The 72,089-nt window shown below is 37.9% G+C and overlaps 2 protein-coding genes across 2 annotated transcripts; one reads left to right on the forward strand and one right to left on the reverse strand.

The window, feature by feature from the left end:
• Positions 1-20,614: 20,614 nt before the first annotated feature.
• PWWP3B (PWWP domain containing 3B) lies at positions 20,615-26,342 on the reverse strand. The gene is made up of 3 exons (XM_057718744.1): positions 26,299-26,342; positions 23,957-24,031; positions 20,615-22,922 (listed from the first exon to the last, which is right to left on the reverse strand). Exon 3 carries the CDS (start codon positions 22,694-22,696, stop codon positions 20,615-20,617), a length of 2,082 nt encoding a protein of 693 aa, XP_057574727.1. The 5' UTR covers positions 22,697-22,922; positions 23,957-24,031; positions 26,299-26,342.
• A 31,150-nt stretch (positions 26,343-57,492) lies between these two features.
• Positions 57,493-61,108, forward strand: LOC130841418 (microtubule-associated protein tau-like). The gene is made up of 2 exons (XM_057717590.1): positions 57,493-57,502; positions 60,759-61,108. The coding sequence occupies exons 1-2, from the start codon at positions 57,493-57,495 to the stop codon at positions 61,106-61,108; spliced, it is 360 nt and encodes a 119-aa protein (XP_057573573.1).
• The last annotated feature ends 10,981 nt before the right edge of the window (positions 61,109-72,089 follow it).

Here is a 72,089-nt window from a genome sequence, read left to right on the forward strand (position 1 = left end):
TTGGTAGTGTATATATGTCTATGCTACTCTCTCCCAACTGTTTTTTAACAAAGTTGCAAAAACAATCCCATAGAGAAGGGATAGGCTTTTCAACAAATGGTGTGGAGCAATTGGACATCCAAAAATAAATAAACTGTGACCTAAACATTATACCTGTTAAAAATTAACTCAAAATGGAGCACAGATTTAATTGTAAAACATAAAACTATAAAATTTCTGGAAAAAAATAAAGCATAAGGAAAAATCTTTGGAAAATAAGGCTAAGTGGAGTTTTTAGTTCATAAACTAAAAGCACAATGGAAAAAAAGGAAAAATTGATCAATTAGACCTCATTGAAATTGAAAGCTTTTGCTCTTGAAAGTCCACATGAAGAGGATGAAAAGAAAAGCTACAAACTGGACAAATATTTGCACAGTACACATCCAACAAAGGACTAGCTTTTAGATTATATTAGAGAACTCTCAAAACTCAATAGTAAATAGAAGCTAGAAAGTAGGCCAAAGACATGAATAGACATTTTACCAAACAGAATATACAGATGGCAAACAAGGACATGTAAAGGTATTCAATATATTCAACCATTGGAGAAACGCCAATTAAAATCACAATGAGATATCACTACACATTTAGAATGGCTAAAATAAAAGGCAGTGGTGGGAATTCCCTGGTGGTCCAGTGGTTAGTACTCGGCGCTTTCACTGTCCGGGTCTGGGTTCAATCCTTGGTCAGGGAACTAAGATCCTGCAAGCACTGCAGTGTGGCCAAAAAGCAGAAAAAAAAAAAAAAAAGAGAGAGAGAGATAGTGGCAATGCCAAACATTGCTGAGGATGCAGAGAAATGGGATCATGCATATGTTAAAATGATACATACTGTTCTGGAGAATTGTCTGGCATGTTCTTATAAAGCTGAGCATGCAATTACTATAGGACCCAGCAATTGCACTCTTGGGCATCTTTCTCAGAAAAATGAAGATTCACTTTTATAAAAAATATTCACAAAAGTGTTCATAGCAGCTTTATTTGTAATAGTCTAAAATGTAAACAACTCAGTTATTCTTCAAAGAGTAAATGGTTAAAGAAACTATAGTACAGCCATTACAGTCATACTGTGGAATATTACTCAGCAATAAAGATGAATAAGCTATACAAACAACAACTTGAATGAATCTCCAGGAAATTATGGTGAGTGAAAAAAGACAAACCCAAAAGGTTATAAATCTTTGTGTGTGTGTGTGTTTTAATTTAATTTTTTTATTAGTTATCTATTTTATACATATTAGCATATATATGTCAACCCCAATCACCCAGATCATCCCACCTCGCCCCAACCCCCGCTGTCCCCCCTTGGTGTCCATATGTTTGTTCTCTACATCTGTGTTTCTATTTCTGCCCTGCAAACCGGTTCATCTGTACCGTTTTTCTAGATTCCACATATATGCATTAACATATGATATTTGTTTTTCTTTTTCTGATTTACTTCACTCTGTATGACAGTCTCTAGGTCCATCCATGTCTCTAAAAATGACCCAATTTCATTCCTCTTTATGGGTGAGTAATATTCCATTGTATATATGTACCACATCTTCTTTATCCATTTATCTTTTGATGGGCATTTAGGTTGCTTCCATGACTTGGCTATTGTAAATAGTGCTGCAATGAACATTGGGGTGCATGTGTCTTTTTGAATTATAGTTTTCTCTGGGTATATGCCCAAGAGTGGGATTACTGGGTCATATGGTTATTCTATTTTTAGTTTTTTAAGGAACCTCCATACTGTTCTCCATGGTGGCTGTATCAATTTACATTCCCACCAGCAGTGAAAGAGGGTTCCCTTTACTCCACACCCTCTCCAGCATTTATTGTTTCTAGATTTTTTGATGATGGTCATTCTGACTGGTGTGAAGTGATATCTCATTGTGGTTCTGATTTGCATTTCTCTAATAATTAGTGATGTTGAGCATCTTTTCATGTGTTTGTTGGCCATCTGCATGTTTTCTTTGGAGAAATGTCTGTTTAGCTCTTCTGCCCATTTTTTGATTGGGTTGTTTGTTTTTTCTTTTGATGTTGACCTGCATGAGCTGTTTATATATTTTGGAGATTAATCCTTTGTCCATTGATTTGTTTGCAAATATTTTCTTCCATCTGTAAATCTTATTTCATTTACAGAACATTTTTGAAATAATATTTGAGAAACAGGGCAGAGTAGTGTTTGCCACTGGCTAGGGATGGATGAAGGAGGAGAGGGAGATAAGTATGTTTATGAAACAGCGAGAAAAGAGATCCTTGTGGTGTTGGAAATCTTCAGTATCTTGATCGTGGTGGTGAATGCACAAATCTACTCAAGGGAAAATATATATATATATGTATATATAATTAAATACACATACACAAGCTTGAGTAAACCTGAGGAAATCTGAGTAAGATTAGTGGATTGTGTCAATATAGTTAGCTTTGTTGTGATATTATGCTATACTTTTGCAAAGTGTTACCATTGAGGCATATTGGACAACAAAATGTACAAAGGGTCTCGTATAATTTATTATAACTGCTTGTGAATACACAGTTATTTCACAAGAGTTTAATTTTTTTTTTAATTAAAAAAACAGAATTGAACAAAAAATGGCTGACTAGGTAAAAAGAAAATTCTGTCCTCCACAAAAGCAATGAATAAACTGGGGGGGAAACTTATCCGAATCAACTTTTTAAGAACTCTGGGCACTGACCATAAGCTTGCAGCAACCAGGGAAAGAATCAAGGGAAAAAAGCTGAAACTTGGTAAGAGATTTTTGTGACATTTTAGATTACCCTAGTTCCATTCTCCACTCCCCAGTGTGGTGGTGGCCTTGAAGACAACAGGCTGCATTTTCCACATGTATAGCTGTACTAGAAAAATAATAAGGACTTTATTATAAAAGAAAAGTGGTTGATTGTTTTGGTCTGTCTGGTGCATCCCTGGAGTAGTGGTTTAAAGGCTTGCTCTTATCACACCTAACTCTCCCAGCCCTGTGGTGGTTACTGGATACATTTCTTGAAAGCACTTAAAGTCAAATGTATCAGCTGCTGCTGCCCAGGGTAATGGATTACAGTTGGGACAATTAATAGACTATAGATTCAACACAATCCCACTCAAAATTCCAGCAAATTATATTATGGATTAAAAAAACTGATTCTAAAATTAATAAGGAGAGGCAAGAGGCCAGAGAATGCCCCATTACTTTACTTTTTCTTGACTAATTACTCTGGCTAGTTCTCTTCCAGCATAATATTTCAAAGTGGTGAAAGCAGGCATTTTTGTCTGGCTTCTGATCTCAGGGGGAAAGATTTCAGCATGTGGATTAGGTGTGGATTTTTCTTAGATGCCCTTTATCAGGTTGAGGAAGTTCTTTACTATTCTGAGACTGCTGAGTGTTTTTATCATGAAAAGGTGTTGAAAATTGTTAATTTTTTTCTACATCAGTAGAAATGATCATGTGGGTTTTTTTCCTTTATTCTAGTAAGATGATGTGTTACATTGTTTGATGTTTGTATGATGAACTGCCCTTGAATTCCTGGGACAATTCCACTTAGTCATAGTATCTAACCTTTCAAATTTGCTGTTCTATTCAGTTTGCTAGTATTCTGTTGAGGATTTTTGCATCTATATTCTTGGGGGATATTAATCTGTAGTTTTCATGCTGTTTTTGTCTGGCTTTATGAACAGGGTAATGCTGGCCTCACAAAATGAATAAGGAAGAATTTACTCCTCTATTTTTTCAAAGATTCTGAGAAGGATAAATGTCCATTCTTCTTTAAAAGTTTGGTAGAATTCACCAGTGAAGACTGGTCGTGGGCTTTTCTTGAGAAGTTTTTGATTACTTATTTCATATCCTTATTTATTATAGAACCATTAATATTTTCTATTTTTTCCTGTTCAGTTTTGATAGTTCATTTATTTCTAGGAATTTGTCCATTTCATATAACACACAATTTGTGGACATCCTGTCATTCATAGTACTCTTATTACCCTTCTGATTTCTACAAGTTCAGTAGTAATGTACTCACTTTTATTTCTGGTTTTAGCAATTTTTATCTTCTTTTTTTCTTAGTCTACATAAAAGTTTCTCATTCTGTTGATCTCTTCAAAGAACCAATTTTGGTTCTGTTGATTCTTTCTGCTTTTCTTTTTTTAATATTTATTTATTTATTTGGCAGCATCAGGTCTTAGTTGCAGTGTGTGGGATCTTTGTTGCTGCATGTGGGATCTTTTTAGTTGCATGCAGGATCTTCAGTTGTGGCATGTGAACTCTTTTGATTTCCATTTGCATGGAATATCTTTTTCCATCCCCTCACTTTCAGTCTGTATGTGTCCTTAGGTCTGAAGTGAGTCTCTTGTAGACAGCATATAATGTGTGTCTTGTTTTTGTATCCATTCAGCCAGTCTGTGTCTTTTGGTTGAAGCATTTAGTCCATTTACATTCAAGGTAATTATTGATATGTATGTTCCCATTACCATTTTCTTAATTGTTTTGGGTTTGTTTTTGTAGGTGCATTTCTTCTCTTGTGTTTCCCACTTAGAGAAGTTCCTTTAACATTTGTTGTAGGGCTGGTTTGGTGGTGCTGAATTTTCTTAGCTGTTGCTTGTCTGTAAAGCTTTTGATTTCTCTGTTGAATCTGAATGAGATCCTTGCTAGGTAGAGTATTCTTGGTTGTAAGTTCTTCCCTTTCATCACTTTAAATATATCATGCCACTCCCTTCTGGTTTGCAAAGTTTCTGCTGAGAAATCAGCTGTTAACCTTATGGGAGTTCCCTTGTATGTTTTTTTTTAATCGTTTTTCCCTTGTTGCTTTTAATAATTTTTCTTTGTCTTTAAGTTTTGTCAGTTTGACTACTATGTGTCTTGGTGCGTTTCTCCTTGGATTTATCCTGGCTGGGACTCTCTGTACTTCCTGGACTTGGGTGGCTATTTCCTTCCCATGTTAGGGAAGTTTTTGACTATAATCTCTTCCAGTATTTTCTTGGGTCCTTTCTCTCTCTCTTTTCCTTCTGGGACACCTATAATGCGAATGTTGGTGCATTTAACATTGCTCCAGAAGTCTCTTAGGCTGTCTTCATTTCTTTTCATTCTTTTATCTTTATTCTTTTCTGCATCAGTGATTTTCACCATTCTGTCTTCCAGGTCACTTATCCATTCTTTGGCCTCAGTTATTCTGTTATTGGTTTCTTCTAGTGTATTTTTCATTTCAGTTATTGTGTTGCATATCTCTGTTTGTTTGTTCTTTAATTCTTCTAGGTCTTTGTTAAACTTTCCTTGCATCTTTTCGATCTTCACATCCAGTCTTTTTTCAAAATCCTAGATCATCTTCACTATCATTATTCTGAATTCTTTTTCTGGAAGGGTGCCTATCTCCTCTTCATTTAGATGTCTTTTTGGGGTTTTATCTTCTTCCTTCATCTGGTACAAAGTCCTCTGCCTTTTCATATTCTCTATCTTTCTGTGGCTGTGGTTTTCAATTTCACAGAATGAAATACTGCTGATACTGCTTGATACTGCTGTCTGCCCTCTTGTGGAGGAGGCTATCTAAGAGGCTTGTGTGTGCTTCCTGATGGGAGGGACTGATGGTGGGTGGGGCTGAGTGGGTGGAGCTCAGTAAAGCTTTAATCTGCTTGTCTGCCAATTGGTGGGGCTGTGTTCCCACCCTGTTGGTTGTTTGGTCTGAGGCAACCCAGAACTGGAGCTTACAGACTCTTTGGTGGGGCTAATGGAGAACTCTGGGAGGGCTCACACCAATGAGAACTTCCCAGAACTCCTGCTACCAGCATCCCCATCCCCGCAGTGAGCCACAGCTGCCCCTCACCTCTGCAGGCAACCCTCCAACACCAGCAGGTAGGTCTGGTTCAGTCTCCTATGGGCTCACCGCTCCTTCCCCTGGGTCCTGGTGCACACACTACTTTTTGTGTGCCCTCCAAGAGTGGAGTCTCTGTTTCTCCCAGTCCTGTGGAGGTCCTGCAATCAAATGCCACTGGCCTTCAAAGTCTGATTCTCTGGGGATTCCTCCTCCTGTTGCTGGAACCCCAGGTTGGGAAGCCTGACATGGGGCTCAGAACCCTCACTCCAGTGGGTGGACTTCTGTGGTATAACTTTTCTCCAGTTTGTGAGTCAGTGGTTATGCGATTTGATTTTATCACGATTGTGCCCTTCCTACCATCTCATTGCAGCTTCTCCTTTGCTTCTGGATGCAAGGTGTCTCTTTTGGTGAGTTCCAGTGTCTTCCTTTTGATGATTGTTCAGCAGTTAGTTGTGACTCTAGTGCTCTTGCAAGAGGGAGTGAATGAAAGTCCTTGTACTCCACCATCTTGAACTGTGGCACATGAACTCTTAATTGCAGCTTTCTAACTCATAGTTATAGCATGCATATGGGATCTACTTCCCTGACCAGGGATGAAACCCAGGCCGCCTGCATTGGGAATGCAGAGTCTTAGCCACTGGACCACCAGGGAGGTCCCTCTACTATTTTTCTATTCTTTGTTTTTATACCTCTGCTGTAAGCTTTATTATTTTCTTTCTTTTGCTAGCCTTGCACTTAGTTTGCTCTTCTACTTATAGTTCTTTAAGATATTAAGTTAGATTATTCATTTGATACCTTTTTTATTATAGGCAATAATGATCATAATTTTCTCTTTAAGTCCTGTGTGCCTTGCATCTCATAATTTTGATATATTGTGCTTTTATTTTCATTCATCTCAAGTTACTTTTAAATTTTTCTTGTTTTCTTCTTTAATCCAGTGTTTGTTTAAGTGTTTGTTGTATAATTTCCATGTATTTGTGAATTTTCAAGTTTTATTTCTATCATTGATTTCTAGTTATATGTTTTGTGGTCAGAAAATTCAGTTTTTATGATTTCAGTCTTTTTACATTTATTGAAACTTGTTTTGCTGTCTAACATATGGTTTATCCTGGATCCATATGCACTTGAGATGAATGTGTGTTCTGCTGTTGTATGGTGAAGTGTTCTGTAAATATATTTTCTCTTTGGTTGGTTTATAGTGTTGTTCCAGTCCTCTATTTCTTTATTTATCATTTCTGTAATTCTATCCATTATAGTAAGTAGAATATAGAACCCTACATCTATTATTTTATAAATTTTTATTTATTTTATTTATTGGCTGTGTTGGGTCTTCATTGCTGTGCATGCAGGCTTTCTCTAGTTGCGGTGAGTGGGGGCTACTGTTCATTGTGGTGTGCAGACTTATTGTGGTGGCTTCTCTTGTTGAGGAGCACGGGCTCTAGGTGAGCAGGCTTCAGTAGTTGTGGCACTGGGGCTCAATAGTTGTGGCTTGCAGGCTCAGTAGTTGTGGTGCACGGGCTTAGTTGCTCCACAGCATGTGGGATCTTCCTGGACCAGGGCTTGAACCCGTGTCCCCTGCAGGCAGATTCTTAACCACTGTGCCACCAGGGAAGTCCCCACTACATCTATTATTGTAGAATCTATTTATCCCTTAAATTCTATCAATTTTTGCTTGCTATATTTTGGGGTTTTGTTGTTACCTGTGTATATGTTTTTATTAATTTTTTAATATAATTAATTTTGTTTAGTTTAATATAATTAATTCAATATAATTAATGTTTTTTATAACAGTCAAATGTAATTCCATAATTTGGTAATTTAAAAACAATTTATTAGAGTATAGTTGCTTTACAATGTTGTGTTAGTTTCTACTGTACAGCCAAGTGAATCAGCTATATGTATACATATATTCCCTCTTTTTTCAATTTCCTTGCCATTTAGGTCACAGCAGAGCACTGATTAGAGTTCCCTGTGCTATACAGTAGGTTCTCATTAGTTATCTATTTTATACATAGTATCAATAGTGTACATATGGCAATCCCCATCTCTCAATTCATCCCACATTCCCTTCCCCCTTGGTATCCATACGTTTGTTCTCTATGTCTGTGTCTCTACTTCTGCTTTGCAAATAAGATCATCTATACCATTTTTTAGATTCCACATATATGCGATAATATATGATATTTGTTTTTCTCTTTCTGACTAAATTCACTCTGTATAACAATCTCTAGGTCCATCCATGTCTCTACAAATGACCCAATTTCATTCCTTTTTATGGCTGAGTAATATTCCATTGTATATATGTACCACATTTTCTTTATCCATTCCTCTGTTGATGGACATTTAGGTTGCTTCCATGTTCTAACTATTGTAAATAGTGCTGCAATGAACATTGGGGTGCATGTGTCTTTTCGAATTATGGTTTTCTCTGCGTATATGCCCAGTAATGGAATTGCTGGGTTACATGGTAGTTCTATTTTTAGTTTTTTAAGGAACCTCCATACTGTTCTTATATGTTTTTAATTTTTATATACATATTCTTGATTACCTGACCCTTTTATCAATATATAATGTCCTTCTTTGTATCTTTAAATTTTTAAAAATTGAGTATTAGTATAGACAACCAACTCTCTTTTGGTTACTCTCCTCAGGTTTATTTTATTTTTTCTGCTGTCATATATTGTAGTTTTTTGCTTAGTGACTTTTCTAATTTTCTATTTTTGCAAAGAGTGTATCCTTTGTTGTGTGTGGTCACTGAAGTCTCTGTTCCATTAGCCTAGTGGCCAGCTAGGGATTTGACAGATATTTCCTTAAAAGCCTGGAGTCAATAGAAAAAGAGAAAGTAGAAGAAGAAGAAGAAGAAGAAGAAGAAGAAGAAGAAGAAGAAGAAGAAGAAGAAGAAGAAGAAGAAGAGGAGGAGGAGGAGGAGGAGGAGGAGGAGGAGGAGGAGGAGGAGGAGGAGGAGGAGGAGGAGGAGGAGGAGGAGGAGGAGGAGGAGGAGGAGGAGGAGGAGAGAAGGAGGAAAGGAACAAAAACAAACAAACAAACAAACAAGAAAACCTCTCCTGTTCTTTGTGCATTGACCCTGAGTTGGGGGTACACTTTCAGTGCTTAGCTAGGCCATTAAGAACTCAGCCTTCAGTTTCACTTCCTGTTTATATTGAACCTTAAGATTGAGCAGAGGTTAAAACTCGTGCCTTCTCAGGTCTTTTGTGACTATACATCTATTCTTGGGTACGCATGTGTCCTTCAAGAGTCCGCAGTATAAACAAAAGCATTTCAAAGCCCTTAATCCTCCATGTATCTTCTTCCCCAGTTTCTTCCTTGCAAGGCTTTTCCGTTTGTCTGCTTCTTGCTGTGTCTATTATTCCTTGCTCCAGATGGTGGCTTTACATGTTTTTGACATATACCTCTAGGGAGGCTACTCAAACCTTGAGATCGTTCTGAAGGATGCAAAACAAAGGGAAGCCCCTGAACAGCTCTCCCCAGGGAGCTACCAGACAGGTCACAATACACAATTGCATTTCTTTGAAAACAAGGTTCATGTTGCTCCTCTGGCACTAGCAAGGCATACTAGGCATGTAGGATATCATCCACATGGGCATCTCTGAGCTGGCAAGTGGCAGATGATAAGCAGGTAAATAAAAATGCCTCAACACTCTCTTACCAACAGTTATCAGCTTCTTTCTTCTCTAAGGACTCCCCAGGCTGTTGTGTTTTTAAAATTGTGTTTAAAAAAGCCACATAATATAAAATTTACCATTATAGCTATCTGTAATTGTATAGTTCAGCAGGGATAAGTATATTCATATTGTGAAACAGATCTCCAGAACTTTTTATCTTGACAAATTGAAATTCTATACATATTAAATAATGATTCCCCTTTTCCTCCTCCTCTAGCTACTGGTAACTCCCATTCTACTTTTGTTTCTATGAATTGGACTATTTTAAATACCTAATGGAAGTGAGATCATACAGTATTTGTCTTTTTGTGACTGGCTTATTTCGCTTAGCATAGTATTCTCAAGGTTCATCTATGTGGTAACTTGTGATAGGGTTTCCTTCCATTTTAAGGCTGGACAATAGTCCATTGCATGTATATACCATACTTTGTTTATTCATTTATCTGTCAGTGGATGTTATGTCCCTTCATCCTTCAGTGGACATTTGAATGGCTGTTGAATGTGTTTGATTAGATTTCAGAGTTTCAAAAAAGTTGATTCTGATGATTTTTGGAAGCTTATTTGTTGTTTCAGTGGATTGAAGGATCCTTGGACTTCTCTACTCCACAATTTCAGCAATGTCAACTAATAAATATTTTTTAAAAATTCTACATCACACGTTGAAATCAACAGTGAAAATGTGTATAATATATTACAATTTTTATTTGCAACTATTTTACCTGAACATCTGTCTTTCTCTTAAAACATTAACTTGTGAAGTAGAAGGAAAATGGATAATCACCCATTGAATAGGAAATGCAATATAATTTTTATTAAAGGAGCTTCTGTAAAGTGGAGAGAAATCAAGAAAGTGGTCACATTCTTCCCATAAATTCAGCTACAATAGTCATTACTGTGAAAAAATATGTAAATGACATCACACGTGCAGTTGACCTACCATAAGGGTTAAAAATGCAGTCAGGTCTAGGTTAAGTCCTTAGTATTTATTTTCACATCAAGTTCTTAAAATAGTTTTTCTAACATTTATTTAAAAAAAAAGTCTTGTTTCAAGTTAACATTAACAGTTAATTGGCTTCAGGGACTTCCCTGGTGGCTCAGTGGTTAAGAATCTGCCTGCCAATGCAGGGGACACGAGTTTGAGCCCTGGTCTGGGAAGATCCCACAGGCCGTGGAGCAACTAAGCCTGTGTGCCACAGCTACTGAGCCTGTGCTCTAGAGCCCGTGAGCCACGCTATTGAGCCCGAGTGCCACAACTACTGAAGCCCACGCACCTAGAGCCCATGCTCTGCAACAAAAGAAACCACTGCAATGAGAAGCCCACGTACCCCAACGAAGAGTAGCCCCCGCTCGCCACAACTAGAGAAAGCTTGCTCACAGCAACGAAGACCCAACACTGCCAATAAATAAATAAATACATTTATTTAAAAAGTTAATTGGCTTCAGATTTTAACTTTTAATCATGTATGCAGGCATACTTCATTTTATTGTACTTCACTTTATTGTGCTTCACAGGTATTTCATTTTTTATTAAAGTATAGTTAATTTAAAATATTGTTAGTTTCAGGTGTACAGCATAGTGATTCAGGTTTTTTTCCAGATTATAGGTTATTACAGGATATTGGGTATAATTCTCTGTGCTAAGACAAGAATAAGGATGCAGATGCAGAGAATGGACTGGAGGACATGAGGTTGGGGGGGCGGGGGGCGAAGGGGAAGCTGGGACGAAGTGAGAGAGTAGCATAGACATATATGTACTACCAACTGTAAAATAGCCAGTGGGAAGTTGCTGTATAACAAAGGGAGATCAACTCGATGATGGATGATGCCTTAGAGGCCCAGGACGGGGAGGGTGGGGGGGAGTTGTGGGAGGGAGGGAATATGGGGATATATGTATAAATATAGCTGATTGACTTTGGTGTACCTCAAAAACTGGTACAAGAGTGTAAAGCAATTATAATCCAATAAAGAGCTTAAAAAAATTCTCTGTGCTATACAATAAATCCTTGTTGCTTATCTATTTTATGTATAGTAGATTGTTTTTTTAATAAATTTATTTATTTATTAATTATTTACTTTTGGCTGTGTTGGGTCTTCATTGCTATGCATGGGCTTTCTCTAGTTGTGGCAAGCGGGTTCTACTCTTTGTTGGGGTGTGTGGGCTTCTCACTGCAGTAGCTTCTCTTGTTGCAGAGCACGGGCTCTAGGCACACGGGCTTCAGTAGTTGTGGCACTCGGGCTCTGTAGTTGTGGCACATGGGCTTGGTTGCTCCGTGGCATGTGGGATCTTCCTGGACCAGGGCTCAAACCCATGTCCCCTGCATTGGCAGGTGGATTCTTAACCACTGCGCCACCAGGGAAGTCCTGTATAGTAGTTTGTATGTGTTAATCCCATACTCCTCATTTGCCCCTACCTCTCCCCTTTGATAACCAGCAGTTTGTGTACTGTAACAGAAACAGACTCACAGGTTGTTTCTGTTTTGCATACACATTTATTTGTATTATTTTTTAGACTCCACATATAAATGATACCATATAGTATTTGTCTTTGTCTGGCTTATTTTACTAAGCATAATATTCTCTAGGTGCAGCCATGTTGCTGCAAATGGAATATTATATTTTGTTTTTTACAAATTGAAGGTTTGTGGCAACCCTGAGTCAAGCAAGTCTATTGGCACCATTTTTCCAGCTGCATTTGCTCACTTTGTGTCTCTGTGTTACATTCTGGTAATTCTCACAGTATTTCAAACATTTTCATTATTATTACATTTGTCTTGGTGATCTGTGATCAGGAATCTCTGATGTTACTAGCATAATTGTTTTGGGACTCCATGAACCGCGCCCATATAAAATGGCAAGCTTAATAAATGTGTGTATTCTCACTGCTTCACCAACTGATCATTCTTCCATCTCTATCCCTATACTCAACCCTCCCTATTCTCTGAGACACAATTTGGAATTAGGCTAATCAATAATTCTACAATGGACTCTAAGTGTCCAAGTGAAAAGTCACTTGTCTCTCACTTTAAATCAAAAGCTAGAAATGATTAAGCTTTGTGAGGAAGGTGTGTGTTGAAAGTTGAGATAGGCTGAAAGCTGGGCCTCTTGCCTCGAACAGTTAGCCAAGTTGTGAATGCAAAGGAAACATTTTTGAAGGAAATTAAAAGTGCTGCTCCAGTGAACACACTAATGATAAGCAAGGGAAACAGCTTTATTGCCAATGTGGAGAAAGTTTTAGTGGTCTGGATGGAAGATCAAACCAGGCACAATATTTGCTTAAGCCAAAGCTTAATCCAGAGCAAGGCCCTAACTCTCTTCAATTCTATGAAGGCTGAGAGAGGCGAGGAAACTGTAGAAGAAAAGTTTGAGGCTAGCAGAGGTTAGTTCATGAAGTTTGAGGAAAGAAACCATCTTTACAACATCAAAGCACAAGGTGAAGCAGCAAGTGTTGATGTAAAAGCTGCAGCAAGTTATCCAGACCATCTAGCTAAGAAAATTTATGAAGGTGGCTGTACAAAACAATAGATTTTCAATGTAGATGAAACAGTCTTATATTGGAAGAAGATGCCATCTAGGGCTTTCATAGCTAGAGAGAAGTCAATATCTGGCTTCAAAGCTTCAAAGGACAGGCTGACTCTCTTGTTATGGGCTAATACAGCTGGTGACTTTAAGTTGAAGCCAATGCTCATTTACCTTTCTGAAAATCGTAGGACCCTTAAGAATTATGCTAAATCTACTTTGTCTGTGTTATCTAAATGGAGAAACAACGCCTGGATGACAGCACATCAGTTTACATGGTTTACTGAATATTTTAATCCCATTGTTGAGACATACTGCTCAGAAAAAAAGATCCCTTTCAAATTATTACTGCCCATTGATAATATACCTGGCCACCCAAGAGCTCTGATAGAGATGTGCAATGAGAAATTGTTCTTGAAAGGAAGGCAATCAATGTGGCAAATTTCATTGTTCTTATTCTAAGAAATTGCCACAGTCACCCCAACCTTCAGTAACCACCACCCTGATCAATCAACAGCCATCAATATTGAGGCAAGACCTTCCAACAACAAAAATATTATGACTCATTGAAAGCTCAGATGATGGTTTGCATTTTTTAGCAGTAAAGTATTTTAAAATTAAGGCACATACATTAAAAATTTTTAGACACAATACTATTGCACACATAACAGACTACAGTATAATATAAATATAACTTTTAAAAAATTATTTTTAAAATTCTTTTTTATTTTTGCCTGCTTTGGGTCTTCATTGCAGTGCCTGGGCTTCTCTTGTTGCAGAGCACAGGCTCTAGGCACGTGGGCTTCAGTAGTTGCAGCACATGGGCTCAGTAGTTGTGGCACATGGGCCCTACAGCATGCGGGCTTCAGCAGCTGTGGCACCTGGGCTTAGTAGTTGTGGCTCGTGGGCTCTAGGGTGCAGGCTCAGTAGTTGTGGTGCATGGGCTTAGTTGCTCCATGGCATATGGGATCCTCCCAGACCAGGGATCAAACCCGTGTCCCCCTGTATTGGCAGGTGGATTCTTAATCACTGCACCACCAGGGATGCCCTAAATATAACTTTTATAAGCCCTGGGAAATTTGCTTTATTGAGGTAGTCTGGCATTGAACCCACAATCTCTCTCAGGTATGCCTATGTTTAACCATATTCAGGTAATTGTCATATTTACCTAAGTGGAGGCTTTTTTATATAATACATTTCCAAATTCCTAGATCCTGGCTCATTTACTCCTCCTAGCAACCTGGAATGACTTAACAGTCAGCATTTATATTACTGAAACTTATTGGAGCGCGCTATGAATAAGCCAAATGATAAAATTTGCTTGGTTTATGACAAATGACTATGTTTTTGGAGATACAGGAGTCAGACCAAAGTGCTTATATTTCCTGCAGTTTATACCAATCTAGATGGGCTTTTAAGCAGTCAGCCTGGACTCATACTCATAGAGTAGCCAGATAGTGAATACAGTGACTCTAGCTGCTTTCCACACTGTTGTCAGATGGCTCTATTAAGAGGATCCAGTCACTATCAGTTAAGAAGACAGTCAAAAACCTGTCTGTTTTAAGAAGCCATCCAGCCATTGAAGAATTGATACTCCCATAAATGAAATTTCAGGGAAATGTATAGTGAAGAATCTTTCTCAAGGCTGCCAAAATGATTTATTGCATGCTGAGATTTCATTCACACACATATAGACTGCATTAACTTTATTTTTAAATGCAGGTTGTTTTCTTGCAAAACCAATTGAAGTTAGTGATAATATATAAGATATTATCTCTGTCATTGGTATGATGTCTCAAATCTATTTTTCCAAACATAAATAGGCATAATAGGGGAAATTCAGGAATTATCGTAAAAGGAAATCCAACAGTTTATAGCAATGAAGCACAAAAAGGAAAAAATTGATATATATTTTTGGAAAAATATACATTAAATTTAAAAATTTGTTATTGCCTAATATCTGACACCAATGACTTTTTATGTAAAAGAAAAGAATGTGAATTCTATTTTAGACTATTAAGCACCACTTAAAAGAAATGAAATATTTTCCTTTAAATTTTAGGAATTGGTCCATTTCATCGAAGTTATTTAATTTCTGTTTATAGAGTTATTGATAGTATTTTATTATCCTTTTAATGTCCATGGAATCAGTAGTGATGTTCCCGCTTTCATTCCTGATATTGGTGATTTGTGTCTTCTCTCTCCCTTTTTCTTGGTTATCCTAGCTAAAGTCTTATCAAATAGATTCATCTTTTCAAAGAAGCAGATTTAGGTTTCATTGATTTACTCTATTGTTTCCTTTTTTTCATGTTTAAAATTTCTGCTCTAATATTTATTTTCTTTCTTCTACTTATTTTGGATCTTATATGCTCTTCCTTCTCTGGTTTTCTAAGGTGAAATTTTCAGTTGTTGATTCTGGCAAAAGGGATGCGAGAAACGTTGGACTCCGTCTTATCCAGAACCAGAAATTACTAATTTTTAATAGCTTTCTTTAAAATCTTTAATACATTTTTGATCTGGTGATGCCTACTTATATTTTATAAAATATATATAACATATATTATATATATATATAATAACCATATATATATAATAACCATATATTGCTGGTTATCTTAGCTTGAGCATCCACAAAAGAGAGTGTGATACAAGAGTTTCCATTTGAGTAGCTCATTTGGCAAGAGATTCTAGTGAGTCAAAGTAAGGAAAATGTGTGGTGAAGCAAGGAAGGAAGAAAAATCAAACAAGGATGTGCTATGAAATTGCACATCACTACCGGCAAGTGGTGCTTGACCCTATGGGTCCAAAGTTGGCATCCATTTTTGTGAAGGTGAATAACTACCACTTCTAAGACAGAATGGGTGCGGTGCATTCAATGTAGAATGAGGTAGCTGGGGGATATCCTTGAAGGAAAGGACAGAATTGAGTGCCCAGCATCAGACATTGCTCTTGGGGAGTTAGACATTCAGAAGTGGGAGTAGCTTGATTACCCCTGGAGAGCGGGAACCAGTGCTGTTGAACTCAAGCTTAGGCTCCATCCTGGCCACCGTGACAATTCATGGATTTATTGTGCCAGAACCATGATGACTGAGCAGAGGAACTGTTTGACATCCACATGAGTCATCAGATCCACTTGGTTGTTTAGTGCCTTCTCTACAGTCAATTCCTTGGATGGCCATTAATAGGAGGCACAGAGACACATATGCTTTGTTTCCATTCTCATAGTTCTAACCATAAGCCTCTTATCCAAACTTTCCTTTCTTCAATTTCCAATCATTCTTTTTCCAAGACCCTGACATACCAGCCAAATCATTCTCCACAGTCCAGGAGACCACCTCAAATGACTCCTCCCTCCATACAAAGTGAAGAACCTGGTGTAATGCTCACAGCTCTGCCAACTGGAAGTTTTCCCCTTCAACATTATTCTTTAGGGCTACTCTAACTGAAGCTGAAGTGTGGTGGCAGTCTGTTTACAGCTATCATCAATATTTAATGCTCACACACCTGTGCACTAGGCTTGATAGTTTTCTCTTCCGTTAGTTGGTCATAGATCACCCCCTGTCTCATGAGAGGTATCATTGTAACAGTGGTCAAAGGCATGGCGGTTTGTGCAATCAGCCAATTTATTTGTGCTTTCTCAGGCTGGATCCTAGAGTATTTCCATCATAGGGTGGACTGCTATTGAGTCTGCCAGACCTTATCACTTGGTGAGCCTTACAATGTACAGCTAACTCTTGGTTAGGCACTCCATATATACTAACCTCAATAGCATATAAGGAGCTATGTTTTAATTGGCAAGTAGTTTACTGACATAGGAGGTATGGCTTTTGTTCAGAACCCCAGGATTCTGTGTTGCAACTCCCATGTTATGGCTTAGAATGACTTAGTGCATCCTTATCCATTACAGATGCTGTAAGCATTATCAGATATGCTGAGTCATATGGCCCGAGTAGCAGAACAACTTGCACTGCAGATCTGAAAACTTGGTGGGGGACCACAACTTTCCACCACAGCTGCTAACATTAGACTTTGACTTGCCAAGTCTCGTGTTTTTCCTTTTGTACAAAAGCTGTTCATACATCTAGCCCTGGAATACTATCTATAAGGCATTGCCACAGATTTCTGAAAGTCAAACTAGTTTTACTCCACTCCGACCTTGCTTTGCTTTATGGTAATTATACCCAACTCGCTCCTGAGGTTTTGTGCTGCTACCTGGGCTCTGGTATTCTGGAATCTTATCATCTCCATTGCAACACGGTTTACTTCCAATCATGGCTTGCAGAGGAGAGCCAACATTGAGGTTTTCAAAAATGTCAAGTGCTCCCCCTCACCAACACTGTCTTTGTTATGGTAGTGTCTTCTCTGCCCTTGCAGGGAAAGTAGTTTAGAGATAGGTTCTCATCTCATGCAATAAATTATTTCTAATACCTTCACTGTCTTTGACCTTCTCACCAATTCATCAGTACTCTGGTAAGGAAGTTCTAATATCTCCATCTCATTTGCTGTAGCCTGTCGTCCAAGCTTAAAGATGCCACCCAGCCACCCAAGCAGCATATGAAGGCAGCTCCAGGCCACTGAACCCTGAGTCATAAGTGTGTACTCCTATGACTCATGTCAGTGAGTCCTCAAAGTCCATTCCAACATGTGTTATCCCAGTTCATAGTAGTACACATTAGCCAGTTCCTATAGTTCTTTCTGGATTTCCCACCTAAACAGAGACTATATTTTTTTCCTTGTGCTGTGATGATACCTTACCCTTGCCATGAGTTGGAAGCAATGAAATTTATCAGTGTTGGATGTTGAGTAACACAAGCAATGTCTTTTTGAGGTATCTGCCTTAGATGAGGCTATTGCCTTGTTTCTAGGAACAGGGAGGTTGCTCTCCAATAGTAAGGGTTAGGAGGCTACTTTTGCCAGCCTGAGTGTACAGGGGATTATAGGTATTCAAGATTCCCACACTCCTCACTATTCCAGGTCTCAGAGTCCTACTCTTTCCTTATTAGGATACATATATTGATACAGAGCTCTGTAAATGTTATGAAAGCAGTTTCTACGCAGCTCTGCAACCTTACAATTAGAATCTGGGTCTGATATTCAGCAGTCTGCCTTATGACTGGAGGAGATGAGGGTCTTCTGAATCCACTGTGTTGGGGTGAATGACAGGTTATGCATTCCCATCAGGCACACAAACCTAGGTTACATATCCAGTTTAGGGCAATCCTAGAGCCTGCCCTAACCACCACTCAGGCTGAAAGGGATCTCAGAATCCACACTGGGTTGGAAGCCAAACTCATCTATTTCCACACCCCAGATGCCAACTCACTCAAAGAGGAGAATGTTTCAGGCACATCTCCCTTACTTCAATATATGCCACAACATAAATGACATCCCAGAAGGACTTAAGTGTCATTTCTTTATCCCAAACCAGACACCCAGGAACTCACAAATATGGGAGATCCTGGGGCTTTGGTTTGCAAATACAGTTAGTCCATGAGGTTAAGAAATATTTTTCACTATTAATGATGAAGAAGTGCATCTTAGTCACTTTAGAAATTAGATTGTCATCTGGATCACCTTAAATCTGGCACCTTAAATCCTCAGAGCAGAGCTTTAAACCACACTGCTTGCTCTCTTGACTCACAATTGTATGAATAAATGAATGAATAAATGAATTAGGTAGTAAAGAAAATATTAGAACCAAGAAATAGAGTTAACCCCCCTGAGAAAACAGAAGGTGGGTAATATATTAGAAGCAAAGGGAAACAATATTCTAGAGTAAATACAGTGTGTTTTCCCAGGGTATAAGGTCCACATATAGTGTGGTGATGGTCTGTTGTCAAGTGATCCTCAGGCTATATGGCCAAGGAGTCTTGCTCTTTGTCAGGCAGGAGACAGAGTCCAGAGAAGGTTCTGTGAAATCTGAAGCTTATACAATTTTGAAGGCTTTCTTTTAAAGTAACATGAAATCAATCATGAAAGTGAGTATTTGTTTAGAATTAGATAATGTATAACAAGCATGAAAATGATGACAACTACAGTAAGCAAAAATTGCAAACAAATCATATATATATATATATATATATGATTGTAGAAACACCACTTATGTAGCTGTACAATCTGAAGTATGGTGAAATGAACATCCAAGGTGAAAGATATAATAGTTTTATTGAAAATCAAAACATCGAACTTCTGCAACTTTTACATAAACACGTGGCCATGTGAACACATAACAAAAGCCCAAGAATGACAGTTGTCTCACTCTGAAAAATGCAGACAGGTTCATGTTAAGCCTTTAGCATTTATTTTGACATCAAGTTTTTAAAATAAAATAGCTCTCAATATTTATTCTCACTAAAGTCTTGTTTAAAGTTAGAATAAACAGTTTGTTGGCTTCAGACTTTAACTTGTAATTGTGTATTTTTAAACACACTGGGATAATTGTCATATTTGGCCAAATAGAGACTTTTTCTGTGACCCATTTCCAAATTCACAGATTCTGGTCCATCTACTCTTTCTAGTAGTGTGGAATGATTTACCAGTTGGAATTTATATTATTGGAAGAACTGGAACTACTGCACGAATAAGCCGGATGACAAAAATTGCTTGGTTTGAAACAAGTGACTATGTATTTGGAGATACAAGACTCAGAACAAAGTGCTTGCATTTTCTACAGTTTATATCAAACTAGGTGGGCTCTTAAGCAGTCAGCCTGGACTCATACATCTAGAGTAGCCAGACCATGAATACAATGATTCTAGCTGCCTTCCACATGTGGTCAGAAGGCTATATTAAAGATACAGCCAATGTTAGTTATGAAGACAGTCGAAAGCCCGTCTGTTTTAAGAAACCATTCAGCTATTGAATAATAGACACTCCCATACATGGAATTTCAGGGAAGTGTAGAATGGAAAATCCTGTTCAAGGCTGCCAAAATTATCTTCTGCATGCTGAGGTGTTATTTACACACACACAGACTGCATGCATTTACTTTATTTTTGAATTCCAGATTGTTTTCTTGCAATTGCAGTTAGTTATAATATATAGCAAAGCATCTCCATCTTTGGTTCCATATCTCAGAGATATTTTTTTCCAAAAATAAATAAGCATGGCAGGAAAAATAATTCAGCTATTTTAAGAGAAAACCTAACATTTTATAAAAATTAAGCAAAAATATATATTGACACTTTTAAAATTTTTTCTAATTATCTTGCTTAATACCTAATACCAGTGCAACTTCAATATTAAAATGATTGTGCACACTGTACTTAACTATACAGCATAGACACAAAAATGTCAAAAAACAAAATAGTACTATCCCTTATAAATCATTTAGGAATTATGCATTCTAAAAAATGTACGGGAAAGTAGAACTGCTGAAATATGTTAATAATTTGACTTTGAAGAAGCACAAGAAAAGGAAATGAAGATGTAGCAATAGTCACAGATGGTAGAGATCGCAAAAAAAGGTGAACACATCACCCAAAGTCTCCCATTTCTGGAAAATATTTACATGTTAGAATCATTCAGAGATTTTTTTTTTTAAGTAGCATCTATGGAAGCTCCCTGTTACAGTTTGGACTCTCAGAAGATTTAATGAGTTTCATTTGCTAATGGTTTCCGTCTTTTTTCGAATATGATTTTTGCATCAAATAATTCTCTTTCCCTGTATCCTAGAGATGGCCCTTTTAGATACTTTGCTTCTGCTGCCTTGTAGTCTAATCCATCAACAGCAGAAATTGAACAAATGATTGCTTCTGGCAGAAGAACTTCCAGGATAAATTTAATTTTATCATCTCGTATCAGAGTCAGCATTTTTTCATCTATTTGTTTGTAGATTTCTTGTAAATATTTCACCACCTCATCCAACTGATCTTCATCCTCAAAGTATGTTTCAATACAGGGTGTGAACCTATTTGCATTCAAAAATGATTTCAGCCACCTGGACCCTTTTGTGCCTTTTAAAATGGCTAAAAGATGGCTCTCTGTTCCTTTTGCATTCACGATGAAGTCCACTAGGTTCTTGTTGGCTCGGTCCCGAGCAGACTTCATTCGGTCTGGGAGAATTTTCTGGAAGGACATTTTCTTGGTCTGGGAAGTCACAACCATTGATTCCGCAGGATTTTCATTTTGCAGTTTGGGAAATAAGTTCCTGAAGGTGTCCTGTTTGATTACTTTCCGTAGTGGATAACTAATGTCAGCAGCATAATACTCAAGGAAAGAGCCTGCAAAAGAACCACAACCTATTCTAACTCTGTAGTCACAAATTAGAGAGATGCACCAGTCAATACTTTCGCTGTAGTCCTCCCTGGCTTTATCCACTAGTGCTTGTTTCTCTTTACAGTCAAATTTCTTTAATCTTCTAAAAGGCACTCGAATGCCTCTCTTTTCAGGATTCATATTTGCCTCAACAAAAAGCACACTTGCTTTTCTCTCTTTTCGCCTGATGCTTTTTACCACTGCTGGCCAAAATGGGTATTTTTGATATTTAAACCAGACTATCATTCCTGTTTCAAATGAACGTAGCTCATAATGAAAAACGAAACGTGGAAGTTCTTCATCTTCCTCATTGTTATCTAATATGGAAGCATCAATAGAATTTAGATGAAGTGACTTGTCAGAAGCTTGAAGTTCTTCCCCAAGTTCCTCAAAATCTAGTCTCTGGAGATTTCTTTCATTATTCACAAGGAGCGAATAATCCATGGCATGGTTAGAAGCATTACATGAAACCTGATGTTCCCATGAAGAAGGCCTAGGGGATGCCACAGCACCCATCTCTGATTCCACAGTAGGTTGATTCTGGCTGGTATCTAAGCATGGATTCGAGGGACCCTCTCCAGGATCTTCAATATTCTCTGAGAAGGTAGAGCATTCAGAGGAAATAGCCGGGGCTTCTGGGCAGATGTCCTGTGCCTCCTCTTTCAAAGCTTTGGGCACAGTGAAGCTATCTGATGGTAAAGTTGGAGTGAACTTTTCATCTTTAACATATACATCCTCCTCTTTGATAGTGGAATGCAAAGGCATAATTGTTGAGATGTCGATCTTTTTCTTGCTCTCCTTTTCATCCTCATCCTCTGAAAGTGAAGGGAAAGTGTGGCACCAGCTGAAGTTTTGTGACGACTTTATTTCCACTTCACTTGGAATAGTATTGATGACTGCACGCACCTGTGATTTATCATCATACAGGGAATCATCATTCTCTGAAGATACTAACAGGGATGTTGAATTTTCATTTTCCTCAAGACACTTTGGTAAGTCTCCTTCGTGATTCCGATACTTTTTACGAGGGGGTGAATCAGAAAGCTTCTGTGGTACATTTTGAGACAGTGTAGTGTTCTCTTCTTCATCTGAACTGCTTGCTTGAATCAAATTTGTTCTCTCATTCAGAATATCCAGTGCCATTTTTAGTGACCTTACATAGGCTGTTTCCTCTCCAGGTGGGTCACTGACCTCTGACTGTGCTGCTAGTGAGGAGGCAATAGCTTCAACTTGAGGTTTACTTAGGATCTTTGTTTCTGTGCTTTCCACTTTAATTTTTGCATCTAGTGAGAGTATCTGAACTTCTAGGGAAAATGTCTTTTTTCTCTTACTGTCTGATGAAGCCTCAGATCTGGACAAAACTTTTGCTGGCCACAACTGGTCTTGCCAATTGCATAAGACATATTTGGCATCCATTATGATTTAGATTTGTGTGCCAAGAGGTTACTAACAGAGAATGAGGTGTCTGGCTATTCTTGTCACTGCCAAGGAAGTTCCTATCACAAACAATACTTTCACCAATGCCCCTTTAAAAACTACAAAGAACTACAATGGGTTTACAGCTTGTGTGGCCTGTTCTCCTCCAGCTGAACTTCCCAAGGATGCTTGAACACGTTGTTTGGATGGGACAATATGGAAGATACTGAAATAGCGAAAAGGAAGAGAAGAAAAGTATCAGCAAATAAAATTATTTTGCCAAAGTAGGTGAGCAATTGCAAAGAGAAGAGACAGAAGAAAGGACAATGCTCAGTGGGCCATCAGACGGAGGAGAAAAATGCAGAATAATATAAGGTGCAGCATAAGAACTGGAAATGTGTTTTTATAATATTTCAAATTTAACAACTTACCCTCATTATTGCACATGATTATTAAAGAGTGAATGTATGTGCATGATGGCAGAGGTGGTGTGTCAGGAACTCTGTTATTAGATATTTGGGGACTTTTGTGCCCCTAATGTGATACTTAGGGCAGCGGGACTCTGAACTTAGCGTGCATCAAAATCATCTGGAAGATTGTTAAAACTAGATTTCTATGCCTTATCCTGAGAATTTTATTCCGAAGGTCTAGATAGGATCCAACGCTTTGTACTTCTAGTAAGTTATCAAATGATGCTGAGGCTACTTGTCTAAGAACTCTTTGGAAGCACTGTTCTAGCTGAACACACAGCTTTATAATTTTTAACCTCTAAATGCTTCCCTATCTACCCAAAGCAGGCAGACAAAGATAATAGGGTCTGTATCTCTTGAATCCAGACCACAACACAATGACCTTGTTAATAGCATGAGCTTAGAAGGTAAAGATTCAAAATGGCTGCGAGGTTCACATATTGGATAAGATAATTATCAGGGATTTCTTGAGAGTCGGGTGGCTGGCTAGGACCTCAGGTAGAAATCTGAATAGTCTCTTGCATGAATTCTTCACAGTGGTTTAACACCTGAGATTCTTTCCCCAAAGTAGAAGCTATGACTTTTAACTATGAATTACACCTCAAATTCTCTTATATAAGACTTGCCTTCCCTACAGCCCTACTTTCTCACCCTAACATGATTTTAATATGAAATGTAGTTTTTAATTAAAAAATGCTAAGACTGCAGAGAAAGAAACAAAATAAATTATACCCCAAGTTCTCAACATGTTTTTAACATGAAATGTTTTGTGAAATGAAAAGAGCCTTACCCAATGTCATGTGGATCAGGAAGGGTCTGGCCCTGTGATCTGGTTGTCTTGATTCTCACTCCAAAAGGAGACAGGCTGTCCAAAAGGAGACAGGGAATCAAACAGATTAAATGGGTAAGGCATTAAGAAACTTCTCTACCAAAACTTTAGCAGGCATGTCATTCTGAAATACAGGAATGAAATGAAATCTCATCTGTGATGTAGATGTTTACTGTCCTCCTTGTTTTTCTTATTTTAAATTCCCTCTGTGTGATACAGTTATGATATCTGGTTCATGTTTAAATCAACTTTCTCTGGAAAAGTGTAAGGTTAGTAGAAGAAAGGGAAATAACAATTGCCTTGTGTCTACTACGAGCCAGGCTACAGATTTTATTTGAATCCTCGAATCAATAACAATGTGAATTTTTCCTCCTTTACACACATAATTTTTTTCCAACAGAATTTTATTCACACTCTACATGCTGTCTCATAGTCCACTAATACAAAACACGTTTCATTGCCTTATTGGCCTACTTCATGAAAATGGTTGCCTGGAGAAAATTTAGGAAACCTGTCAGGCGCCATCTTGTGACCAGAAGCAGAACTACAGCCTCCACAGGCACTATAAGTAGAGCCTCAATCACTCAGATTTTTCTTATGAGAGAAGGGTGGGAACTACATTTAGCCAGCCAGCAGCCTTCCCAGGCTCCTAGAACTTTCTAAGTTCAAGGGGTATGTTGTGTAGGGTAATAAGAGGATTATATTGTCTTCACCTATATTGTTTCTGGTTATAAAACATGCTGAAGCTTATAAAAATTGAAAAGATGCAAAAGGATATATGCAAAACTAAGTACAACTCTCTATATAAATAATCACTCTATTGTCTATCTTTCCAGAATTTTTTACAGGTATAGATAAATGCATATCATTTCAAAACAACATCAGATCTCAAGAGTGCAGTTTGAAGATCATCCTACATAAATATTTCCCACATGATTTATGAATTACTTTGAGGTTTTTCCCACATTTTATCATTTCCCACATTTTTTCCCACATTATAACATTTTATCTCAATATTTTTCCTGATGACATAAAACAAGTAAATGGGTAAGTGTATATTAATATTTTAAAAATAGAGAGCTTCACTAAGCTAGTCCTGTCTCTCCAACTACACAAATAAGTAATCTTGTTAATAGTGTGGCAGATATGTTTTCCCAGATTTGGTTGCATGAATTATATAGTAGCATATATATGTTTTACTAACACACGTATTTATTTTTGTGAGATATGACAAATGCTATGCTACAACTTGCTTTTTTCACTTTATCTCTCAGACATTTCAAATCTCTACATGTAAAGGATTACATTTTTATTTTCCAGATACATAGTATTCCACTTACGGATGCACCATGCCATATAATATTTTTAAAACTGCTAATAGAAATAAACCTAATCCTCTGTGTCACTCTCAAACTTAAAAGACATAGAAAAATGGTTATTGCTGACCATGGCCATACCTGTGGTCTGAAAGAATGAGTTGCAAGGAGGACACAGGCAGGGCTGTAGCCAACACAGCAACCAGGCTACACGCTTGATCAGGTCCAGGAAAATTTCCACTATCGGCAAAAGACTGGGGTGGGGGGGGCGGATGTCTGCATGTCTGTGTGTGTCTATGAATGCTTATGTGTTTGAAGCAAATTGGATACGTTGTTTCAGCTTCATTTTTCTTTCATGATTATAAAATTAATCATGGGGAAATCTACTCTAAAGATGGTGATATAGGCTAAGAAATAATATTAAAATAGTAACTTGACCCTCCAGAAATACTAACATGGGAGCTTATTTTCTCCCATATTTAAAAAAAATCACACATATATACATGCATATACATGTGCAAGTGTCTTCACTCAAATACATATTTGTTTCCTTTTCCATGCTTATGTACAGGTGACACATACATAGTCTGTGTGTCAATCAAATTATAGAAGTATTTCCTTCCATGCTGTCATATTTTTTATCCAACATTTTCTGTGTAAAAATAAATGCTAAAAATTCAAACAGTAACAGAATGTCTAGCAATAAAAACATGGAATGCCAAGTCAATAAATTAGCATGAACGCCTGTGCTGCACTTAAGTCTTAATATAGAGGCTGTAATCTGATCACCCTTTCTCCCAGTGTGGACTTTGAAAGCATTGGGAAATACAAAAATTCCAAAGGATTAATTCTTTCAAAATGCCAGCAATTATCTCAAAACCACACACCTTTCCCATCACTCTAAGTGCACTGTCCCTATATTTCTCATCTTCACTCTAGGGTCCTGAGAAATCCCTATGAAATAACTACATTTAAGACAGCCATTACCTTGAAGCTTCTTGTCAGCTGCAGCCTGGTGAAATGCAGCTCCTCCCCCAAGACTGGCCAGGCACAGCTCACTCCAAAGCTTCTCAGAGGATGCTCCGCCCCCTCCCTGTGATGGGGAAGACTGACAGTCCTTCCTTGAATTAGGGGAGGGAGAATTGCCAAGTTAAACTGCTGAAGTGTTAAAGGATAGAAATGATCCTTTTTAAAGAACTTGAAAGTGAACTGGCAACAAGTGTCTGTTTAATTTCCCTTAGGGTGGCGATTTCTTGAAAAAAAGTGGTTGCAAATCACTTTATTAAAAAAACTAAGCTATTTTATTATATTTTTTTCCTTGCCTTCTCTGCACCTCATCTTGGCAGGTAAACTTAAAACCCAACTGGTCATGCTTCATTAAAATGGTTCACTAAGGATCTTGATGGGGATTGCACTAAAACTGTACATCATTTTATGGAAAATGACTTCTTCATTCTTTTTTTCTGTTTCCAGGCCATGGTATGTCTCTCCTTTTATTCAGTTCTTCTCTTAAATGCTTCAGAAATTTCTAGAGACGTCTTCATGAACACAACTATTTCTGACCAGAGGCTGAAAATCACTGGTTTGGCAGGAAAGTACCCATTCCATATGCCCTCATCAATAAATGGCAATTCCTGCTTCTCTTTTATTGGTATTTTTCACTCACACAATTCAATGCGGGGGAAATTCATTTTTAAAAATTCACGTGTATTTGTTTATCTGTATGTCTGAAATATATCTTGCACATTTTGTTAATTAAAATTCTCTTGTGTAAAATTAAAATTTAGATTTCTGATTTAATTTATTAGAAAGCCAATTTAAAATATTACTAGCGACAATTTTGGAAACGAAGATATTTGGGAATGAAGTGTTTTATTTGCCCTATGTATTATATAATATGTAATATATATTTATATATAAAATATTTATATATAAATTTATTTTTATATATTTTATTCTACATATAAATTTATTTATTATATACAATTTTTTATTATAGCAGGAAAAGTAATCTAATATATCGGCCAAAGAGAATGACTATCTGCTCCTGATTAATTCAGAACCCAATTCAACATCTAGAAATACACATACTTAACAAATGTTTGTTGAATTGACAATGTTCAATGTGTAATCCAGTTTGGAATCCAGAATGGGAAAGGTAAAGAGACACAAGATATTATGGGTTGTGAAGACCTCAGTTCTAGGGTGGTCCTCTCAAACTTACGATGATGTTGGGCATCCCTCTGCCAAAGTAGCCAACGCCTTAGTTTTCAGTGGCTGTTGAGTATCTGCAGTAAGTTCTACTTTATTCCTTTTTTTTTTTTTGGTTTAGAAAACACCTCTATTAGTCTTCACTAGGTATCTATGGAAACAACTCTATTCTAGCATTCAAAATACATAATCATTTTTTTGGTTACAATACAAGGTGTACAATATAGTGGTTCACAACTTTTAAAGGTTATACTCCATTTATAGTTATTATAAAATATTGGCTATATTCCCTCTGTTGTACACTATATCCTTGTAGCTTATTTTATACATAATAGTTTGTACCTCATAATCCCCTACCCCTATACTGCCCCTCCCCTTTTCCCTCTCTTCACTAGTAGTCATTAGTTTGTTCTCTATACCTGTGAGTCTGCTTCATTTTTGTTATAGTCACTAGTTTGTGGTATTTTTTTAGATTCCACATATGTGATATTATGCTAAGTGCCTTTCACTTAATGTAATACACTACAAGTCCATCCATGTTACTGCAAATGGGAAAATTTCATTCTTTTTTATGATTGAGTAGTATTCCATTACATATACATACCACATCTTCTTTATCCATTCATCTGTTATGGACACTTTGGTTGCACCCATATCTTAGCAATTGTAAATAATGCTGCTATGAACATTGGAGTGCATGTATCTTTTCAAAGTAGTGCTTTTTCTTTTTTTCCGGATACATATGCAGGAGTGGAATTGCTGGGTCATATGGTACTTCTATTTTTAGTTTTTTTGAGAAACAGCCATACTGTTTTCTACAGTGGCTGCACCAGTTTACATTCCCACCAACAGTATGCAAGGGTTCTTTTTTTCTCCACATCCTCGTCAACATTTATTTGTGTTCTTTTTGATGATAGTGTTTCTGATAGGTGTGAGGTGATATCTTGTGATAATTTGGGGAATGAAGATATTTGGGGATGAAGTGTTTTTTTGGCCTCTGTATTATATACTATGTAATGCATATGAATATATATTTATATATAAATTTTATTTTATATGTATTTTTAAATGTATTTATATATAAAATTTAAAAATCCACCTTTATGTAAGCATTAATATTGGAAAAATACATACTAATAAACTAATGAATATAACCTCTAGGGTAGTATGTTATTGAGGGCACTAATAATTACAGAATATAATGTTTTGTATTATAAACAACCCCTAAATCTCAGAGGCTCAGCCCCAAAAGAGTTTATAATGCTGATGTCAAAGTTCAATGGAGGTCATCAAGTGGCCAGAGAGCGAGCGGATTCTCTGTTCTAAGCAGTCATTAAGAGACTCAAACTTCCTCCATCCTATGGCTCTACCATCTTCTTTGGCCTTGAAGACCTCCACAGTCTTTGCACCTGGTTAGCAATCTTATGAAGAGAGTCCTTGGAGAATCCTGTGGAAGGTTTCAGGGGCCAGCTTTGGCAAACATCACTGCTGGTCACAGTCAGTTAGCTAAAACTGTTATAGAGGCTGGGGAAGGCAGTCTCCCTGTGACACAGGAGGAAAATGAAACAGAGTCTGGTGAACAGGTAGCATTCTCTCTGCCACAGAAAGTTTCCCCTTTTGGTCTTTCATAAACTTCTGTTATTTGTTTAATGGCTTTTAACAAGCATGTATCATATTTATAATGACTGGGGCATACATTTCTATTTGCCCACCCTAAATTCATTCTTTGCATTACTCCTCATTAACAGAACCCCAGTTGTGAGTGGCAGTGTAAACTCTTAAAATATTTCTTTTCCCAGACTCCCTCACAATAAGATGTGACCATGTGATGTAATTTCTTGCCAAAGAATATTAGCAGAAATAGTTGTGACGATTCTAGAGAAGGTACCTCGAAAGGAGGTAAATAGTCTTCTTGGGTTTTTTTTTTTTTTTTTTTTTTTTACTTTCCCTCTTTCTCTTACTTCCCCTCTTAGAATTTGACCATGATAGAATTCAGAGAGTCATTCTGGACCAAGAAGTGACTTAGGAAAAGAATGCAACTCATTAGGGATGAAAGACCCTGAACCTGTAAATAATGGGTCCACCCCATTCCAATCACTTTAACCCAGTGGAACAATAAGCTTTTATCTTACATGGGTCACGGTGTTTTCCCGTCTCTCTAGTAGTAGAAAAAAAAAGTTGATCTTATATACAATCACCAACAAAAATAATACTCTTATTATAGAATTAATCTTTTCAAAGCTTTCTAAGTATTATTACATAATTTAAAGAGGATCATCAGGTTACTGTAAATATGGATATGTTTAAATGAAGAGATATATTCAATTATATATTTTATAATGTAATATTTCTCATTCTGTCTTCGTATGTTTTGGAAAAATCAAATGCACATGAAATATGGTCATTACATTAAAATTTTACTTTGTTGTGTTTATTTTGTCTATTTTCTATAGTGCACATAAAATCAGGAAATACGACACCACCACACCATTTTCCAAACAAAATGCAAAGGAAAAGATTAATTCATTGGACAATATTTTATATTTCATTGTTCTGTAGAAGGAGGGGGAGAAGAATGATAACCAATAATAATTAATGCTACTACTACTACTACTATTATCATAATGAAGATAGACAATAATTATAGATATAATAATACCTAATACCCATAAATTTTTCCATACGCCAGGCACTGTTCCCAGCACTTAACATATTATTTCATTTAATAATCAGATGGCTATTTCATGTAGGAGAGTCCCATACCCAACTCATTCTGCATTACAAGAGTAATATTATTAATAATAATAACAAAGATGATAGAAACCAAAAGTGTTTTCTTACCATGTGCCAGGCACTCTGCCAAGTGCTCTGTATAAACCACCTCCCTCGATTCCCACAAAGTCTTGTTAGGTGGGTATTCTGAATATTACCACTTTGTAGATGAGGCATTAGAGAGGTTAATTAACTTTTACAAGAATACATAGAGACTACTGGGCATATGGGATTTGAATCCAGGTACTTTGACTTCAGAGTCCATGCTTTTAATCATTAAAACACACTGAACCTACCTCATCATAAATGAAAAATGCTCTAAAAATGTGGGCTGGATGAATGGTGAACTGATTAATGAATCTGAAATAGTTATGTACTGGGAGTCAGTGCAACTTAAAAGAGAATCCTGCATCTAATTTAACATAAATTAATCTTTTATAACGTAAGTATGGGAGTAAGAGACATCTCATCACTTTTGCCAAATTCTATTGATTGGAAGCAAGTCACAGGTTCTGTCCATACTTAAGGGGAGGGAATTACACAAGGGGGTGGGTCACCTAGGATGTGTCCACCACAATATTGTATGATTGCATTTATGTGACATTTTCAAAAAAGAAAAGTGTAGTGACATGATCAGTGGATGCTAAGGGTTACAGGTGGGGGAGCGTGTGACTACACAGGGATAGCACAGGAAGTTGCTGGGGTGATAGAATCTTCTATATCCTGACTGTTGTAGTGATTATACGAATTTATACATGTGTAGAATCCAAAGAGGTGTATACAAAAGGTCATGTATTATGTATGATACTTTAAAGTATGATTTTCATGTATTATAATTAAAAAATAAAAATTTAAATGGAAAAATTTAATAACTAGTATATAAAAATCAACTCTATGTTTTAGAAAACTTCTGCTTCTTCCTAAAGCATATTTAGTAACAAAGAAAACAAAAATAACACCCTTACATATATTATTAGAAACCATCAATCCATTTCAACTTAGGAAGAGAATGTCACCCATAACTTAATGATAAAAACCTAAATAATCTACAAAACCATAATACCCTTTGAGCTCATCAGAGAACTGAAGTAAAATGAATTTTAAAGGGTAACCAGCTCCTTTGGCAAAGCATGGAGACAAAAGTAGCCGTCATGGAAGCAGGTAAAAAAAAATCAGCTGAATGCTTAATGAATTCTTAAATTCTCAAACTTTTAATGGGCTAGTTTGTCGGTAGTTTGGAATATGTGACACCCAAGACACTTATACACTCACTGCTAAGTTATTTTTCACAGTCCTTAACCAGAAGCACACAAACATGACTGGGGACAATGCAGAAGACCAAAAAGAACCCATGTCAGTGGTTCAGGTATGTGGGAAGCAATCAGCTGCTGCTGGCGGACAGACACGTAGCCCCACACACTTACTCAAACCCTTCTATCATGGGGTGTAAAAGCCTTAAGTCACTAGGGGAAAAGCAAAAGCTACCTTCCTGGGGAGGGGGAGATAGGAAACCCTCCCATCCCCAAGACAAAGGCAGAAATTCATAGCTGCCAGGGAGCAGTAAAAGCAAAAAACCTCTGCCCTTGAAGAGGAGCAGGAAATCTTTGAGTCCAGGATACTATGTAAGTAAAAAGAAGTGGTGAGCTACTGCTGGGGAAGGGGTAAGAATATATCTCCCACCAAAGATCAACCCCAGATATAAATCAGAGGTTAGCTGCCATTTGGAGGAAAGGATGCTGAGAAAGCGCAACCATCAAGTCTAGGAACATAGTGCCTCTCTAAGGCTGAGGTTGGACAGAAACATAGAGAACACTCCCTGCCCCACCATGAACCTAGCACCTAATAATAACAGAAACCCACAGCTGCAAAACAGCCAAGAGCATGAAGATAGACACCACCCTCCCCAACCAGTGGCACAGATGTAAAAGGACTGCTGAAAATTTAGGACACAGAAAGACCACTGAGAAAATCCTCTGGCATTCAGGCTGCATTCTAAGCAAAATATTGTTTGTTATACAAGCCAGATGATATAATGAAGTGAGAAAAGGAGGACACAATCTCCAATGTATTTTATGATAGCAACATTAACCTCATACTAGAAAAGAACATAACAAGTAAAGAAAATTACAGATCAATGTGCCTCAGAAACAAAGACACAAATCCAATGATACAGATACAGAAATGATGTAGAATGACACAGAAAATGATACAGAAAAAAATCCAATGGTATAGAAAAAGGATAAAATATTATGAATAAATGGTGTTTATCCTGGAAGCATAAGGATAGTTACATATTTGCCAATCAATGTAATTCACCACATCAACAGACTAAATAAAGAAAAATAGAAATCATCTCAATCGATGCAGAAAAAGCATTTGACATACTTCCACAGACATTCATGATAAAAATGTTTGCTAATCTAGGAACTAAAGGGATCTCTCGCAACCTGATCAAGGGCATCTACAAAAAACCTAAAGTTAAAATTATACTTAATGGTGAAACACGGAATGCTTTTCCCCTAAAATCAGGAACCAGGCAAGGGTGTCTGCTTTCAGCACTTCAATTCAATATTATATTGGAGATCCTAACCAATAAATAACACCTGAAAAATAAAGGCATGTAGATTGGAAAGGAAGAAATAAAACTTTTTAATTGGAGACAACATGGTGATCTATGCAGAAAATCCCAATGAATTTACCAAAAGAAGAAAAAGCTACTTGACCTAATATGTAAGTTTATCAAAATCATCGCATGTAAGGCCAACATAAGTTGTTTCTACACAATAAAATTTGGAAGTTACAGTTTAACAAAGTACCATTTATTAGATCATCAAAGCCCAGGAAATACTAAATTAGAATACATCTAACAAATATGTGCATGATTTGCATGCTTAAGACTTCAAAAAAAATGATGAGAGAAATTAAGGAAAAGCTGAATAAATGGAGAAATATATCAGGTTCATTGACTGAGAGATGAACTATTTTTAGCATGTAACTTCTCCCCAAACATAGGTATAGAATCATTGCAATCTCAATCAAAATCCCAGCAGGACTTCTATAGAAATTGAGATGGTATCTCTAAAATGTATATGGAAAAGCAAAGGAACTAGTAGAACAGCCAGAACAATTTTGAGAGGGAAATACAAAATTGAAAGACTCACACTACCTGATTTCAAGACTATAGTAATCAAAACAGTGTATTATTTTGCACAAGATAGACATATAGATAAATAAAATACAAACAAACCAGCAAATATGGTCTACAGATTTCTGACAATGGTAATTAAATGGAGAAATAACGGTCTTTTTAACAAATAGTGCTGGAAAAATTGGACAGCATATGCAAAAATATTCACTCTGAACTCTTAGATAAGACCATAGGCAAAAATTAACTCAAAATGAATTACTGACTTAAATGTAAAAGCAAAAACTATGAAACTCCTAGAAGAAAACAAAGCAGAAATCTGAGACTTTCATTTAGACAAAGATTTATTAGAACACAAAAAGCGTGGACCATAAAAAAAATTTGATAAATTTGACTTGAAAACTTCTGCTCTTTGAAAAATAAAATGAAAATCCAGAGTGGGAGAATATATTTGCAAAACAAGTATCTGATTGAAAAAATTGTATCCAGAATATATAAAGAACTCTTACAATTCAATTAGATTAATAGCCCAATTTAAAAAATGGACAACTAATTTCAATAGAGCCACATCAAAGAAGATATATAAACATCAAATGAACACATTAAAAGATGCTCAACACTATTAGTAATTAAGGACATGCGAGTAAAATTACAAGGAGACACCGCTAACACTTTTATAAAAATGGCTAATATTAAAAAGAGAAAAAAATCTGACAATATCAGCTGCTGGCAATGATGTAGAGCTACTGGAACTTATACATTGTTGGTGGAAATACAAAGTATCACAGCTACTTTAGAAAACAGTTTGGCAGTTTCTAATATAGTTAGACATACACTTACGAAAAACCCAGAAATCCTATTCCTTGGGTACTTACCCAAGAGTAGTGAAACTTATGTACAAAGACCTGTTCTGGAATGTTTATAACAACTTTAATCATTATCAGCATAAACTATAAATCTACTGGTGAGTGGATACACAAATTGTAAAATAACAGAATACCTATAAGCTGTAATATGGAATAAACTACTGATACATGTACCAACATAGGTAAATATCAGAAACGTTATGCTAAGTGAAAGAAGTCAGATGCAAATGCTAGATATTGTATGACTCCACTTACATGACATTCTGGAAAATGAAAAACTATAGGGACAGGAATCAGGCCAGTGGTTGCTAGGAATTGCAGTAGACAGACTGACTATAGTGAGGCGGGAAGGAACATTTTGGAGTTATGGAAATATTCTATAGCCTGACTGTACTGGTTATTACATGACTGTATATGTTTGTCAAAACTTATCAAACTACATACCTAAAAGAGTGAATTTAAGTCTATGTAAATTATACCTAAATAAACCTGAGTCTTAAAGAGGCATCCAATGAGAATATGACCTAAGAAGCTGGAATTTGACAGTGAGAATGATGGGGATATCCATAGGAATTTTGTTTCTACCTTTGGCCAATGATTGCCAAAGAAGGTTGTGAGTACCACAGGTATGTGTAAAAATATCCTCTGGCGTGTACAAAGAATATATTAGATATTCAATTTGTTTAACCACTTTATTTTTTGTCATGCTTAACATCTTTATTTTTTTAATTTTTATTTTATATTGGAATATCGTTGATTTACAATGTTATGTTAGTTTCAGGTATACAGCAAAGTGATTCAGTTATACATATACATATATCCATTCTTTTTCAGATTCTTTTCCCATATAGATTATTACAGAATACTGAATAAGTTCCCTGTACTATACAGTAGATCCTTGTTGATTATCTATTTTATATATAGTAGTGTGTATATGTCAATCCCAATCTCCCAATTTATTCCTACCCCCCTTACCCCCTGGTAACCATAGTTTACTTTCTATATCTGTAACTCTATTTCTGTTTTGGAGATAAGTTCATTTGTACCCTTTTTTTAAGATTCCACATATAAGTGATATCATATGATATTTGTCTTTGTCTGATTTTCTTCACTCAGTATGATAACCTCTAGGTCCATCCATGTTGCTGCAAATGGTGTTATTTCATCCTCTTATATGGCTGAGTAGTATTCCATTGTATATATGTACCACATCTTTATCCATTCCTCAGGTGATGGACACTTTAGTTGCTTCCATGTTTTAACTAATTTTTATTAATTTCTATTTCTGAATTTGTTTTAAAAGTGTTGGGGGGGCACCTAAGAACCTGACTTTTGATGAACGCCATTCCACCATATGAGTAGAAGGAAAGGAAGGAGCAGAAGCCAAAGCGCTATAATCTGGAGACAGAGATCTGGTTAAGAATATGTCTCCAGTAAGAAAGTAGAAGCCAAATAACATAAGAGAGACAGAATGTTATAGAATAAACAAATGTCAGTATTTTTAGTGTGTAAGGTGCATGTAAAAGAGTAGAAATGGTCCATTTAGAATACTCTCAAAGACCATGAGGGGGCCATGAGCATAGTTAAAGCAAGACATTTTAGATTCTTAATAGATATTGAAAATACTCAATGACCCCTAAGGCACAGGCACAAACAGTTGAAACTGTAAACAAAGTTAAGATCTTATTATTAACATTCGCTGGCTGAATGTCAGCCCACCTAAGGCAGAAGACCATCAGAAGAAAACTTACTAAGGGTGAGCATTCCAGGTAAGAAAAAGGCAAGCCAGATACTGAATCACTGCCAGGGCCAAAGTGACATGATAAATCTCTAGTCAAATGTATGTAAACATGATAAGGAAAAAAGAAAAAAAGAAAAAAACCAACCAGTGACCGAGAGGTCACAAGAAAAACTTGCCATGTTTGGAGATTTTTTATTTCCTGAGTAATGCTAAAACCTACAGAGTGTCCATAAATGAAGCTGCTAGGAATTCAAGAGTCAGGATGATGGAATGGGAAACACTAAAGGAAATAAAATGAAAGAAGGGCTGATGAGGACCCCACTAACGCCATCATCACAGCACAGAGCAAACAAAGCTTCATTACATTCTGTGTATTCAAGTAGACAGACTAGGCTGTAGTGTTCTTCACAGGATGATCAAGCAAAGAGAAATACCTTCATTGGATCTGCCTTGGGGAATTTAAAGATAAAGGGAATCCCCTTCTCATTACACCTTCCACCCCACCCCATCCTCTGAGATACCCATAGGAAAAGAAAGATCCGGCTGGACCAAAATTATTCCTGTGAGCACTCTGAATAAAAATACTTATCAGTTCTTTAGTGAGGAGATATGAGAGACTGTTAAAGATATACTGTCTAAACTTCAAAGTTTCTCAGACAAGCATTATGGCAAGGTTGTTATGTGTTAGAAGTCCTCAAACAGATATTCGGACATGGGTTTGGGACTGAGTTCTAACTTGAATAGCTCATTAAAGGGACCACTGGTACTACCAGAAATCAAAATATATTACAAGGTTAAAATAATTTTTAGAAGTTCAGTAACAGTCTAAGTATGTAGCAAGGAGTAGATATGAACATAAGAAGGAAAGGGAAAAGAAGAAAAGATGTTCAAAATGAGCCACTGAAGATCTGAATGTGCATGTGATTGCCTGGTACATCTAGCTACAGACTGTAAATCAACCAGTGAACTCCGAATCATGTAGAAAAATCCTTAGGTCATTGGTCTGTGTATGACTGCCTGGTTAACCACAAAAACAGTGATTTTACAGGCATCTATTGCCTTAGGGCTACTAAGGAGTTTTCTCCTTCTGTGCTTATACATATCCTCCTGAAAATTTGCAAGGAAGCTTGAATAAACAATTCTGAATGAACGATACTCAAAGAAAAGGCAAAGAGAAAAGAGAATAAACAAAGGGATTTATCTGTCAAAGGAGAAGGAAGGTGGAAAATAAAAATGGAGAAGACAGACAATAAGATGAACAAATACTGGGCACCAAAGAAACATACTGTGGTTGGGGAAATATATTTAAAAATACAAGAAAAGAGAAATAGTTCTATAATGGCCCTGTATATAGGCCTATTATAGCTATTAACTATAAGGAATGAATGAGAGTGTGTATGGTGGGAGCTTCAGAAAGGGGAGTGTCAAGGAAAGAAATGCATCAGGGACACCACTGTTGTTACTGCGTGTTTGGTATTTTGAGGCCTCCTGAGGTTTACTCTAGGATAATCTTTTAAAGTTATCAGTGCTGGGCTCCCCTCAGTGGCGCGATGGTTAAGAAACTGCCTGCCAGTGCAGGGGACACGGGTTCAAGTCCTGGTCTGGGAAGATCCCACATGCTGTGGAGCAACTAAACCCTTGTGCCACAACAACTGAGCTCACGTGCCACAACTACTGAAGCCTGTGCACTTAGAGCCTGTGCTCCACAACCAGAGAAGCCACTGCAATGAGAAGCCCGTGCACTGCAATGAAGAGTAGCACCTGCTCTCCACAACTACAGAAAGCCTATGAGCAGCAATGAAGAGCCAATGCAGCCAATAAAAAATAAATAAATAAAATTTAAAAAATAAATAAAAATAAAGTTATCAGCGCTGCCCTACCTAGGCAGCCAGACACAGATACTGGGGTTTATGTCTCTTGGATTCAGACACCAACACAATGACTGCATTAAGAGGATGAACTTAGGAGTCAGATATTTGGAATGGCTGTCATGGCTACTTACTGGATAGGGTAGTTTGCAAGGATTTATTGAGAGTCAGGCAGTTGGCTGGGACCTGCAAGTCTTCCATAAGTAGACACTGTCATACTCATTTGCATAACTTCTTTTTTTTTTAAAGAAGATTTTTGCTTTATCTTTAAAGCACACAAATACCCTATCTGGCAGAGATCATGGCCAGCAGCTCTTTGCAGATGGCCAGTGCAGGCCTTGGGGCACAGAGGGGCGGTGTGACCTGGATTGTGGCTACGTCTTCTGTACAATTTCTTTACAGGAGCTTAACACATTTAATTCTTTCCTGAATAGAATCTGTGATTTTTTATTTAAAAAGTATGGTCACTGAACCAGAATCAAAACAAATTGTACTCCATATTCTCATTTTAACCATGTTTTAACATGAGATGGGAAGAGCCTTACCCAATGTCACGTGGATTGTGGAGGCTCTGGCCCTGTGATCCGGTTGTCTTTATTCTCACTCCAACTGCTTGTCCAGCAGAGCCTTCTCCCTGCTTGACAATTCTGTGGTCGGGTTGCCTTTCTGGGGCTCAACAGGCATCACATGCAGACTCCCCAGGTCATGATATTAACCTAAGCTGTCCAAAAAGAGACAGGGAATCAAACCAGTTAAATGAAAAGGCGTAAAGAAGCTTCCCTACCAAAACTTTAGCAGGCATGTGATTCTGAAACACAGGAATGACATGAAATCTCCTCGGTGATGTAGATGCCTCGTTTATTTTCCTTCTTGTTCTTGTTATTTGAAATGTTCTCTGTGACAAGTTATGTTATTAGGTTCATGGTAAAACCAGCCCTCTCATGAAAAGTATGCTTTGGGGACACGAAAGAAGGGAAATAACAATTACCTTGTGCCTCTCTATAGGCCAGATCTGTGTAGCTACCTTTTTTTCCAAAATGCTTTCTGTTTGGGTTCCCACATCAGTCCTCGTGTAGGACTTTCTCTTCTGGGCACATACAATTTTTTTCAGTGGAACTACAAGCACATTCTACATGATGTCTGATAGTCTGCTAATATAAAATACATTTCATGGCATTGTTTACTTACTTCATAAAAATAGTTGCCTGGAAAATATGGAAAATCCTACAAGTGCCACCTTGTGACCAGTACCAGAGCTACATTCTATTAGTACTAGATCCTTCTTAGGGGAGAAGGGTGGGAACTTACATCCTGGCAAGCCAGCAGTTTTCTCAGGCTTCTAGAATATACCATACTCAAAATCAGAGTTCTGTTATGCATCACAAACAAATGGAATGCTAATGTCTTTAGTTGCAATGGTCTGACAAAAAAATTGCATGCTTACTGAAAACTGAAAAGATAAGAAAAATTTTTAAAAAGAAAGTATAATTCTGGAAAAATAATCAATATTATTGTTTCCTGAGTATCTTTCAATATTTTTCTTTACATATATACATGAATACATAATTCAAACCACATTTTTACCGTGCTCAAGCACACAGTTTGAAAGTTTTTCCATATCAGTAAGTATTTTCAATGTGATTTCGCTTCAGTCGCTTCAAGTATGTGATTTCCCCAAATTTGTAACATTTTATCTCAAACTTTTTTCCTGATATTGTTAGAAAATGACTAAATATGCATTAAGAATTATTTTTACATAGAGATAGTAAGGACTGTCCTGTCTCCCAAACTATATAAATAATCCCATTTAGTGTAGGTACCCTTCTGTTTTTTCTGATGTTGTTACACATATTGTGTTAACGCAGTCCTCTGTCTTTAAATTACATAATATGGTGTTTGCCATTCTGTGATTTGCATTTTTCACTTAATACTACTTCTTAGACATCTTTTGAAATCACTACATGTTCATACTTCTATTTGTCAGCTCTATAACATTCGATTGTAATTGAATGGATACAACACATCACATAATGTTTTTAAAACTGCTAGCAAAGTAAACCAAATCCTCTCTGTCTCACTCTTAAACTTAACAGACATGGAAAAATGGTTATTGCTGACCATGGCCATACCTGTGGTCTGAAAGAATGAGTTGCAAGCAGGACACAGGCAGGGCTGTAGCCAAAACAGCAACCAGGCTACACACTTGATCAAGTCCAGGAAAATTTCCACTATTGGCAAAAGACTGGGGCGGGGAGGGGAGGGGGAATGTCTGCATGTCTATGTGTGTCTATGAATGCTTATGTGTCTAAAACCAAATGGGTACAATTTGTTATTAGCTTCATTTTGCTCTACTAATTATAAAAATGATCACGGAATAAAGCAGTTCTAAAAATGCTGAAACTGGTTAACAATATATTTTGAAATCTCCAGTAATCTGAACACTTCAGACATGCTATTAACATGGGAATCTAGTTCCCTCTGTAAGGAAAATGCACATATTTTTACAAATGTTATCACTCAACAGCATATCTGAATCCCTTCTACGTTCGTTGTACATTTACATTTGTGTTTGTATGTGTCAAGCACTTTTTATGGTTACATTTTTTAATAGATTTTTTGTAGAATAATAAATGTATAAATATAATAAAATCTGTAACGAAGATAGAAACGTGGAATGCCATGTAAAAAAAATTAACATAACAGCATGCCTCACTGAAGTCTTAATTTAGATGCTGTAATCTGATCACCCATTCCCACACTGTGGACTTCAAAAATATCGGGAGAAACTGAATTTTCAGGGGATTGATTCTGTCACAGTAACAGGAATTTCCCCCAAACTACATTCTATTCCCACCTCTCCCAGGCAACAGTCTCTATTTTTTTCACCGTAACACTAAAGCCCAAAGAAATTCCGGGAAAAAAAACTAGCTTTAAGACAGCCATTACCTTGAAGCTTCTTGTCAGCTGCAGCCTCGTGAAATGCAGCCCCTCCCCCAAGAGTGGCCAGGCACAGCTCACATCCAAGCTTCTCAGAGGATGCTCCGCCCCCTCCCTGTGATGGGGAAAGCAGGGGGCCTTTCCCTCAATTAGAGGGAGGAGAATCGCTAAGTTAACTGAAATTCACTTAAAGGGGAAAAACATTCACTTTAAAAGCACTTGAAAGAGAAATGACAACATGTGTCTCTTTCATTTCCATTCAAACCACAGGGGTAGGTGATTTCCTGAAGAGAAAGAGCGAATTCCTTTAACATATAGTAAAGACCCAGTTGAAAATATCTCTCATATTTTTCTTGCCTTTTCTGGTAACATTTCTACTAAAGATTTTAAGACTCAGCTGGTCAAGGTCCACTAAAAAGACCCCCTAAGTCCTTGTTTGTGATTGTACTGAATTAATACATTATTTTGTGGAGAATTAAGTCTCTACAGTTTTAATTCTTCTAGCCTTGGGACATGATATGTCTCTCTTTTACTCAGTTTGTCTCATTCATCCTTCAGAAAGTTTCAGTTTTTTTCCAAGTAAAGTCATTGTTTAAACACAAAACATCAACCAAAATCCTTAATGAAGAGATATATGAGAGATATGCATCTGAATATACCAAAACTGACAAAAAAACTACTTACGGTAAAAAAAAAAACCCACTATAAAGCAAAGTTGAAAACATAAGAATAACTTGACAAACTTGTCCATTCAAAAAACAGCTCTAAAGTAGCACTTACAAATTAATAAGGAGAAAAAAGTGAGGTAAAAAAATGAGGAAGGGACATAAACAGACAATTCACAATGTTCTGAGGGAAAAATTCTTACCGACTCCCAACATTCAGTTCCCTGTGAGCAAGCTCGTGCAGTGCAACTACAGGTATCTCTGTCCTTCTTGTACAGTTGCAAATCTCCAGGCTGTCTGGTATTGTTTAAATCTGCTGTTTTAAAGCCTGTTTGACTCACAATAATCAATGCCCTGCAGCTTATCTTCACCTTGTATAAAAGCTGACGTTGAGGCTTCTGTCTGCAACTTCATTTGTTTTATATCAGTTTGTTCAATTTGTTCAGTGGAGAAAGGGAGGTGCTGTTCAATGGGGCTCCTCAAAACCCAAACATCCAAAATAAAAATTAAAACTAAACAATCCATAAAGATACTCATCTTCCCTAATAAAGATGCAAACATAGACAGCAATGAGCTTTCACTTTTCTACCTAATTTGACTTATGATGAAGCCAAAAAAAAATGATATAATGGAGAGTTGACAAGAGAGTGAGGAAATGGGCACTCTTGCTCATGTGTAAGGTCACAAAGCTGGAAAGAGGGCAAAACAAAATCAAAGCTAAAGTCTTATCTGAGTCCCAAACAGAAAGATGTGTTCTCTCTCCACCAGTACTCACTGCCTCCTGGGCTTGGAATCCTGTCTCTTGAGTAGAACCAAGGATGATGTCATTCACTTTCAGATTGTAGGGGAATCAGTGAATGTAACCCCAGTAAGTGTGAATCTATGTCCTTCCTGGTGAGCACATTGGTGAACCACAACAATTTCCAATAATTACCATACTTATCTATGAACTCTCCAGCTTTCACATACATCCACATTCTCACACAAATTAAAAAATATATTTCTTCTCTATGCTCTTGCACTGACCTTATCTGTATTATGTTTCACTTAGCCATAGAGTAGCTACAATATGTCTCTTTTGCATTGCAGGGCCCTGGCAGTAGGACAACTGAAAATCATTTGTTATGAAGAGAATTGCTCATTTTATCCTATCTTCATTTACAATTGGCAACTCCTTGTTCTTGTGCTTTTTTGGTTTGCAATTTCTAATTCAATAGCCTCTCTTATTGAGCTTTTTTGTTCACAAAATATTCTAGAAATTAAGAGTAAGATTTTTATTGCCTTTAAACTAGGGATGTTGTTTCCCAGGAAGTGACAAAACCTACATACTGACAATGGATCATTCTGAGGGTTAGTTCTCTTAAGATAATGTTATGCTAATTCAAAAACAAAAAATTATAAAGTGTAGGTAAAGTTGGTGAGGCCCTCACAATCCCATCCATCATCACGGTGAACAAGGAAACACGACTCCTGTCTCCTGCCACCTCTGACTAATTCAGGTTAGAGAAACAGAGCTGCAGTATGACACAGCTCTTCCTGTGATTAACAAACAGAGAGAGAAAGCTGTCAGCATCAGGAGCTCTAAAGAAAGAAGCCATCATTCTTCCAGATACATATAACAGAAGGGTAAGGCTGGATCAAAAATATTCCATTAACGAATCTGAGTAAAGGACATCAAGGGTTCTTTGGTGAGGAGATATGGATTTCTGTTAGCAGAACCCAATGTCTAGCCTTGGCTTTTGTCACAGAAGCATTATGACAGAGTTATGTTTTTGACGTGTTCAAACAGGCAGGCAGGCAGACAGTTGTGGGTTTGAGACCTTTACTAGCTCAGTGGAGAGACAATTTCAAATCCTTGATAACTATGCTAACTTGTCATGTCCCCATACAGTTAAGAAACATGCATAACTCACAAGCATCCCTAACATTAACCTAGGCTGTCTAAATATTAAGCCACATTTAATGGTACAATAATAAAAAAAAAACAGTTTAGTAGCTGTCTAACTGTGTATTGAGAGACCACTGAGACAGGAAGGATGGGAAAAGGGGGGAAAGAAGTCCTAATTTAATCCCAGAGAAACTGAATTTGCACATGTTCAGTCAGTGCACTGGGCTATAGACAAGAACTCAATTAACAGATATACAGTGTGCTAGAAAATTCCTCAGGACACTGGTTCCAGCTGCCTGGTTTTCTAGAAAATCAGTGTTTTTGAAGAGCCCTTAACTCTGTTGCGTTAGGGCTAGTAAATGGCTCTCACCTGCTGTAGCCTCTTCTTTTCCTCTGAAACTTCACAAAGTAGCTTGAATAAAATGTTTTCAATGGGTGACAACGGTATTAGATTAAAATATGGCAAAAAAGAAAAGAGATCAGATAAGCAGTTTACCCTGCAAAGCAAAATGAACATGGACAATGAGGATGGAGACAAGATACAAATCACAAGAATAAACAGTGCATATCAGCCACAGGAGGGCAGAGACACGGACATTTTTGGGGGGAGGGGAAGAAAAACAGAAGAATTATGATAACACAAACCCAATATCACAGCTTTATTATTTCTGTCATACTATAAGAAGGGAATGCATGGGGGAGGAGCCTTGGAAGTGATAGGGACATTATTTGTGTTCCTTGGATATCTGGGCATTTTAAATCCCACTGGGTTATCACGAGGGAATGCTGGGTTTTAATGTTTTCAAACCTGCTAGTGCTGCTCTGCCTGTTCAAAGCAGCCAAAGATCTCATGGACGCAGATAGTGAGGTTCAGCACCAACAACCTTATTCAAGAGAGTATACAGAAGTGTATTTAAGGAAGGTTGTGAGACCTTAAGCAGGTCTTAAGAAATACTTGTAACTATGCTATCTAGCATGTGGTGATGACAACCTAGCACAGGTGTCAAGGATTGTAGAGTGAGGTCACTGGCTGGAAACTCTGTTAGACCCCTGGATAGTCCCTTGCACTGTTTCTTCATAATGGTTTTAATACGAGACATTTTCCGCCAAACTAGAAGCTATGACTTTTAATTACAAAGTGTTATGGCTGCAGAACAGGGACCAAAATGAATTGTATCTCAAATTCTCAACCTAACATGATTTTAATATGAAATGTGACTTTTAATGTAAAATGCTATGGCTGCAGAGCAGGAAGCAAAATAAATTATATCCCAAGTTCTCAACATGTTTTTAATGTGGAATATTTCATGAGATGGAAAGAGCCTTACCCAATGTCACGTGGATTGTGGAGGCTCTGGCCCTGTGATCTGGTTGTCTTTATTCTCACTCCAACTGCTTGTCCAGCAGAGCCTTCTCCCTGCTTGACAATTCTGTGGTCGGGTTGCCTTTCTGGGGCTCAACAGGCATCACATCCAGATTCCCCAGGTCATGTGCATCTCTGATATTAACCTAAGCTGTCCAAAAAGAGACAGGGAATCAAACCAGTTAAATGAAAAGGCATAAAGAAGCTTCCCTACCAAAACTTTAGCAGGCATGTGATTCTGAAACACAGGAATGACATGAAATCTCCTTGGTGATGTAGATGCCTCGTTTATTTTCCTTCTTGTTCTTGTTATTTGAAATGTTCTCTGTGACAAGTTATGTTATTAGGTTCACGCTAAAACCAGCCCTCTCATGAAAAGTATGCTTTGGGGACACGAAAGAAGGGAAATAACAATTACCTTGTGCCTCTCTATAGGCCAAATCTGTGTAGCTACTCTTTTTAATGCTTTCTGTTTGAATTCTCACATCAGTCTTTGTGTTTTTTTTTTTATTTTATACAAGTGCAATTTTTCAATGAACTGAAATCACATTCTACATACTGTCTCATAATAGAAAATGCGTTTCATTGTTTGTCCACTTCATAAAAATGGTTGCCTGAAAGAAAATTTAGGACACCTGGCAAGCGCCATCTTGTGACTAGAACCAGAACTGCAGACACTCAGGTCCTTGGTCAAGAAGGGTGGGCACTAGAGTCATCCAGACAGCAGCCTTCTCAGGCTTCTAAACTTTTTCATTCTCAACTTAAGAGTTGTGTGTGTGTTACAGAAAAATGGGATGATATTTCCTCATTTTAATGTTTTCTATTATAATATCTTTCATGCATACTGTATATCTTTCATCTTTTGATTTTTCAAGAAAAAAGCAAACCCCCACAATAATGTTGAAAATATAATGGTTTGCTCTATATATTTACAGATTTTTTTCTTACACATATTAATAAATGTGCATGTTTTTTGAAACCAGACCTTTATCCCTCCTAAGAATATATTTTAACATCTTTGCACATCAATAAATATTTTCTACATCATTTTTTGTGAATAGCTTTTACAAGATTATTCATTTCTAAAATTTTATCTCATTTTCTCATAATGAAAATTATTCAAGCTTACTATTTTAAAAATAAGATTTAAAAAATGGAGAAATGTAATATATAAAAGGTTGAAATGTTCTGTTTCCAATTACACTTATATATCCCCAATTAATAAAGTAGCATGTATATTTCCAAAATTTTCCTGCATATAATGTATTAATATCATTACAGGCCATTCTGTAATATGGTTATTTTTAGAGTATACCTTCTACATCCTTTCTTATTTTCATTTAACTCATTGTATTAGCTTATTCTTTTTACAGCTGCATAGTATTCAAAATTATGGATGTGCTATCCTAAATGATTATTCCATAATAGGTTTTAAACATTTTTTAAAATTATTTCTCAAAAGTACATAAAATACAAATAAATATCTTCTGCTTAAACCAAAGTCTGGACCATAGTCTAAATATCTGAACTGCAACAAAAGCACAAGCAACCAGATAACCAGCCTTCTCAGATCCACAGAAAAATCCACCTTCAGCTAACGACAATGGTGTGTGTGTGTGGGTATCTATTTAACTGTCTGTAACAAAATGTATTTTTCTCTTTCAGCTTCATTATGTGTTTCCAAAAAACATCGAAAGGTACATAAAATCTAAAGAAGAAAAACACACCATTCATACTCCAATCCCTGAGTTGTTTACTGCTTACATATGAGCAAAAATCCCCTTGATTTTCCTTCATCATATATATATATGTGTGTGTGCATGTAATTTCAAATAATGTATTCATAATATATACAATCATATATACATATATACATTCCTCATTCTAATATGCATATATTAGAATACACTATACCAACATATTTGAACACGTTTCCATGTTTCTTTATGTTTACACATTTTTTTTGGCAGGTAGTTTTTTTCCCCCATGTATTTAAATTCTCATCTCAGTTTTTCTTTTTTTTTAATGCTGACATAGCTACTCATGCTAACTGAAATGTAGGAAAAGAAGTGGAAAATTTCCTCCCTTTTTTCCTTAGACATCATTTATTACTAGATATGTTGTGTTTTATTATATCAATATAAGTCTATTATTCGTCAGTTTATGATCTTATATATACTTTTTCATATTACGGTACAAATAGAAGTATATCATTCTTTTGATAGCTAGGTAGAGATGTAGACAATGATCGTCCTTTGCACATCCATAAAAAAGCGATCCTTTTAAGACACTGAGTATTCCCTGAGAATAAGCTAAACTTCTTATTGTCAGAAGTACTTATATTTGCAGTCATACATTACTTCAGATGATTACTATACAAACTCCACCAAAACATAAGATTTGTTGGAAACACAATCAACAATAAAAGTAACATAAAAAGCCAACACTCCCAACTAATAACTACATTTTTCATTTGGCATTATCACAATCTTTTTTTTTTCAAAATAAGGAAGATTAATTTTTCAAGTTTTGTTTCATCATATATCTCTGCTACCATTGCTTTTTGACTGAAACATAAAATGCGCTATTCGAAAGTCAGCTTTTGCAACCTCATGAAGTATTTTTCCCCCCGCAGGTGTAATCTGATCACCTCCCCCACTTTTAAAGTGTGGACTTCTAAAGTATCTGGAAGGAATACAAAATTCAGATATAATTCCCTCACAGAAACAACGACTCTCACAAAACGACACTCTTCCCACGACTCCAAAGCAGCAGTCCCTGCTTTTCTCACCTTTACTGCCAAGTCTCCAGAAATCTCCGAAAATAACTAGCTTTTTACGACAGCCATTACCTCCAAGCTTCTTCTCTTCTCTCTTCAGCGAGGCCTCCGAAGTCTGTATGTAATGCGGCTCCTCCCCCAAGACTGGCCAGGGCCGGCTCACTTCCAAGCTTCTAGAGGATGCTCCGCCCCCTCCCTGTGATGGGGAAAGCAGGAGGTCCTTCCCTCATTTAGAGGGAGGAGAATCCCAAGTTGAACTGAAATACAAAGGAAAGAAATGTTCATTTTTTTTAGAGAACTTTACCGTGTAATGGCAACATATGTCTGTTCAGTTTTCTTTAAAACCCCTAGGATATGTGATTTCCTGAGAAAAGAAAAAAGAAAAAGAGATTACAAATCTCTTTTTCATATAATAAAGATGCAGTTGAAATATTCCTTACATATTTTTTTCAGGCTTCCTCTCGTACTTTATCTCTGGTAAATTTAAGACCTGTCAGTCAAGCTTCACTAAAAAGCATGCTAAGTGTCTTGATTGGGATTGTAGTGAATTAATAACTTTATTTTAGGTGGAATTAATTCTTTACAACTTTGAATCTGAACCTGGAACACAGTACATTATCTCTTCTTTCATTCAGGTCTCCTAATAGTTCCTGCCTCAAGTCATTTCTAAAGAAAAACCCCCCAAATCTGACTATACCGAAACTGAAAAAAAACAACCATAAAATCACAATAAGCCACAGCCGAAAATCAACCACAAACTTAGAAATGCTTCTCAATGTATGTGATTGGATAAACAAAAATATCCCTAAACTAGCTGTTATATTTCAATAAGAAAGAAATGAACAGCATAGTAGAATCACTACTAGGACACTAGTAGGACACTAATAGAGAGTTCTTTTCCTACTTCTGATATTTACTTCCCTATAAAGAAAGTTCAAGCAGTGCAACTTGTAGGCCGTCTCTGTTTCTTCTACACTAGAAAGGCCTCTAGGTGATGGGTAGTTTGCTTAAATCCGAGTTTCTGTTACTCAGTTTACTCTCATGATGAGCAGTATCCTGTATTCATTTTCCTCTCTTAATAAAGCTGACGTTTTCACCCGCTATTCCATTTGTTTTATTGCAATTTGTTCATTATTTTCAAGATATGACAATTGTAAACTTTTGTGTACCCACTAAGTAACCTCAAAATGTGTAATACTGCAAAAATGTATAGAAATACATTACTCGGCAGGAAAGAAAATTTTGTTTAGCTCTAACAGAAGTGGGAGGAAGTGTGGCCAGCTCTTCCTGAGGCTCTTTCAGCATTCAAAGCATTTTGATCTCTCCCAGAGTAAAGTCTATGTATTTGGTCTTGTAGTATCTAATATGATTTCTAATAGCACATTCTCTCAAGGGCTCTGATATAATTTCAAAAACTAAGGCTTCTCAATACTGCAACTCTATAAAAATAACTTTCTTTTCGTGAAAATTTCTGCAAAATTGTGGAATCAGTTCTCTTTATCAAAGACATAATACTAAGAAACATTGTTTATTGAAACATAATAACATTGAGAACAGAGAATGGATAAGCTTTGTTCTTTAAAATTGTGAGACCTTGAGAAATTTTGATATTTAGAATGAAAAGATTCTATTTTGAGGGTTGTTCTTTTATTGTTGTTATTTTAATTTTCTTTGGTATTAAAAAATGCTTTAAAAAGAAACCAGTCTAAAAATGGTACTGATGAACTCAGTGACAAGAACAAGGATGCAGATACAGAGAATGGACTGGAGAACTCGAGGTATGGGAGGGGGCGGGGGGGTGAAGGGGAAACTGAGACGAAACAAGAGAGTAGCACAGACATATATATACTACCAACTGTAAAATAGTCAGTGGGAAGTTGTTGTATAACAAAGGGAGTCCAACTCGAGGATGGAAGATGCCTTAGAGGACTGGGGCGGGGAGGGTGGGGGGGACTCGAGGGGGGGGGCGTCAAGGAAGGGAGGGAATACGGGGATATGTGTATAAAAACAGATGATTGAACCTGGTGTACCCCCAAAAAAATAAAAAAAATAAAAAAAAAGAAACCAGTGGAATATAGAAAAAAGACATACCAAAACAGAAAATATCTCAAATATGCCAAGCATTGGTGAGGATGAGGAACAACTTGAAGGTTGCTGGAATTTAAATTGGAACTAATATTTTGGGAAATGTTTGGTATTATCCCCTAAAGTTGAACATTATAGAGGTTAACAGAGAACATTTAGGGCTTTCAAGTAGCAGAGTTACATGTCTAAATTGGTAGTAGAGAAATGATCCCCACAGAAAGCTATGCATAGAGCACACATAAGACTATCCAGTGGGGTATATGAAGTAGATAATCAAAACTCATTTATTTTTATTTTGATTTATTTTGAAAGCTTTATTTATAAATATTTCAAAATATTTTTAATAAATTATTTGTATTGAAGTATTATATTTTTATATACTTTATAAAATATTGAACTATGGGAGGTATCAACAAATTTTTTACATTAGTGATAATAACAAAATATGTGAAGATCTCTGCTTTATAGGACTCACAGACCAAATGGTGCTCTCATTTATCTTCTCTCTCATTTGCCTTTTTTGGGATTATAATCTCATAAAAAGACTAATCTGAACTTCCTAGATCACCTAAATACTGATTTCACTGCTCAGAGAAGCTACCATTAGTCCCATTAAATATTTAAGATAATAATGAGAAACTGAAATGTAATAAGTCAAGTTTTTACTGGAGAATTGGTTCTTGACAACTTCAGACAATGCTGTGAAATATGTGGGCCTACAGTTATTCCATTTGGACTATATAAAGGTTTTCACTGTAGTATACTCATAATAAAGCCAAATTTTTAATGCCAAAAACTGTTGGTTTTTTTTGTTTAATGTCAACCTAAATTTAATTTCTAGCTTCCCTAATTGACTTTGAAACCCTGAAAATGAGTGAATATTTTTTCAATACCTAGAAAATTCCTAAGAGAATCAGAATCCATATACACAGACTATCAAACGTACCAAGTTGCGATGCAGTAATTTTTACTGAGTCCTATATATGGAAGTATTTACTTTATATAAAATTCAAATTACAATAGTAAAATCAATCTGGCATATGCATCATCTTATAATATGTTGAGAGGTTAATTATACTTTAAAGCTCAAGTTTAAACCTTTTTATAATATGTATTTATTTGTGTGTGTCTGGGTCTATATGTTTAAATATATGCATAAAATGGTACAGTAATTTAAATAAGAGCAGATTAGGAAAAACAGAAAGGAGAGGATTAAATAACTAAAATGAGGAATGATAGAATATATAATCTGCCCTCACAATGAGATCATATAGACTATTATTTATTTTTCATATATTTTATCTAGGTCCTAGAAGTATTTAGTATGCTTCTACTGTATGTATGTTTTCAGTTCAGAAAAGTTAACCTGTATCCTTTTATACTTCCTTGTACTATGCTCATAGATGCCTTATTTCAGGAAGAGCTAAATTTTTTACTTAATTGTTGAGCTTCTTTCTGCTATGTTTATTTTATTTTTTTCCATTTTATTTATTTATTTATTATTTTTTTGAGGTATACCAAGTTCAATCATCTGTGTTTATACACATATCCCCGTATTCCCTCCCTCCCTCAACTCCCCCTCACCATCCCCGTCCCAGTCCTCTAAGGCATGATCCATCCTTGAGTTGAACTCCCTTTGTTATACAGCAACTTCCCACTGGCTATCTATTACAGTTGGTAGTATATATATATATATATATATATATATATATATATATATATATGTCTATGCTGAGACAAAGTGAGCGAGTAGCATAGACATATATATGCTATGTTTATTTTAAATGTTGTATTGTCACTCTGATTAATTAAGTAGCCAAGGATAAAACTGTTCTTTGTTCTTAGGTACCTATGTTCTAATTTTAATTGAGCAGCCAGTTTCCCCTAATAGTCCCTTTGTTATTTTCTTATCCCAAATCCAACCCTAAATTTAGAGTGATAAAACTGTCAAGGTGTCTCTTACACCCAAATCATCTTTGGCAGTTTCCAGATGGCTAGAATGTAGCACAAAAGGTTCATTTCTTGAACTTATAAAAGGATGGATGAAAAATAGACTTAAGTGTATTTGTTATGCTCTTTATTTCATATTGGATCCACAGTGTTAGAAGAACTACTATGTTTTTCATATACACATTGTAGAAAAACTATTAAGTCAAAAAGAGAAAATCAATTTCTAGATTAATTTTGTATAGCTAAAGTATTACAGATGTAAATATGTTTCAGTAATTATCTTTTCAGGATTGATAGAAGCATGCTTTTATTCATGTGCATGGGCTGACAATGATTTTTACAAATTGATGTATTCAATATAAGATTTCATTCCTAGGTTATTATTCTATGTTTATTAGTGATGATAGTGGTCTGTACTTTATGAAAAGATTTTTAAAAACCTTCAGATTTGTCAATCGCAATCCATAAAATGTTCTAACACTTACTTTTGACAAATATTGCCTAAATCTATAAGAAAAGTTCATGGCAGGGCCATATATTTGTGTATATTACCCAGTCAGTGAATCCATGCTCCTATCTTGATATATTCAATCACTAATAAATTAAAAAAGCCTGCCAGGCTTGTATCTCCCTTCCACATACAAGCTACAGTTCAAAGTTTGGGTATAATAAAGAAAGTTCCAAGAAAGTTAGCCTTAGGTTCACAATGAATGGATTGTATAAAGGACTGGAGATTCAAATTTTCAGGGACTATGTTAGTCCACAAGCAAGGGCTTCAAACAATTAACTGCTGATTCAAGACAAGTGGAACAAGAATGTTACATGTGACTAGGGGAGGACTGAGTGAAACGAATGAGAAAAATCTGTGATTGTTTGCATTGAGATGTTTTAGGTATTGTGCTTGATATTCTCTATTCAGACAGTCTTTATATCATCAAGTTTTCCTCGTCTCCCTTTTCTTCTCTTCCTCCTCCTTTTAAATTCTAACTCTCAAAATCACAGGGTAACATGAATATCTCACTCTTCAATTGGCATGCAATTCAGGTGATTTCCACTCCCCTCCCCCCAAATCCACATAAAATATATTATGGTGTAGTTCATGTCATGAAATTTTAGGATTCAACAGATTAATTTCTTCAGAATATTACAGGATAGAGCATAGCCTGTTAGAATTCAGAAACACAAAATTTTGTATGTGTTTATATTATGACATTTTAGTGTAAAAACAGACTGTAAATATGAATTTTCAGGGGAATAAAAAACTTAGAGATGATGACTAGATATCTAGAAGACTGTTCAAAATCCCACTGTTTAGCCTTTATATATTGCCAGGGAGGCATATGGCAAAATGGTTACATGTTTGATATTTTCAATATAATGGCAGTCTGATAGACATTAATTTATTTCTCAGCTTTGCCAGTTATTAGTTGTGTAACCTTAAATCCCTTAACTTCTGTGTGCCTCAATTTCTTTATCTATAAAATGTGTATAATCATAATATCTATTTTTAGAGTTGCCAAATTATTTGAAACAATACTGTTGTTCAACAGAAATCAAATCAAATTCATAACTGTAACCACAGCAGAAATGTCACATTTGAAGGTAAAACCACCTAATAAGAATTGACAAACCTACCACCAAGAAACAAGGATTATACTTGATAACAATACCTAAAAAGACCTCCCAGGAAACTGTCTGGTACTTGCTCTGTTGCTCAAAGAGTCCTTGCCTCACAGGTAGTAAAGAATATCTCTTTGGGGGCAGGTCAGCAACCTTAGAAATTTGGGTGGATCTCTGGAAATATGGGATTGCTGCACAGTAATAGCTATGCAAACAAAGAGAGGTGAATTTCTTGGTCCTTGTTCTCTAACTTTGGATAAGTTCCTAAAAATGGTAAACAGTATTTCTGAATTAATAGAACTATTTAAAACAAAGCTTTGAGTTCCTTTCATAATCTTCCAGTGAAATTTATCTGGCCTTGGTAGTTTCCCACCATAAAAGTTGTTAGCTATATAACTAGGGGGCATGTGTATGTTTAGTAATGTCACCATACAGACTTGGGTCCATTTGCCCAGGCACAGTAAAGCCAATCTACTGGCACTAGGTTGTGGTAAAGGAAAGTACAGCATTTATTGAATGGTACCAAGCAAGGAGAATGGGCATATCATGCTCAAAAGACCTGAACTCCTTGATGGCTTTCAGAGATGTGTTTTTAAAGGCAGTGTTATGGAGGGAGCTATAGGGTGCTTGATTAGCTCGTGCATAATTCTCAGATAGGTTGGCATCAAGGCTAAGTTTCAAGCATCACCAATCTTCTGTTTTCCACCTGTCTGGGGTCTACTTGCTTGCAGTCAGCAGTTTTCATCTGGTGGGGGTCTGCTTCCTGTAAAAACAACTTAGGAATGTGTGTCAGGCCTTTATCTATATCTTTCAGGGTACTAGGAGTTCAATGATTCTGTAATGTGGCGGATTTATAGTCTAACTTGTTACCAGTTTCCCTGCCCAACAGCTATTCTTTGTTTCTACATCTTCACATTTCCTAATCACTGAATTTTGAGCCAGTCTTTTAGGCTCCCAGGAAAGGCCTGGGAGACTAAAGCAAAAGCCTTTTACTTCAAAGGACAGGAACACAGGGGCTTGTATACAGTTTCAGTACCTCCTTTATCTTTGATACTCCTCAGTCTTGAGGGGGACTGGCTCAGGAGAAGAAAACATAAACTCAGCTTTAGAGGGACTCAGTTTCAGTAACACTCTTGATGCACTTATATAAATATTCCAGGTTATATAGAAAAAGAACACACTGTAACAGCTTAGATTCATAGACAAAATTAGTTACCATTAATATTGATTTACTTTGGAATTTTATTTGGAAATTCTTCCTAGATGTTGGAAGTTGGATTAAAGCAATAATATTGATATAAGTACAAATCTTTCTGACAATGATGATTGTAATAATAGTGTATAAAGTAAACCTACGTTCAATTTTTGCTAAATTCAAAAAAAATTGTTAAAAAAAAAGAGTAATTAAACGGGAAGTTAAAATGAGAATGATTATTGCTTTTTGGAGGAGGAAGCTAAAAGGAGTGATAGTGAAAGAAAAAAAAATATTCCCAAACTAAGGAATGGGCAAATGTTTTATTCTGTATCTTCGTTTCAGCTTGAAAATAAACCACTGGCACTAATTTATTATTTGGTGGCTGTTTCCAATCTCTGTTGACTTTGTTTCATGCTTTCCTGCTAGATGTCCCTATTACTCACTATTGCTGGAGGATGAAAACTTAATCCCAATCTCAGGCAGATATATTCAGAACATTTGCTGCATAAATGCACTGTTTTTTTATCTTTTGACTGATAGTCAGCATGTACCATATTGCTACAAGCTTCCTTTGTAACAACTGGCAAGGACATTATGTGTTTACGACTTTGTGAAAGGAAACTTGAATTACTATAAAAACGACTTGTATTTATGTAAGTATTCATAGTCTCCAACTTTGTAACCATTCCATTTCAATATCCTTTTGGAATTGACACTGTTCTCTTCTAAATGTTTTTGTTATCTTGCTGCTTCCCTTACTAGTGAGTTAATAAATTTTGACACATGTTACAGATAAACTTATCTAAAGCAGATTTTTAATCAGATGCTATACAAAGCATGTAACAATCCCTAAGTCAACGGCCTTCACCAATTTCCAAGACCTGCTATGAACAAACAGCGTGATCATAAATGTCAGCCCATCTTAAGTGCAAGAGCAGGAGAAAAGAATAAACTGGAGTTGAGTGCTCACACAGAGAGAAAGGCAAGCTAGTCAGTGAGTCACTGCCAGGGCCAAAGGGGGCTGAGAAATCTTTGGTCAAATGTGTGCAAACATGGCAGTGAGGGAAAAAGTGATTCCAGTGCAGAGAAAGGAACTCCTACAGAGAAGCTTCTGACCTATGACCTCTAGGAATACAAATTTCAGTTTGCCCCATTTGGAGATTTTGTGTTCCTGAGTCAATACTGAAACTTACACACTGCCAATGGCTAATGATACTATGAATTAGACCACTTAAAGTGATATTACAGTAAATTCAAAGAAAATAAGTAAGGGTGATGAAGAACTGACAATTACATTATCACAGTACACAGTTAATTAAAAAAAAATGTCAGCTCTTGCCACAGTCTGAGATCACAGGTTAGAGTTGCAGCGTGATACAACCCTTCTTGGCATTAACACCAAAAAGCAGGTCCCTTTCTGGTCTTTCTTGAGGACTGTAAAGCAGGAAGGAGACATTTTACTCTTTAGGGGGCCCATAAAAGAAGGATTAGGCTGGACCAGAATTATTTCTCTATGTACTTTGAATAGAGGTTATTCTCATTTTCTAGTGAGAAATAATAGATAGATAGATGATAGATGGGTAGATAGATAGATAGATAGATGTTCACAAGGTCCACTGTTTAGTCTGTATAAATTGTCAGGGAAGTGCAGACCAGGATTTTTATATATTTGCTATTCTCAATATGACAGGCAATCTGATAGATGTGAATTTATTCCCCAGATTGCCACTATTAGTCATGTGATCTTATGTAAGATATTTAACTTCTATATACCTCAGTTTTTTGAGTACATATGTATAAAATTAGAAAAATCTTAATATCCATCTCTTGAATTGATAGAAGTAAACAAAGCAATACTGTAGTTCAATTGAAATGAAAATATCTGAGAATTTCCAGGAAACTTGTGAAAAAGAAGTTTAAGTGTGGAAGGCTAACTCCACCATGTATGAAGCCATATAAACAAAGTGATAATGATTTAAAGTGTTTAGTACTAACCTATGTAAGTGTGTATCAAGAGTTTAAAGAAGGCACAGAAAGAACAGGAGAAAGGAAAAAAGAAGCCCAAAATGAACCACAAAGTATCTGAAGAAACACATGGTCCATTAATATATGTGAATATGGTAGAGAAATCTAGCATGGATTCTCTATGCTCTGGAAGAATCCTTGGGGCATTGGTCTGTATTTAATTCCTGCTTCTCTACTGAAGCAGTGCTTTTAATCAGGCTCTTTTATTTTAGTATTACTAATTGCTCTCATCTTTGGGGCCCTTGTCTTTCCCTCCTAAAACTCTAAGGGGGCTTGAAAACTTGTTTTCCATGGGCAATATTTGAACATACTGGATCAGGGACAGGACAGACAAGAAGAATCAGCAAAGGAATGTCTATGTCAAAGAAGGAATCTTGTCAATGAGAATGCAGTAGAGATATAAGAATGAAGAGAAATGAATGGGAATCATACAGAGGAGGCCTCATGGATGGAATCTACTTGAAAGAAAAGAACTATAAGAGTACAATCATAATACCCCAAGACCAACATATTCTCATTGTTAGTTTACTTTAAGGTGTAAGTATGCATGTCTGTATTCATGGGTGTGAGAGAGAAAGCAACAAGGATGTTACAGAAATCCACATGCTTGAAGTCTCCTGCTACTTTCATCATCAGAGCCAAAGCACATGAGTGTCCTGAAGCTTCAGAGCAGACAAGTGTTATGTCAACAAGGTTTCTGGAACTCCCACTGACTCCCACTGCTACAGTTAGAGCCAAAGCCTAGAGCACGCTGCTGCCTAGCCTGCCAGAGCATCTGTGACTTACCTGCATGACTGGGCCCTTTCTGCCTGAGCAGGAATCAAGAAAAGAAAGGGGAAGGGAAAGAAAGGGAAGGGAAGGAAAGAAAAGAAAAAGAAAAAATGAAGAGAAGAAAAAAAAAGAAAAAGAAAAAAGAAAGAAAAGAACAAAAAAGAAAAATGGCTTCTCTCTTTCTCCCACTTTCTCATCTCCTGATAGTGCCTCCCACTGACAGAACCTAATAGACATGAAGCTGGATATGGGATCTGGGGAAAGTAGCCAATGGGTTTATATCACCAATAATATGGAAGGATGGGGAAAGGTACAATACATACATTAGGAATGTAGTGTCTTTATTGCAAATATTTTTCTGTAAAATAATTACACATGCTTATAGATAATACAAAAATGCAGAAATACAAGAAGATATATATATATACATATATATATATATACATAGTTTAGTATAACACACCAGAGATACTCACTGTTAATGTCTATAGTTTTATCTTTCATAAAATTTCACACGTCTGTGAATGCTATTTGAAACTAGGATTATTTTATTCAATAATATATTTGAACACTTTCACATCAAAAATACTTTTTAACAAGATAGTCCCTATGTTTCTAAAATGTTGTCTCATTTTTCTGATAGCAAATATAATGTGTGTTTTCAAAGAAAATGTGAACAGTACAGAATTGTGTAATATAGAAGTTGATATGGTCCTGTATCTCTACCACCCCCACATCCCGCCTGCCTACCCAGATATACTCTGCTAATCATTGTCACATGTTTTCCAGATTTTTAACATAGTAACCACACACATGTATTCTATTACTTTAAAAATGAGACCATGGGATATTTGCAATTTTGCATTTTGCTTTTTTTTAACATAACATGACATGTTTCCATATTACTATATATGTCAACTCATTCTTTTCAGTCATTACAAGTTGTAGTATCTAGTGTATAGATCATCTTACTTAGTGTTTCATAACCTGCTTTTCACTATACAGCTTTAATGAGGTGTAACTGACCTATAATAAACTGCACATATTTAAATTTCTACAATTAATATTTTGACAATGTATGCACTGATGAAATTATCACTACAATCAATATAATGAATATATCTATCTACCCCCCAAATTTCCCTGCACCGCTTTGTTCTGCTCCTTCCCCACTCAGTCCCCAGTCAGCCACTGACCTGCTTTCTGTCACTATAGATTTGTTTGTTTGCTTTTTCTAGAAATTTATGTACATGCACTTATACAGTAAGCAATCTTTTTTATCAGTCTCTTTTACTCAGAGTAATTATTTTAAGATTTACCCTTCTCATATGTATCAACAGTTTATTCCTTTTTATGACTGGTATTTTCATTGCTGATTAGTATTCCATTGAATGGATATACAAGTTGTTTATTTTCTCATCTATTAATAGGTATTGGATTGTTTCCATTTTTTTTAGCTATTAAAAATAAATCTACTGGAGAAAAAAAGATGGTGGCAAAGTAGAGGGACGTGGAATGTATCCCTCTCCACAGATGCATTGGGAATGCGCCAAAAGATGCAATAATTCCCACAGAGAACCAGCTGAACACCAGCAGACGGCCTCGGACACCAGAAAGGACCGCAAGGAGCCCGACATAACCGGTAGGGAGGCATCTACGAGGGCTCAGAGAGGGTGAAGCGGCGGAGCTGTGGCAGACGGGAGGGAGTGAGAAACATACGGAGGGTCCTCACCGCAGCTCAGCGTTCCCAGACCGAGACATTGATCCACAGCTGAACAGAGGGTCCGGCAGCGGGAGCATGGGAACCGGAGAGCTGGTTCAGGGTGAGAAAGATTGTTGCCAGTAAGGTGACGGACCGAGAGGACAGGAGGGAAGAGGTGCGTGGCGAGGAGTGCCTGCCCCTGACAGCTGCCTGGCCATGATGGCGGCTGGATGCTGCAGGCTCACAGGCAGGGGGGAGGAGCCGCGTGCATAGCCTCTCTCTCTCTTTCGGCACCTGCAACAGGCAGTGGAGAGACGCCCTGTGGGCCACCTAAGGCACTCAGGGATAACAAGTACCCTCAGGCCCTCGGGCGGGGCTAGATTAAAACCCCTTGGAACGCTGGCAGCAGAGAGGCTGCCGAGAAAAAAAAAATCCCCAAGAGAGGCCCAACACAGAAACTTTCTGTTTACACCTGAGCCACCGGCGTCCCTCTGCAACAGGCACCTCCAAGCCCGACTGAAACAAAAGTGCGCCGCTGCTCACTCACTCCCAGGGGAAGGAGCCACTATTGTACCCTCTCCCTCCCCACACACCGATGCTTGCAGACGAACAATAAAGGAACCTCTGCTGGTCACAGAATAATGCAAAAAAACCCAAGGCGAGGAGAAGGACACTTACAGCTGAGACTCTAAGGAAACAGAAATATTAGTATCAATTCTATTGAACTGGTCCATTCTGGGATCAGTTCTGGATTTTTTTTTTCCTTTATTAATTACGGTCTTAGTCCTAAGGGATCTACAAGTTTTATAACATATTTTTTTAATTCTATTTTTTATTCTATTTTTATTATTTTGCCTTTTTATATACTTCTATATCTAACTAAGTTTTTGGTAGTACAGACAATATATCTCTCATACCTTCCTTTCATCCCTATCTTTTATACATTTCTATTCCTTTTTATTTGCATATTTCTAATCACAATACGCTCTTTTCTGTTCCCCTGTCTTCCATCCATTTTTAGTTTATTTTATCTTAACATACTTATAAGCAACACTATCGACCTGCTCAGACGCCTTGCTCTATTTTCCAGATGATGCACCGCCTTGGTATTTCATATTAGTTTTTTGTCTTTATCTTAGTTCTTAGTACAATTGTCTAATTACATTCTGAGAATCTCCATTCTGTCTGGTGGTACTCTAGCTCTTTTTTATATTTGATCCTAGCTTACAAAATCTCCCTGGATTAGTGTTTGTATGTGTAAGGTGTTATTTGTTTGTTTGGTTGCTTTTGCTTTTGTTTCTGTTTTGGTTGTCAATTTCTGTAGGGTTTCTCTTTAAATATCTGATAGCACACTGGGGTTCTTCTGTCAGGTCTTTCTAGAGCCTTATGTCCTAATGGATTCAGTAATCGTGTGTCTTATACATGTATGTGTTTCCTAGACTTAGTATTTGCTTAACCCAACACTCGGACATTAGTCTGAGGCTTGGACAGTCTTCTATAAACACCTCTATCACTGGGACAAGCAACCCCAAAAGTTTGGACTACCATGAGGAAACAAAGAAACACCATGCAGGCAAAGGAGCAGGAAAAAAACCCACAAGACCAAATAAATGAAGAGGAAATAGGAAAAATGCCTGAAAAAGAATTCAGAGTAATGATAGTAAAAATGATACAAAATCTCGATAACAAAATAGAGAAAGTACAAGAAACAGTTCATAAGAACTCAGAAAAACAAACAGCAATGGATAACAAAATAACTGAAATTAAAGATACTCTAGGTTGATGGATGGGCCATCAAGGAGAGTGTCATGGTGGTACTTGCTGCTGCCTGGGAGGTGTGACTACGCGTGTTGCTCCTGAGCAGGGCCAGGCTGGCCAAGATCAGGAGGTGGCCAGGTGGAAGTAAAGTCTGAGAAGCTGGACTTCAAGGATAGAGTCCAGTTGAAGATCGGGTCCCTGGATAACATCACCCATGTCCCTGGCGGAGGGCATAAAAAGATCAAAACCCACAAGCTGACCTTCCGCGAGAATGCCAAAGCCAAGACTGACCACGGGGCGGAGATCGTGTACAAGTCGCCTGTGGTGTCGGGGGACACGTCCCCACGGCACCTCAGCAACGTCTCCTCCACCGGCAGCATCGACATGGTGGACTCGCCGCAGCTTGCCACGCTCGCTGACGAGGAGTCTGCCTCCCTGGCCAAGCAAGGTTTGTGATCAGGCCCCCGGGGCAGTCCCTAATCATGGAGAGAAGATAGTGAGAGAGTGTGGAAAAAAAAGAATAATGATCTGGCCCTTCGCCCTCTGCCCCCCCACCCCCCAGCTGCTCCTCACAGATCGGTTAATCGGTTAGTCACTTAACCTGCTTGTCGCTCAGCTCTGGCTCGGGACTTTCACATCAGTGACGGGAACGAGAGCCAAGTTCATCTTTCCAAATTGACAGGCGGGCCAATCGTAATAAAGTATTTTTAAGAACATTTAAAAAGATGGCCCCACCCAGAATTTCCTTGGGCAATTACCTTTGATTCTTTTTTTCCCCCCTCTGAGTGGAAGAGGGAGAAGGAGAGGCTCTGAAAGCTGCCTCTGGGGACTCCCCTGGGCCTGGGGGGCACCCCGTCCTGGGAGTGTCACAGAGGCGGCAGCAAGGTGGAGCTGCTGGCACAGGGCCACCTGTAGAGCAGGACGGGGTGGGGAAGAGGCTGTGGCAGGGGCTGGGCAGGGGGAGGGTGCAGTGAGGGGGGTGTGTGGGGGGCGAGGATGTGAGAGGAAGAGCTCAGGGAGGAGATGCTGAGGCCTGCCCAGAGGTACAGCGGGCAGGGCACAGCCTCTGCCGCCCTCAGCAAACTCGGACCAAGTGGCCTCCCGTTCGTGGTGGCCTGGGGTCTGCTGAGGGTCGGGACGCCGCCCTCTGGAGGGAGAAAGGCTTACACTGCGAAGGGACGGGGGCAGGAGGAGGAGGAGGAGGAGGGTTGAGGGGAGTGGCATCCTGTGAGTTACTTCCTTGGAGACCACGGAGTGCTGGCCTCTTCCTCCCTCCCCACAGGGTGGGGGTCTTGAGCTGAGGGGCTTCCCTCAGCCCCGTGGAAACCGTGTTTTATTGAGTTCTGATGGTTGGAACTGCAGCCATGATTCTGGCCACCTCACAGATCTGGGACTTTAGGGCTAACCAGTTCTCTGTAAGGACTTGTGCCTCCTGGGGGACATCCGCCTGTTCCCAAGCCTGGGCCTCTGGCATCTCTGGAGTGTGCGGAGGTTCTGGGAGGTGGGTCCTGAACCTCTCATCCCTCCCATGGCCACCGCAGCCACCTGTCTGCCCCCCCCCATGCCTGTGTGTCTGCCATGCGGAGCCCAGTCACTGCCTGTACCCCTCATTACATCACTCTGTCCTGAGTTCCCAGACTCGCCACCCCCCTTCTCAGTAATGGACATTGTTTAGATGGGGAGGCACCTACTCTCATCCAAGGGGTAAGTCAAGGAGGGCAAAGTCTGGACACAGTGGGGACCCCAGTGTCTCAGTCTAAGTTACATGCATCTAGTCCCTCACCATGAACCTGCCCCCGTCACAGATGTGAGCCAGGGTGGGGTTCACAGTGACCCTGGGTGTTTATGCCTTGTTCACTCAGAGAGCCTTTCCTCCCAGAAGGCCTGGTTCCCTTCCTGTGCTGAGCTGGCAGCAGGTTGGCTATCCTGGGTGCTAGAGATGGCCTGGGGACAGGTGGGCAAGGCCCCCCAGGGCAGGACCATGCTCCCTCTGTCCCCAGCTTGTGACTGCCAGCCTCTCAGAGAGCCCAGCTGCTGCTCAACCCCAAGTGCATATAATCAGCCCCCCACACCCCAGAAAGGGAGACGTGCCCCCTCAGAAATGGTTCTCCCCCAGTCCCAGCTGGAGGCGATGCTGTCTGTCCTCCTGGAGCAGCTGAACATATACATAGATGTCACCCTCCCCCCCCCCCCCCGTCTGCACCCCATCATGCTGTAGTCGGATCTGTCTATTTATGCTTGGATTCACCAGAGTGACTATGATAGTGAAAAGGAAAAAGAAAAAAAAAGAAAAAAAGGACGCATGTATCTTGAAATGCTTGTAAAGAGGTTTCTAACCCACCCTCATGGGAGTCCTAGATGTCTCTCTCCCCACAGCTGGGACTTGGATCCAGAAGGCCAGTGTAACTCTCCTCTGTGGGGCCTCCACAATTTTTGAAAGACTTTCGTCAGCATCTGGGACCCAACAGAGACCAGATTCTGACGTCTGAGAACCCTCAGCTGCAGAGAAGGCCTGAAGCTCAGGGATGAGGACAGAAGCTATGGTACCCCCGCCCCCAGGGCTCCCTTTTGTCAGGCAAAGGGCAGTGTGTCTTGTGGTGAAGACGGCCCTGGAAAAGCCCCACAGCAGCTCTGAGAGGGTCGTACAACTCCCCGCATCACGAGTGCCCGGTGGGGAAAGGTCTGCAGCCCACCTCCCAGCCCAGGGTCCTGCTCCAAGCTCTCCCTCGGGCAGGCCAGCCCATGCCTCCCCACCTAGGGCCCTGTGGCCACAGCAGGGATGGACCACCTGCCCTACCCACCCCAAGGCGCCTGAGCTGCCTGACGGGAGACACCACTCCCAAAGCCTTGCCAGAACTCCTGCCGTGGGAGAAGGGAAGCAGCCTTTGTAGAAAATTTGTTGTTTAAAGAAAAATCAACAATCTCGGCCTGGTTCTGTCACTTCTGAGTTGGGTACAGTGAAAGGCAACCCCACAGGGCTGGGTGGGTGGAGTCCAGGGCTGCATGCTTCATTTGCAGCCAGAGCTATTCCATGCAAGGGGTCATCTGGGCACACAGCTGCCCCCAGTGAGGCTCTCCTCTGCCCTCTGAGTCCCAGCTGGTCTTGGAAGGGTTCTGAGGAAGAAAAAGGAAATGTGGTGTAAAGATTTGGTAGCTGTTAAGAGATGTGGCCCTTCATTGCTGCCACCGATTTGGGCTGCATTTCTTGCACCTCCTCCTGGGGTTTTTGTGCCCTGATTTTCAGTACCTTTTTCCAAGGGCTTTACTTAGAGGGTTCTGGAATCTCCTGTGTTGGGTGGTTGTTGGGATCAGGCTCAAGATTGTGGTTTAGGGTGATCAGCACTGGCAGGGAGTCTGCAAAGGAATGCTGGCTTGTAACCTTAAGTGAGGACAATCCCCTCCAGGGCTGGAGACTCCCCCACCCCCCTATTCCTCCAGAGTTGGTGTCCCTTGGGTGGGCTAGATAGGTTACGCTATCCGCCTGGTCCCTTCAAGCTCACCACTCACTTTATCAATAGTTCCATTTAAATTGAATTCAGTGGTGAGACTATCCTGTTTGCAATTGCTTGTTGTGCTCTGGGGAGGGGTGGGGGGTAAGGGGGTGGGGAGAGGAACCTGTAAGATAGTTACCACTGGGCAAAGGGGAGTCTTGGAGTGCAGCAGTCCAATGTGCCTGGTAACCCTTTTCTTCCTGATTTCAACCACGTGTGCTAGAGGTCCCTTGGGATTTCACCTTTTCACTGACAGGTGCCACAGGCTGCCAGCTAGTTCCCATCTCCTTCCCGGCCAGGTACAGGCAGTGAGGCTTGTGGAGGAATCTGGAGATATGGTTGCTCTGACCTGCTGCCCTTTTGCGGGGTCCCAAGCCCACAATAATGCCTCCCAGAGACGCTGGCATCCTTTCCTTGAAGCTGTCAGCACCTCCATGTCACCTTCCCCATCAGCTCCGGACACAGCCTGTACTTCTAGCAGCTGCGGAGATTTCTTCATCCTTTAATCTTTGTCCTCCAAGGAAAGCAGGCAGGGATGAGAGCACAGGTGGAGGTCATCAGATTGTCCCATCTACAGATCTGTGGCTTCAAGAGACTTCTGGTTTCTCTTCAGCTTTGAAAAGGGTTACCCTGGGCACTGACCCAGTCTCACCTCCTAATGGACTTAGCCCTGTGAATTTGCAGTGTTGGGCAGGACAATATCTGGCACTTGCAAGTCCCATGATTGGTTACATTTGGGGGGTGGGGGTGGGGGGGCAGGACATGAAACCATCTTAGCTTAGCTTCCTATCTGTGAATGTCCATATGGTGTATTGTGTTTTAACAAATGATTTACACTGACTGTTGCTGTAAAAGTGAATTTGGAAAATAAAGTTATTACTCTGATTTAAAAAAAAATACTCTAGATGCTATAACCAGCAGAATGACTGAGGCAGAAGAACGAATAAGTGAGTTGGAAGATAGAATGGGGGAAATAAATGCCATAGACAGGAAAAAGAAAAAAAGAATAAAAAGAATAGAAGACAGTCTCAGAGACCTCGGTGATAACATTAAGCATATCAACATTCGAATTGTAGGCATCCCAGAAGAAGAAGAAAAAAAGAAAGGGTCTGAGAAAATGTTTGAAGAGATTATAATGGAAAACTTTCCCAACATGGGAAAGGAAATAATTAACCAAATCCAAGAAGCACAGAGAGTCCCATACAGAATAAACCCAAGGAGAAATACACCAAGGCACATATTAATCAAACTAACGACAATTAAACACAAAGAAAAAATATTAAAAGCAGCAAGAGAAAAGCAACAAATAACGTATAAAGGAAAACCCATAAGGATAACAGCTGACCTTTCTACAGAAACTCTGCAGGCCAGAAGGGAATGGCAGGATATACTGAAAGTCCTGAAAGAGAGAAACCTACAGCCAAGAATACTCTACCCAGCAAGAATCTCATTCACATTTGAGGGAGAAATCAAAAGCTTTCCAGACAAGCAAAAGTTAAGAGAATTCAGCACCACCAAACCAGCCTTGCAACAATGGCTAAAGAAACTTCTCTAAGTAGGAAACACAAGAGAAGGAAAACACCTACAAATACAAACCCAAAACAATTAAGAAAATGGTAATAGAAACACACATGTCAATAATCTCCTTAAATGTAAGTGGATTAAATGCTCCAACCAAAAGACACAGCCTGGCTGAATAGATACAAAAACAAGACCCTTCTATATGCTACCTACAAGAAACCCACTTCAGACCAAGGGATACATATAGACTGAAAGTAAACTGATGGAAAAAGATATTCCATGCAAATGGAAGTCAAAAGAAATCTGGAGTAGCAATACTCATATCAGACAAATTAGACTTTAAAGTAAACATTATTACAAGAGACAAGGAAGGACACTACATAATGATCATGGGATCCATTGAAGAAGAACATATCACGGTGGTAAATATCTATGCACCCATTACAGAAGCCCCTCAAAACATAAGGCAAATTCTTACAGCCATAAAAGGGGAAATCGACAGGAACACAATAATAGTGGGAGACTTGAACACCCCACTTACATCAATGGACAGATCATCCAAACAGAAAATAAAGACACACAAGCTTTAAATGACACAATAGACCATCTCGACTTAATGAATATTTATAAGACATTCCATCCAAAAACGACAGAATACACTTTCTTCTCAAGTGCACATGGAACATTTTCCAGGATAGATCACATCTTGGGTCACAAATCAAACCTCAGCAAATTCAAGAAAATTGAAATCATATCAAGCATCTTCTCAGACCACAATGCCATGAGACTAGATATCAATTACAGGAAAAAAAATGAAAAAAATACAAACACGTGGATGCTAAACAACTCACTCTTAAACAACCAAGAAATCACTAAAGAAATCAAAGAGGAAATCAAAAAATATATAGAAACAAACGACAATGAAAACACAACAACCCAAAACCTATGGGATGCAGCAAAAGCAGTTCTAAGAGGGAAGTTTATAACAATACAGTCCTACCTTAAGAAACAAGAAAAACATCGAATAAGCAACCTAACCTTACACCTCAAACAATTAGAAAAAGAAGAACAAAGAAACGCCAAAGTGAGCAGAAGGAAAGAAATCATAAAGATCAGAGCAGAAATAAGTGAAAAAGAAAGGCAGGAAGCAATAGCAAAAATTAACAAAACTAAAAGCTGGTTCTTTGAGAAGATTAACAAAATTGATAAACCATTAGCCAGACTCATCAAGAAAAAAAGGGAGAAGATGCAAATCAACAGAATTAGAAATGAAAAAGGCGACGTAACAACGGACACCACAGAAATACAAAAGATCATGAGAGACTACTACAAGCAACTATATGCCAATCAATTGGATAACCTGGAAGAAATGGATAAATTCTTAGAAAAATGCAATCTTCCAAGACTGAACCAGGAAGAAATAGAAACCATGAACAGACCAATCACAAGTGCGGAAATTGAGGCAGTGATTAAAAATCTCCCAACACACAAAAGCCCAGGGCCAGATGGGTTCACGGCCGAATTCTATCAAACATTTCGAGAAGAGTTAACACCTATCCTTCTCAAACTCTTCCAAAATATCGCAGAAGGTGGAACACTCCCAAACTGATTCCACGAGGCTACCATCACCCTGATACCAAAACCAGGCAAAGATGTCACAAAAAAAGAAAACTACAGACCAATATCACTGATGAATATAGATGCAAAAATCCTCAACAAAATATTATCAAACAGAATCCAACAGCACATTAAAAAGATCATACACCATGATCAAGTGGGGTTTATCCCTGGGATGCAAGGATTCTTCAATATATGCAAATCAATCAATGTGATCCATCATATCAACAAATTGAAGGATAAAAACCATATGATCATCTCAATAGATGCAGAAAAAGCTTTTGACAAAGTTCAACATCCATTTATGATAAAAGCTCTCCAGAAAATGGGCATAGAAGGAAATTACCTCAACATAATAAAAGCCATATATGACAAACCAAAAGCCAACATTGCTCTAAATGGGGAAAAACTGGAAGCATTCCCTCGAAGAACAGGAACAAGACAAGGGTGTCCACTCTCACCACTATTATTCAACATAGTTTTGGAAGTGTTAGCCACAGCAATCAGAGAAGAAAAAGAAATAAAAGGAATCCAAATTGGAAAAGAAGAAGTAAAATTGTCCCTCTTTGCAGATGACATGATATTATATATAGAAAACCCTAAAGACTCTACCAGAAAACTGCTAGCACTAATTGATGAGTTTAGTAAAGTAGCAGGATACAAAATTAATGCACAGAAATCTCTGGCATTCCTATACACTAACAATGGAAGAGCAGAAAGAGAAATTAAGGAAACAATCCCATTCACCATTGCAACAAAAAGAATCAAATACCTAGGAATAAACCTGCCTAAGGAGGCCAAAGATCTGTATGCAGAAAGCTTTAAGACACTGATGAAAGAAACCAAAGACGACACAAAGAGATGGAGGGACATACCATGTTCCTGGATTGGAAGAATCAACATCGTGAAAATGACTGTACTACCCAAAGCAATTTACAGATTCAATGCAATCCCGATCTAATGACCAGTGGCATTTTTCACAGAACTAGAGCAAGAAATCTTACAATTTGTATGGAAATGCAAAAGACCCCGAATAGCCAAAGCAATCTTGAGAAGGAAAACTGCAGTTGGTGGAATCAGGCTTCCTGACTTCAAACTATACTACAAGGCCATAGTGATCAAGACAGTATGGGACTGGCACAAAAATAGAAAGGAAGATCAATGGAATAGAATAGAGAACTCAGAAGTAAGCCCAAACACATATGGGCACCTTATCTTTGACAAAGGAGGCACGAGTATACAATGGAAAAAAAGACAGCCTCTTCAATAAGTGGTGCTGGGAAAATTGGACAGCTACATGGAAAAGAATGAAATTAGAACACTTCCTAACCCCATACACAAAAATAAACTCCAAATGGATTAAAGACCTACATGTAAGGCCAGCCACTAGAAAACTCCTAGAGGAAAACATAGGCAGGACACTCTATGACATACATCAAAGCAAGATCCTTTTTGACCCGCCTCCTAGAATCATGGAAAGAAAATCAAGAATAAACAAATGGGACCTCATGAAACTTAAAAGCTTTTGCACAGCGAAAGAAACCGTAAACAAGACTAAAAGGCAACCCTCAGAATGGGAAAAAATAATTGCCTATGAAACAACGGACAAAGGATTAACCTCCAAAATATACAAGCAGCTCATGCAGCTTCATACCAAAAAAGCAAATAACCCAATCCACAAATGGGCAGAAGACCTAAATAGACATTTCTCCAAAGAAGCCATACAGATGGCCAACAAACACATGAAAAGATGCTCAACATCACTCATCATCAGAGAAATGCAAGTCAAAGCTACAATGAGGTATCACCTCACACCGATCAGAATGGCCATCATCACAAAATCTGGAAACCACAAATGTTGGAGAGGGTGTGGAGAAAAGGGAACTCTCCTGCACTGTTGGTGGGAATGTAAGTTGGTACAGCCACTATGGAAAACAATTTGGAGGTTCCTTAAAAAACTACAAATAGAATTACCATACGATCCAGTAATCCCACTCCTGGGCATATACCCAAAGAAAACCATAATCCCAAAAGAAACTTGTACCATAATGTTTATTGCAGCACTCTTTACAATATCCAGGACATGGAAGCAACCTAAATGCCCATCAACAAATGAATGGATACAGAAGATGTGGCATATATATTCAATGGAATATTACTCAGCTATAAAAAGGGATGAGATGGAGCTATATGTCATGAGGTGGATAGAACTACAATCTGTCATCCAGAGTGAAGTAAGTCAGAAAGAGAAGGACAAATATTGTATGCTAACTCACATATACGGAATCTAAAAATGGTACTGATGAACTCAGTGACAAGAACAAGGATGCAGATACAGAGAATGGACTGGAGAACTCGAGGTATGGGAGGGGGCAGTGGGTGAAGGGGAAACTGAGACGAAGTGAGAGAGTAGCACAGACATATATATACTACCAACTGTAAAATAGTCAGTGGGAAGTTGTTGTATAACAAAGGCAGTCCAACTCGAGGATGGAAGATGCCTTAGAGGACTGGGACGGGGAGGGTGGGGGTGACTCAAGGGGGGGGAGTCAAGGAAGGGAGGGAATGCGGGGATATGTGTATAAAAACAGATGATTGAACCTGGTGTACCCCCAAAAAAAACAAACAAACAAATAAAATAGTATTGGTTAACCATAAAATATTCCCTTTGTTTTAATAGTTATTATTATTAAATAGAAAATAATATTGCAACTAAATGCAGCAAACATCTTTATTAAGGACAAAATTTGTGCTATTATTACAATAGATTTGCCATTAGGGGTAAAGTGTTTAAGATCATGTAAGATTTTGGTAGCATCTTATATAAAGTTCCACTTGTGTGTGAAAGATTGGATACAGAAAAGGCTGACCATGGATCCTGTTTTGGCCATGTGTGCATGCATCATACTTAGAAAAGCACAGTAAAACTCACTAGAAGAACATATGTATTTGAAACTGTTGCCTTTTTCTTTCAGTGGCCTTGTGAAAAAAATTGTGTCATCTATTCTATGCTGGTTATCCTTGACCTTGGGATAAGATTAAGTTCTATAGCTGTAGCTGAGATAAAATACCTTTGGTTTTCTGTTTTGTCATTGTCACAATACTGTGTCCTCCAGCCTGGACAGCAACTCAACTACTTTTTTTTTATTAAATTATATCCTGAGGATGTCTCTTCAAAACAATTTCTTCCCCTGGTTGCTTTTAACCCTGTTGGTGAATAAGCCCTGATTAGAGCCTGGAGTGGATAATGTTGGAGTTTCCCCTCAGTCCACTGCCACACTTCCTTGAAAGCTATTGTGTTTTTAGTATGTGACCCTGTGCTCCCTCCAGCCCCAAGCCTGGCCACAGGTGGATGGACCAGAGATGGATATGTGGTCTCAGCTCTTCCTAATCTCTTGTTTCTCCCACAAGTTTAGAATCTGAATTAGACTGTGTCAGTCATTCTGAAGGCATATACTTGGCAGCGTGGCTGTCACTGTGTGGAAGTCATCTTCAGCCAAACTTCACTGGAATCCACTTAGACCAATATTCTGTGAAGCAAAAGATAATGAATGCCAAGTTTATATTTTGCCAATGGAAAAATGCATCAGAACATAGGCAAAGTCAGGGCTAGGGTACATAAGTATTAAATTGCCTCTAAAGTAGAGGGAAAAAAAAAAGAAAGATTGTTTTGAATGTGTGAACATGGAGAAGGATAAATTATTTCTGGCAAAAATACCCTAAGGACAAATTTTCAAACTGAGAACTGTGGGTGGTTTTCTGGGAGCAAAGTGTACTACATGGTGGCATTTCTTTTTCTGTTTTATACAAAAGATGTATCTAATTGGTGTGCCTTATATAGGAAGCTACATTAAATAGATTGAAATATGAAAAAAAAAAACTCTTCCAAAATATTGCAGAAGGAGGAACACTCCCAAACTCATTCCACGAGGCCATCATCACCCTGATACCAAAACTAGGCAAAGATGTCACAAAAAAAGAAAATTACAGACCAATATCATTGATGAATATAGATGCAAAAATCCTCAACAAAATACTATCAAACAGAATCCAACAGCACATTAAAAAGATCATCCACCATGATCAAGTGGGGTTTATCCCTGGGATGCAAGGATTCTTCAATATACGCAAATCAATCAATGTGATCCATCATATCAACAAACTGAAGGATAAAAACCATATGATCATCTCAATAGATGCAGAAAGAGCTTTTGACAAAATTCAACATCCATTTATGATAAAAGCTCTCCAGAAAATGGGCACAGAAGGAAATTACCTCAACATAATAAAAGCCATATATGACAAACCAAAAGCCAACATTGCTCTAAATGGGGAAAAACTGGAAGCATTCCCTCGAAGAACAGGAACAAGACAAGGGTGTCCACTCTCACCACTATTATTCAACATAGTTTTGGAAGCGTTAGCCACAACAATCAGAGAAGAAAAAGAAATAAAAGGAATCCAAATTGGAAAAGAAGAAGTAAAATTGTCCCTCTTTGCAGATGACATGATATTATATATAGAAAACCCTAAAGACTCTACCAGAAAACTGCTAGCACTAATTGATGAGTTTAGTAAAGTAGCAGGATACAAAATTAATGCACAGAAATCTCTGGCATTCCTATACACTAACAACGGAAGAGCAGAAAGAGAAATTAAGGAAACAATCCCACTCATCATTGCAAAAAAAAGAATAAAATACCTAGGAATAAACCTGCCTAAGGAGGCAAAAGATCTGTATGCAGAAAGCTTTAAGATACTGATGAAAAAAATCAAAGACAACACAAACAGACGGAGGGACATACCAT

This window comes from Hippopotamus amphibius, chromosome X, assembly GCF_030028045.1.
Source record: "Hippopotamus amphibius kiboko isolate mHipAmp2 chromosome X, mHipAmp2.hap2, whole genome shotgun sequence".
Classification (NCBI taxonomy): Eukaryota; Metazoa; Chordata; class Mammalia; order Artiodactyla; family Hippopotamidae; genus Hippopotamus; species Hippopotamus amphibius.

Bases quoted from the DNA above. Each gene is read 5' to 3' on its own strand.
- PWWP3B (XM_057718744.1), bottom strand. From the start codon at position 22,696: ATGGATGCCAAATATGTCTTATGCAATTGGCAAGACCAGTTGTGGCCA.